The sequence below is a fragment of the Eupeodes corollae genome, chromosome 1 (assembly GCF_945859685.1).
Source record: "Eupeodes corollae chromosome 1, idEupCoro1.1, whole genome shotgun sequence".
NCBI lineage: Eukaryota > Metazoa > Arthropoda > Insecta > Diptera > Syrphidae > Eupeodes > Eupeodes corollae.
Window position 1 is genome coordinate 274,734,498 of NC_079147.1, and position 72,089 is coordinate 274,806,586.

General features: G+C 35.5%; 1 protein-coding gene and 1 long non-coding RNA gene across 2 annotated transcripts; both read right to left on the reverse strand.

The window, feature by feature from the left end:
• Positions 1-8,821: 8,821 nt before the first annotated feature.
• LOC129943022 (structural maintenance of chromosomes protein 5) lies at positions 8,822-29,403 on the reverse strand. Its single transcript, XM_056052224.1, has 18 exons — positions 29,201-29,403; positions 28,875-29,142; positions 28,695-28,799; positions 22,690-22,868; positions 22,381-22,627; positions 22,214-22,312; positions 21,853-22,149; positions 18,534-18,635; positions 18,249-18,457; positions 18,017-18,180; positions 17,805-17,931; positions 17,547-17,752; positions 17,255-17,472; positions 16,967-17,188; positions 16,677-16,901; positions 16,445-16,602; positions 16,254-16,371; positions 8,822-9,269 (listed from the first exon to the last, which is right to left on the reverse strand). The coding sequence occupies exons 1-18, from the start codon at positions 29,275-29,277 to the stop codon at positions 9,174-9,176; spliced, it is 3,117 nt and encodes a 1,038-aa protein (XP_055908199.1). The 5' UTR covers positions 29,278-29,403; the 3' UTR covers positions 8,822-9,173.
• A 3,204-nt stretch (positions 29,404-32,607) lies between these two features.
• LOC129943092 (uncharacterized) lies at positions 32,608-33,050 on the reverse strand. The gene is made up of 3 exons (XR_008781163.1): positions 32,936-33,050; positions 32,778-32,875; positions 32,608-32,726 (listed from the first exon to the last, which is right to left on the reverse strand). It is a non-coding gene; the product is annotated as an uncharacterized LOC129943092 (long non-coding RNA).
• Positions 33,051-72,089: the final 39,039 nt, after the last annotated feature.

The following is a 72,089-nucleotide window of genomic DNA, read 5'->3' on the forward strand; positions in this document are numbered from 1 at the left end:
TGCTGACGAAATCAAAATAATTGAAGCAAAAGCTTCTTTTGACGACTCTTCGCTTCTTCGATGCCAATCTATGACCTTCTCCAGTTAATTTTCCCCTTTATTTCGGAATGTTCCGGTCCCTATTACTCTATTACTGATATTGGCTTAAAACGTGGTAAAGAGCTTAATTTTCTAATATAGACCATATAATTTCAAAAGCGAATTCTACTCTTGGCCTTATCATAAGTTGGTCTAATTAATTTAACTATATGCTAGCCAGATTTGGTCACCTTTACACATTACTCACTCATAAATGATTGGCTGAGTTCAATCTCAGACAGAAAGTGTATCCGGATATTTTTTTGTTATTGTTTTACGTGTTAAACAACAGCTGATCAAAAACAGTTTAGATGTCAAAAAAGGTATCCAAAGGTATCCATACATTCCTGGGATATGTAGGTTTTTGACAGAACAGCTGATTCATCACATGAGTGAGTTTTAAGAAACTTGAAAATCGATTTTAGCTTTTTGTGTTTGTTGGTAAACAAAAAGATTCGAAATGTAAGTTGAAATTGTATTTGAGGATGTTCTGTACATAATAGACAATGAAGAAGCTATTTGCTCCTAATTTTAGAAGGTAATTATGTTAAATTTGTTTAAACTTAAAAATTGACTTATTCTGTTCTCGTTTTGTAGATGACCAATTTGCTAGGTCTTACCTCCGGTCTAGTGTCCAGCATTCTGAAGTTGAAGAACCTTATCCTGTTCCAGAGGTAGAACAAAATACAGATAAATATATATTAATCTTATGGAAATAAATAAATCTAACTTTTTTGTTTTATGTATGTATAAAAGCAGACAGAGGCGGACAGCTTTTGGAGCTACAAGCAAATAATGTCGCTTATAAGGTTAGTTATTCTTTTACATGATTTAAAACCCCAAAGAAGAACCACTCTATTTCCTTTTTTTTAATTGGGAACATAAATTCATTCTGCTCTTCTTGAAGGAGTGCAGAAAGAAAAAGGATCCCCTCCGAGACCCAAAAACCCGGCGAAGAACAATTTTTTAAGAAATTGCAAAAGTTTTTGAAGAAAACGGGTCAATTTCATTATAGATATCAAGACTAGTTTGTTCAAATTTTATTGGCTATTCTAATTGATGGTGCCCTTTGAATGGTTTTTAAAGAAGAGTTGGATAACCAAACGGATATATCATGCAACAAAACTAAAATGGTATCTACTGTGAACAAACCAACTCAAAATCTTACTGCAAAGCAACTTCTGCTCATTCGGAAATAAGATCGAAATTCTTCCAAACTATATTTAGGTATTGTCACTATTTCTAATAGTCCTCGTTTATGTTAGGATACTTTTCCGTAAACGTAAACAGTTTAAAACCGGAGATTTCGCAGGGAAATTTAACTTACAACAATTTTGATTTCGAGCTTAAATTTTTCTCTGCTTTTTGTGAACAGCTGAAAGTTGTTTTTATTTTTTAACAGCTATCCAATTAGTTTAACAACTTACTTATGGTGGCGCTACAGTTCTGTGTGAACTAGGGCCTTACCCAACAAACTTCTCCATCTAGCTCGGACCCTAGCTAAATGCCTTCAGTTTGGCGTTTGGCAAGTTGTTTGGGATCACTTTGCACTTGTGCGTGCCTTCTGATCCGCGGTCTTGCTCTACTCCACTTCCCATCGATGCATACGGGATCGTAGATCACACGAAGAACTTTTCTCTCGAAACGACCCAAGGAGCTTTCATCCGCTTTTGTCATAGTATAGCAGGACGGGGATGATAAGGGTCTTATATAGAGACACTTGGTCCTTCGAGAGAGGTCATTGCAACTCCATTGCTTTCTTAGCCCAAAGAAACAGCGGTTAGCAAAAAGTTATTCTTCGTTTGATCTCAGCGCTGGTGTTGTTTTCTGCATTTACAGCGGAGCCTAGGTAGACGAAATCCTTGACTACCTCAAAGTTACGTCTGTCGATGGTGACGTTTTGACCAAACGTCGGGGTTGTATGTCCTTTCTTGATGACAGCATGTACTTTGTTTTGCCCTCATTAACCGTTAAACCCATTTTTGCAGCCTCTGCGCAATACTCACAAGAGCACCATTGACATCACGCTGAGTTCTTCTCTAGCATATGCTAGTTATTGGACATACTTTTGAAAGATAGTGCTTCTAGTGTTGACGTGTGAGCTCTGCACTATTCTTTCAAGCACGATGTTAAAAAAATCGCATGACAGCGCATCACCTTGTCTAAAACCCTTTGGACATCGAAAAGTTCTGTTAAGTTGTTTCCAACCTAAATGAAGTAGCGTGAATTCTCCATGGTCGCATGGGATGCAAAAACTAGACATGGCTCTTTACAGCTCGTCTCTGTAGATGCTTTCATATGCAGACTTGAAATCGATGAAAAGATGGTGGGTGTCGATTTGGTGTTCTTGGGTTTTTTTCCAGGATCTGCCATAATGTGAATATTTGATCGTTGAACTATAGATATCTAAAAATCCACCTATCCAAGATACCCTATCCAAAGGAGATTGAACGCAGCCATAGAAACAGTACAAAAGAAATTTCTTCGTTTTGCCTTGCGTAATTTTCCTTGGTCTGATCCCTTAATCCTATTCCCTTATGAAGACCACTCAAAACTTTTTAGCCTGCAAACGCTTTCTCAACGTCGTCGTCATATCGCCCTTATAGTATTTGTCCACTAGCTTAACTTAACATTTATTTTGAAATCTTTGATTTTTACATCAATTTACGCTTGAAATAAGCTAAATAAATATAAAATCAAACGAAATTCATAGAAACTTTTGATGAAATACCGAATCAGAACTCAGTTAAAAGGCAATCGATTCGCGCATGAAACTGAATCTATATAAAAATCAAGGTCTACAATCAAGTCAAAGGCTATTGTAGCTTATTTTGGCATAATTATAATCAATTTTGTAGTTACATACCTTCATTTCTGTCAATTCAAATAAATATGCTCCAAACCAATCAATACACAAATTTTAATTGGGGTCAAAAGTTGCAATAAAGTTTCCACACGAACTAATTTTCCAAAAACCCAAACAAGAGTCTTGGTATATCGCTTTTTGCAATCCTTTTCCTTTACAAATTTCAATTAGAAGTTCCGAACCTAGCTATACACAGATTATCATAAATGAATTCTAATTAATATCAAAACAAAAATTAAAAAAAAAGTAAAAAACTTCCAAACAATTATTCAATGTCTGACCTCAATGGTCATTGAAATCTATACATCAGCCAATTAACAACAAGCCAAACTGTCGATCGAATACAAATAACGAACGATCGAGGACCGACGGACTTCAACGTCGCGTCGTCTGTTTTATACTTTTATTGGGTTTGCTTTTTATAGGTAGCTTTTGAAAACCTTGCCTTCTGCCTATCTGCAATTATTCTCGTTCCTAACAAATTCTTCCTCATTATATTCAAAGATCGATTATGAAGAACCCCCCAGTTTTTACAATTTATAAAAAGAATAAAAATTCTCTCTAGTCACGATTTTAAGCACGCGCCGATTAATTCACTGATATTAAACTATATACAAGTGGAAGCAGCCAGAACCAGACTTTTAGACCCAAACCCAAACCTAGAGTGCAGCCAGCCAGCAGCGCAGCTTAACCATTTCCATTTCCATCCATCGTCATAGTCATAGTCATCGTCATCGCCATCGAATCGGGGACCGTTTGCATACAAAAGGCCAGTCGTGAGGTTCATTCATTCAATCGGCTGCATTACATCGGCCTCATTTCTCCTCACTTTTAACTTTGTTGTAATTGTTTCTGTTTTACAATGATCTCCTTACCACAGCCACATCAACCTCCGTCCCGCCCCCTGCTCCACACCCTTCTTCATCATTTCGAATCTTTAAAGAATCAACTTGGTTATTTTAAAATTTTACTCCCATTTCGATTTTGTTGTTGTTGTTTTGCATTTTGTTGCAGAGCATAATTTGGTATAAATTGCAACTTCTTTCGCCTCTAATAGATACTATAGCTTTTGCCTAAAAGGTCTTTGCGATAACATTCCTCAGGAAAATAAGGGTCAATGTTGATGTTCTTTTTTTTTTTAAGTTGCAGCTGTGTTGGGTAAGATCACAAAAGATGCGGAAAATATGAAATCAATTTCATGATAATGAACATAAAATAAGGTTCTTCAAATTATAACTGGTTTTTGGAAACTTTATGCCAATTACAAGTATCAGAAATTAAACTTTTTGAACATGTTGGATCCCATTTGAACTTCAAAAGAATTACCATACAAATATTGTAATTTCTAAATGGCTCTACGCACGAACTGATCCAAACGGAGCTTCGTGTTACGCGCCACACGCTGAAGTAAACTTGATTTGAAACGAATGTTTTCTTTTAGGTTCACAAGAGTTCTGGGATTGTTGCTTAAGTCGGGTTAAGTCGGGAGACCTCAATGGCCACGGAGTGTCCCCAAAATGACAGATACATTTTTGAGGGTAAGATTCCTAAAGCAAATTCATTATGAATCTCTAATCCGTGCGTGCGGTCGCAACATCCTGTTGGACCGACGTGTGCCTTAAAAACGATGGATGAGCTTACAGGTTCTGCAAAAATAAATCCGCTATGATGCGTTGGTAACTGTCACTGTTGTCATTTGTCGCCTGGCCCGAGCATTGTTGAAAAAAAAATGGTCCAATATTCCCGTGTGTAGATAAGGCGCACCAAACAGTTATGTTGGGTTGGGACAATGCAATAGATTCTAGTGTTTCTGTCAAGGGTTATGGGTTCTTTGAGCCCAGTAACGGAAGTTTTGTTAAACGTGCCTGTTTAAATGAAAATGGACCTCGTCGCTCCAAAATAAAGATTTCCAATACAAAAAATCTCCAACATAGTCTCACAAAAATAAAGTCTTTTTCAATTGACGCGAGTAGATTTTGGCGCCCGTGGCAGCTATTTTGTTTTGGTGACATCTGTCAAATCTTTGTTTGTTATTCAGTTGTTTATACCAAATCATCATGGCAAGTTACACGATTGAACAGCACGTTCAAATGATGAAACTTTATTATCAAAGTGAGCCTTCGTGTTCGTAAAGGCAAACGTTGCGCGCATTGCACCCATTTTACGGTAGACGCGGTGGCCCCTCACAGTCGACTCTTCAACGTGTGGTAGCCAAATTTGAGACTATCGGTTCAGTAAGCAATCATCCAATAGCTGTATGATCAAGAAACGCAAGATCGGCCGAGAACATACCGCGGTCCGTGAAAGTGTAAAGCAGCACCAGAACCCGAGGCAGTCTATTCCTCGCCGTGCACAAGAACTTAGCCTTCCACAGGCTTCAACTTGGCGAATTTTGGGTCGGAACTTGGGTCTACACCCTTACAAGATCCAACTGTCCCATGAGCTCAAAGTTCATGACAATAAACAACGCTGTTTGTTCGCTGACTAGGCTTCGAGTCGTTTGGAAGACGACCCCAATTTTGTCCGAAAAATCATCTTTTATGACGAGGCGCATTTTTGGATGAATGTATGAATGAATGCTGTGTAAACAATGTAAACAAGAGTATTAAATGTAACCAAGAGTGTTAAATTATTAATAAGTTTGTTTTTCATAAGTGTAAGCTGCGAAAATATTCTCTCAGCACCATGCACTGCTGTGCGGCAAAGTCAATATGTTTCATGGTACATACATTCATTTAAGTTGTTTTTTAATTTTCTTTTTTGAACGAAAAATGGATCTATATTTTAAATTTTAAAAATACTCTCAAAATCGGCATCATTAGCTTTTAAATCCGAAGTATACATTATACTCTTTTATTAATTTTTTGGGAATTTGGTTGTTTGCGACGAGTTGCGTTCCATTTTTCGAACAAATTATTTGTTTTGCTTAAGCAACTCAAAGTGTCCAAAGAGAGCGACTTATTTTTGAAAAGAGATGTCATGGTCAAAAACACTCTAGTAAAGATATAAATCCTTCGTACGTATCACCCTCCAAAACCCATTTGTTTACATTGTTGTATTTGTAATGTGAACGAATTCAACGAGAAAAAATTGACGTGTTTTCACGCATACATAGACACACTTACTGAGTTTTTTGGGGAAATTTAATAAATTGGAGGAGAAATTACACGCACCCTATGAAAAAGTTTATGAGGCTGATTTCCGGTTTAGCTTGTAGGCAAACCAAGATGTCTACCGGGGATTTATATCTTTATATAGAGTGTTTTTGGTCATGGTATCCTACCGTTGAAAAGCTGTTCAAAATCACCCCTATTACCGATGTCGTAAACGAAAGCAAAATATACGACAAGAAAACGTCTGCATTCCATAAGCCATTTTCAGCTTTTGTCACCCGTTTTGTTGTCGTGTGTAAACGTCAAGTGTGTTGAACGCTTTCATTCAGCATTCTGTAAGACGAAAGGAAACGACGACAATGAAAAAAAAAAACGACGGTATCTCCCGTTTGAAAATTTGCTCACGACGAAAATATGGAAGTTCGCAAAACTGTAAGTTTCTTTGTTAAATAATTTGTTAGTACTTCTTTTGGGATAAATAAAAACAAAATATTTGTTCACATTTGCAGTTGAAATTAACAAATCAGAATCAGTTCCAGGCCCTCGTCGAGCAGATGGAGAGCACCGAGCAGTTGGCTAGGGGATTTTTTGGAGGGAATCGACAATACTGATATAAAAACGGAATGGAATTTCATAGCTGAGCAGCTGAACAGCAAGAGTCCTCCAGTAGCAAATATATAAATGTTTGCTTTAATCAGGTTTGGGCCGACTTTAAGTTCAAAGTGAAGAAGAAAATAATAAACAATTCTAAAGAAACAAAAGCAACTGGAGGAGGTCCAAACGAATTGAAAATTTTATCTCCATTGGAAGATGTTGTAGCAAATTTGCTTGAATACAAACAATGGTTTAACCCAAACGGAAATCCAATTGGTTTATCCCAGCCCAATTTACTTCTAAATACTTTGACACCTACATCCGGATATCCATCAATACGTACTCAGGCTACAGATCATAGAGGAAATATATTTCCTCTACGCTACAGATACAGATGCAGACTCAGACGCCTCCCTATCCTATTTAGAAGCAGAAGTTTTAAACATGGAAGATGGCTCCGTGGAATTTGAGGGTGAAGTTTTGGAGAAGCAACATCACTATCGATACTCGTGTTGTAATTCATTTCTATACTTATCATTTTAATTACTTATTTATTTACCAAAACCGCATTTGTTAAACATGATTTTTTATTTAGAAATTTATTTCATTTTGACAGATGTTCGTTACTTTTGCATCGTTTCAAAATCTGCCACAAATTCGTCACGTCGAAGAACTTATGGAATACCACTTAAAAAACAACACGACCGACAGAGAAAAAGAGAGTCGTTGAAACACGAGACGATATTGGTAATAGGCATGATTCATGACACATTCATTCCCCAAAAGGTAACCCTGCATCAGATTGCCATCTGGAAAGACGACTGTGCTAACGCAGATTTCCGACGTTTATGAAAACACCCTAACATTTATCGAAATTCAATGATCTCTATGTGAAGCCTACAGCAATGGAAACATTTCACAATTTTCAATTCCAAATTTCATAATGCCAAATTGGGAAACATCATTCTTTGTTTCAAAATCAACTGCAATACAAAATTTTAAAACTTTCAACTCAAGGTTTTCCTTCGAAAAAGAACAAAAACACTATAGTAATATATTTTCATTTATTTTATTTTAAAAATACGTATTTTATTTTTTTTTGTGGAATGACTTGCAATTATTTTAAAATAATATAAACAATTAACACAAGCTCTTTAAAATGAATGTACAAAAATATCTGTTGGTTTATTTTAACAATACAATATTTCGTAAAATATGCTTTTTAAACGGTTTTTACATATATTTTACATTTAACATTTTAAATTATTTCTATATGGCGTTGTATATTAAGACTTGAAAAATTATTTGATCTGACAAAATATATGAATGTATTTATAATAATAATACAAATTTGTTCTCCTCTCAATGGTTATTTTGAAATATACTCTTTTTGAAAATTTGAAATTCGAATAAATATCGCACGTTTCCTTCGGTTGAATGTTTATATATTTAGACAAAATCTTAAACAAATGTATTTAATTTTAAGTTAATAGTAAAAATTTTAGTCTGCCATATTGCGTTTTTGGACCTAACTTAAAAACCGGTCCCTGATGTTCTAAGTTTCTACCTTTAATAGATTAACCTATAAACTTTTAACATTTAAAAACAAAGAAACGATGATTGATTTTTTGTGTGTTTCTGTGTTTTGCATTTCACATGCAGGGGCGTCTTGAACCGAAAGACTTATTTTTTTTAATTGTTTTTGGAATGTTTTACGTTTCTGTCTCCACTTTGGTACAGTCTAAATGGTAAATGGTCGATTATAAGTTGGCCAAGATGTGTCTACGTGCAAAAGTATAAACTGTTTGAAAATGACTTCAGAAGGTTTGATGTATTCATACCTTTGAGTCAAATTATCACCATCAGGTAAGAAGGTTTTTGTTTTGCACCCCAAGTCCTACCTTTTGGTGAGCCCTAGAAAGTTGTTTGACTTTTTTGTAGCTCTTTCAATTAGAAAAATATCAGAACAATGATGTAATAGTTAACATTTCCAATCTTCTAATTTGTTTTTATTATATTTTCACTTTCTGTTATTATTATTATTTATGAAGAACATTCTAAATAAGTTTTTTTTACAAAAAATATATTTTTTAGTTGAGCACATGTGAATCAATTAATATTTTAAAGGAAGTAATTTATAAGATAAAATAATTTTTAAAATACACTCTTATGTTTTTAGTTAACTTATATTTCCACCACATTACTTAAGATTATTACGAGTACTTCAACAAAAAAAAGGAATAAACTATTGTTATTTACTTAATTAAATATTTGTTGGTAAATAAAAATGAATAATAAATTGAATTTAACTTCAAACAGCAAGTAAATTAATATGGAATACTTTTAAAAAAAGAAACGTAACAATAATGTTTGAGTTTTTCAAAAATTATTATGATAACATAAACTTTTATTTATATTTTTAATATGTATGTAGGTACTTTTATAAATTAATAAATAACATTTAAATAATCTCTTAGTCTTAAGTAAAATTTGTATGTACGTACATATGAAAATACCTAAGATCAATTAAAATCAAATGCATTTTTTGGTTTTACAAATTTTCCATTGAATACTACGTGTACAGTCATTCGTTCGTTGCAGCTTAAATTTGGAAGGAGCTAAAAGTAAACAAAAAAACAGAAAAAAAAAACAAAAAATTAAGATAAAATATTTGAAAGCACTATACTGGTATACGAATAAGATTTAAAGTCAAATTTAAACTTTCAATTTAGAAGAACAAAATGTCACTGGTGAATTCAGGTTCAACGTAGTGAAATTTTGTTATGCGGAGATTTTCAATAGAATCTACTTTTCGATTCTTGACGCTTTAGATTTTAATTTTATAAACAAATTTATATGTACATAAATTTTGATCTTTAATGTTTCTTGGATTTGACAGATGCCATTTGTTTTATACACTCACTCACCAAAAGTAAATAATTGACTGTTTTTGTGGTAAGAACCAAACCATTATTTTGAAAATAAATTTGCACGATTTGTAAACGTTATTGAGGAGTAAGTTTGTTAATTATTAAATGATAAAATAAACTGAGCATAAATTAAGTGGCAACTATTTTCAAAGGTCAACTCCGAAAAAACTATCACAGTGTAGTGCAGTGCTCTATTTTAAAGTTAAATCGCTTAAGGCTTGTTTGAGTTTGTTTGGTAATAATGTTTTGGTGAAGATTAATAAAAATAAGTTAAGTTCTAAACTTGGGACTACTGGCCATTGAAAAACTAACTAGTTGCCTTAGTGTAAATTTGCGATCAAAGAATGCAGCTTTATTTTATAATTTTTAGACACTCAAATTTTTATATTTAAACACAATGCAAGATTAAGAAAAATAGGAAAGGATTTAAGAGGAGGCACCGGTGCATATTGGTTTTGAATTTGAACGTCAGAATGGTAGGAAAAAACTGAGTTGGCCAAAGCATTCCACATTCTCGATGTAACCGCACACAAGAAACAGTGCTGTTATCTGCAAGATTTGTGTATATACGTTCAAAGCTTGAGTATAAATCCCATTTCTGGGCTGGTGCTCCTGCAACTTACTTAAGCCTCTTGGATAGTATTGAACGTACAAATTGATAGATGATAATACCATCATAAGTTCTTTTACTTCGCTTGAACATCGTCGTAAGATATCTTGTCTGACCCTTTTTTATCCTTATTTTAACCGCTTATGCTCTAGTGAAATAGTCAGTTGCATTGCTCCCCTTAAACAGTTTAACCGTAATACTCGCGCTTCTAGGAATGCTCATCAGAGTACCGTCGAGCCCAACTTCGGCCGTACTGTCAAATACAGAGATTCGTTCTTTAGCCGAATGTGGAATGCCTTACCACACACTGTCTTTCCTAGTCATTGCAATATTCAGGAATCCAATGTGCATCGACATCTCCTTTTAAACGCTCTCTCCTCTTCCTAGTGCTCACGCTGTGTTTTATGAATTTCAGACTTGAAACCATCCAACAAATATTGTATTTAAAGGTTAGAAAGGTAGATTCTAATCCTACGAAGAGAATCATGAATACCAAAAGCACGCATTTTCGATATGAGAAGTTAAACGAAACTCTATCTAATGCTTTTGAAGCATTAAGGCCAATAATCTCACTTTCGTCAAAACGATGTAAGTATTTGTTCCACTGTTCGATTAGTTAAATCATCGAATCAACGGTGGACCTATTGCTACGAAAGCCATACTGCCGGCAATTAAGAAGCTTTCGTTCTTCTAAATATTTTCTAAGCTGATAATTTAATTAGCGTTTTCATGACCTTGCAATGAATGGACGTGAGTACAATTGGACAATAGGTGGAGGGGATGGAGGATACAGCTTTTTTAAGGACATTTTGGATAAATTCTGTTTTCCATCTACTTAGAAAGAGAACTGTACAGTAGTTAAGATGGAAAGACTTATTAAGTGGTTTTGCCAGCGTTGAAGCACACTTCTTTAGAGCAATAGGAGGATCCTATCTGTGCCAGCCCATTTGTGTATTTTAAGCTCTTTCAGTACTCTTACATTTGCACGAGTGAGAAAGAAGGTTCGTACCTTAAAATCGTTTACGGTCCCAAGAAAAGGAGGACTTACTCTCTTGTAGCCTCGAATTAACAACGAACTGAGCTCCAAACAAATTGACTTTCGAGCTTACAAAAGAAATGCCATTGTGAACGAATGTTGCGCACGTTTTTTTTTACAAATGACCAGAAATGTTCACTATTTTTGGGACATTGTATTATCTTTTCCGTAATTCCTGGTCATTCAATAATGGTCGAATATGTCCGTTACAGGTCTATTTTCTTTGTTTGCATTTTGCATTAGGATCAGAAGTGAATAACAAGTCTAAGAGTGTTGGCGAACTGACCTACAACGCCAGGAATCTGACTTGGCTCAACAAAAAAACTCAGTCAGGTGGTTTAACTTAGCAAAAATCTCGACATACCTTGGTTCAAATGTTTTCCGACCAGCATAACTCAATCACGAAGAATTGTGTACATTGATATCGCCCGTAATAACCATCTCACTTTGAGAAAAAGAGATTTACATTTTATTTAATCATCATTTAAAATTTAGTTTATAATTCAATCGATGAAATTGTAACGGTAACCTGAGGCATGTTTCACATAGAGACAAAGAATGTTTAAACCTGGGCAACCATTTCAAATATCCTTTGTATCTTCAAGTGTAAGAAAACTTTTTGAGAAGTCCGTTTCCATCATGGATATTCACTTAAACCTTACCTAACCTTTGAGAAGTAAAGCCCGTGGATTTCTTGTAAGATTGGGCACACAGCTAAAAAATGATACACGTTTTCGGTTTCATTGCGGTTGCACAAACAACATATCATGTGGAGGTCAGTTCTATGAGGTCATAATTTAAACATCTATTTTAGCTATCCAGCTGTAGAATTGGTATGGGCTGTATTATTGAGGACGAAGTCTACGTTGTGTTTTAAAGCTATATCATTCCATTCTTCGAAAGGCGATATTTGACGTCTAAGTGCATATTTTAATATCTATTTTTGGAGATTTTAGTCAGACCATTTCATAATTTTTATTATATGTATAATCGGCATTTGATTTTAGATTCTTTAAAAATACTTGTGGTATACCGGAGTCAGTATGGATTGCATATGTAGGTGTTGAGTTATCCAGTTTAAAGATACGCTTGAAAAATAAGCGTTGAATTACTTCAAACTCTTCTAAGTTTTGATAGCCAAACACTTGATTCGCATAGCACAAACATGTTTTAATGGTTGCAACAAACACTCTAAATTTACCAGTGGCATCCACATACTTGTTGCAGAAGAAATTACTCCACATAAGATTTATTGCCGTTTTGGATGAAGTGCGTTTTTCTTTTACATGTGTGCGAAAATCTGCAGTGCATTTTTCTTTTACATATGTGCGAAAATCTAGGTTACGAGTTACCAAGAAACCTAAGTATTTGAACTGATTTACTATTTCTATTGGTTCACGTTCCAGAAACCATTTCTTTTGGGAAGTTGTCCTTCGATGAGTATTTTCAAAAACCATGATTTTCGACTTTGCAACATTTATACTTAAATCCCATGAATCACAAAAACGATTAAGCTTGTTTATTTGTAACTACAAAGCTGTGGGATTATCGGCCAATAGTACAATGTCATCCGCGTATAGGATAATTTTTATTAATGTTTCACCAACCTTTATACCACCAGCGAAATCTTTGGATACGTCATCAATATATAGTGCAAACATTAATGGACTTAATCCACAACCTTGTAGCACACCAGCACTTGTATTGAAGAAATTATACATTCTACTTCCATTCCATACAGCAGCAGAGGTAACGTTTATAAGAAGCTTATATAAGTTGAGAATTTTTGTTGATAAGCCTAGGGTAGAAGTTTTATAAATTAAAGAACTCCTGTTAACCGTATCAAAGACCGCTTTTAAATAAAAAAATTAAAAAAACGCAAAGTCAACCTATGGTTTAGAAGATGGGTGAATATTTTCCGAAGGCACGGAAAAGTCGATATGCCCCTGGGCGCTGGGTATCACCTTTTTTAAATATTGCGCCTGTTAAAGAATAAATTAATATAAACCAACAAAAATTTGTGATGAGTTTTTGTAAAATTCAACAGGAATAGTGTCAATTCCCGCAGACTTATCATTTTTCATTGATTTCAAAGTATCTTGCATCTCTTTCATTGAAATTGGCCTATCAAGTTCCGGGATTCCACTAAAGGTAGAGCATAGTCAAACGTTTGGTGAACCGATAAGGGGTTCATAGGAACTTTTATAGTGATCAGCTAGTTTTTCAACTGCCAACACCGAAGATACCACATTTTTACAGCCACCTTTAAAACAGTATAAACGTATTCAGCATTTACAATTTTTCCTTAGCCACAAAACTTACCAGCTATCAGAAGACAGAAACATAACAAGATAGTTATCTATGCATAAGAAGCCGAGACGACGTGAATTGTCCACCAAGGCCATTTAATTTGACCCTATTAGACTTTTTCCTGCGGGGCTTTCTTAAGTTTCAGGTCTATGCAAATAAGCCGCAGCCACCGCGCCCCTTAAAGAGAATATAATCGATGCCAACGGTTAAATTTAACCTGATTTATGCGCGCCTCCAAGCGAAGTCGTGGTGCCCATTTAAACGATATTATATTTATTTCACACATAATGTAATTGCTAGGGCTTATACAACTTGTCTTATTCAATTTTAAAATAAACCTGCCCAAAATGGAAACCCCTTTATTTATCTAACGCACTCTGTACCTTATTCTCCAAGTGTAATTGGTTCAAAGTAGCCGTTCAGACTCGACATTAAATTGTACTCCCCCATTCTTGGCAATATTAGAACCCAGAAATCGAGTGTCCAATAAGATTTTAAAAGATTCGTTAGTGCCATTGATGTTCAAATGGTAGACATGTGCATTCAAGAGGACACAAGTGTCCACAGGTTTTTCTCAAAACCCACCTCTGTCTATCAACTCCTACTCTCACCTCCCCGTGGTGAACATCGGGTGCCTAGTACCTCAACTGGAGATTGGGTTCCAACCCCAGTGGCGTCTATAGTTCCAGTAAATTTGAACTACTTACTGAATACCTTATAGGGCTTCTACGACTTACTCGGGTCCAGACCATAAGGAGCAGTTTACCCCGCTCCCCGTCCTTGGATCTGGCTCTCCAGGTTGGGGGTTGTGCCCTCGGGCCGGGAAAAAAGAGGATGAAAGACTGCGATATTTACTATGGTGACTGCTACCGCGAAAACCAACAATCGATTCAGGCTTATAGATTTTGCTGCGGGGCGAAACGTCATGGTGGCCAGTACGCGTTTGCCACACCTCAACATCCACAAAGGAACTTGGACTTCTCCAGATCAATCTACCGTCAACGAGATTGACCATATTGCGATCGGCGCCAGACTTACACGAAGTAAAGTTTGCCATATCTAAGCTGAAGTCTAATAAAGCCTCTGGAGCGGATGGCTTGAATGCAGGGTTTTTTAAACCAACCAGAGATAAGTTGATTAGGAGCATGCATCAACTTATCTGTAAGATATGGTCGGAAGAAAGCATGTCCGATGAATGGAACCCCCGTATTGTTTGCCTGATCCTGAGAAAAGGAGACCCTTTAAACTGCACCAACTATAAAGGATCAGTCTACTTAACATCGCTTACAAAATCTTGTCAGCCGTAATACGTGAACGTCTAAAGACTTATCAGTGTGGTTTTGGACCATGAAATTCCACAGACGATTAAATATACACATTACGGCAGATCCTAGAAAAAACCCAAGAACACCAAATCGACCACCACCATCTCTTCATCGATTTCAAGGCTGCATATGACAGCATCTACAGGGACGAGCTGTATAGAGCCATGTCTAGTTTCGTCCGTTTGTGCAGGATGGCCATGGAGAATTCACGCTGCTCCATAAAGGTTAACGGAAAATTTCGATGTCAAAAAAGGTTTTAGACAAGGTGATGCGCTGTCATGTGCTTGGAAGAATATTGCAGAGCTCACACGTCAACACTAGAGGCATTGTCTTTCAAAAGTATGTCTAATAACTAGCATAGCTAGAGAAGAACGGAGCGTGATTTCAATGAGGCTGTTGTGAGTATTGAGGCAGAGGCGGCAAAAATGGGTTTAACGGTTAATGAGGGCAAAACAAAGTACATGCTGAAGTCAAGAAAGGACATACAACACCGACGTCTTGGTCAAAACGTCACCATCCACAGACGTCACTTTGAGGTAGTTAAGGACTTCGTCTACCTAGGATCCGCTGTAAACGCAGAAAAAAACACCAGCGCTGAGATCAAACGCAGAATAACTCTTGCTAACCGCTGTTTCTTTGGACTAAGAAAGCAATTGAGTGGTAAAGTCCTCTCTCGAGGGACCAAAGTTTTGCTATATAGGACCCTTATCATCCCCGTCCTGCTATACGGTGCAGAAGCATGGGCCATGACAAAAGCGGATGAAAGCAGGGTTGGTTCGAAAGAAAAGTTCTTCGTGTGATATACTGTCCCGAATGCATCGAAGGGGAGTGGAGGAGAAGATGGAACGACGAGCTGTACGTGCTGTACAGCGACGTAGACTTAGCCAGAAGGGTAAAAGCATGGAAACCAATGCTCCGGCCCGGAAAGTCTTCGAATTCACACCCACAGGACAGCGCAGTAGAGGAAGACCGCGGATCAGGTGGCGCGCAAAAGTAGAAAGTGACCTCACCCAAATTGGAGCCCCAAACTGGAGACATCTATCTAGGGACCGAGCTAGATGGAGAAGTTTGTTGGGTGAGGCCCTAGTTCATACAGGACTGTAACGCCACCTTAAGTAAGTAAGTGCCTAGCCAAATTCTTAGCTTGTTAATACCTTCCTACCGCCAAACCATGTGGACTAACGACCCTATTCCAATTTCAGTACATGTTTAAGAAAACGACCTAGCCAAGGGCATCTGTCTCATTCAATTCAATGTGAGTATAGTTTCCAATATCTTATACTTTTAAGAACAGGCTGTTTTGTCTTGAAAGTATTTTCTTTGTTAACAATAATTTTATCCATTGTGCTACCACCTAAAAATTTTATTTTTATTTTCAAACATATTCTTACCTTTGGTGTGACAAAGAAATATTGCGAACTTCCTGCTTTGGTTGTCTCATCTACCAACATATCAAATATCCTCCTCTCATTTCTAGGATCCATTCCTTGATTGATTTCATCAACGCATCTTTAATAAACAACATAAAAAAGGTCTTATATGAAAAAAACTGTATTATTTTATAAATTTATGAAAAACATACCGAAAAGGAACATGAGTTAATTGTTGAAGTGACAAAGTATAATTAGCAATAGCCACAGCTCTCTCTCCACCCGATTGAACGTATCTATCAAGTACCTGCAATTTAACACCACTACGATATTGTACTAATATCTGAATACCATACGATTCGAAATCCCACTAAAAAATCCAACAAAACAAAAGGTTAAAATTAAGAATTAAAAAACAAAAATAATAGGATGTCTTTTTCTAACCTGATCTTTCATTGCTAACAGCACCTCCCCAACATAATCCATATTTTTCATGAAATTGCTGAAGTTCTTATTTAAAACCTCAACAATTCGATTGATTTCTGTTATCCATTCACTATAAATTGCTTCCATTTGTTCCTGAAGATTCGCATCACCACTTTTGGCCTCTTCAATGGCAAGTGATAGAGCCTCGATTTGTTCAATTCGACGTTCATATTCTTCAGTTACCTTTTTTTTAAAAAATAAATCATAAAAATCTATGAAAATAAAATAAGGATAAGAAGGTTTCTTACATTTTTATCATTTTCCCCCAAACATTCTAAACGTGCTGATGTATCATTTATGACGTCTTTCAGACTTTCCAAATCGTCAGGAAGCTCTGAAAATTGCATTGTGTATGGGAAATTTGGATCTGTAGGCTTTAGACCGTTCGTTAGGTTCTTAGCTTCGACTAATCTTAAACGATACTTTTTACCAGCTGTTTCCATTGACGCTTTAATATTTTCAACAAGTTTCTAAGAAATAAAAATAACAACAAAAAATGTACAACTGATGTCTGTAAATCTGTTAAAAGGTTTTACCTTTGCTTTAACTAATTGCTCTGTAGAATCAGTTATTGATCGATTAAGCTGTTCATTTTCAAGTCGAAAAATATTCGAACGAGCTGCAGCAAATTCTTTTTCTTGTAAGGCTTTTTGATATTCCATCAAGCATTTTACTTTCTTTTCCTGATACTCAATGATTTCCTTAACGTACAATTTTGTTTTCTCTTTTTGAAATTCTAGAAAACGAGGAAGGTCTAAAACAAAAAGAGAGAAAGCCATATCATTAGGTACCTTATTTATTATGTTAAATTATTGTCATTCTTCGTACCGAAACCAGCGTCTGTGAGAGCTTTTAGCTTTCTTATATTTCTTGAGAGTCTTTCTTTTAAGTCTCTCAGTCTGCTATTGACCATTTCGAGTTGTCGCTGTTCTTTCATAACTTCCATTCGTCGATGTTCCAATTCGTCGGTTTTGGCTTCGATTTGAGAACGTTCGTTGCGTAAAGCGTCTGTTGCTCGAACTCTTTCCTGATATCTAGATGTGAGGGATTAGTGTTTGAAAACAAAACAAAGTTTTTTGTGGTCACCTCTTTTTTAAGGCACTTAATTCAGTCTTATTAACACTAGATAACAAGTTACGGCTCTGAATTCTAGTTTGTGATCTTAATGAGTTGCCTGAATACTTTGATATTGAAACATGATATTGTACGTTTCCTGAAAGAGGTAACAGAAAATTCAATCAAAACGTCTCATCTCAGTGTCTTCAAATCGGTGGAATTTTAGACTTCCCTGTACTTACCTCCATAGAAATGTCGAAGGCTTGTGGGTAATGATTCAACGGAATCATTAACGTTTTCCGTACCAACAAGAATCTTTTCGATATTATAATTCTTACAGAGGTAATTCAAAATTGACGGCGGACCTTCGAGCAGATCAATTAGATATGCATAAAATCCATAACCGCTGGAAATTAATAAAAAACCCAAGCTTTAGAAAAAGTTCTTTAACTTGAAATTAGTTCTGTAAATTACCTATAAGCACTTATGGGTTGACTTGGACGATATTCACATTGTGCGGCTGGCGGAGAATATAAAATACTTATAGGTAAACTTTGTTGAATTGTTAGAATATCAACTAATTTGGACATGTCAGTTTTGCTCTCGCAAGTAAAAGCCAGAAGATCTCTTAAGGCAATTGTATTTTCAAAATATTTCGCGTTATTTGGATCTTGGACGTTTAACTTAATCGAAATAAAATAAATTTAAGATAATTTTTCAGAATGTTGATGATTGGAGAAGAAGGAAAACAAAACTTACTTCTAATATCATTGGTTCATATACGCGACCTTCAAACTTGTCTAGATTCGCTCTAAGCCACATGACGGCTTTGTATTGATCTTTAAATCTTGTCTCTAACAGCTGCAAGTAGACAAAGTTTTTTTTATAATTTCGCTTAGATTTTTACTTGAACTAAATAAAAGAGGGCCGAAGTTGCTGACTTGAGGAACACCACATTTGTCTAGAAAACTGGATGAAGATACCAAAGCTTGAGTAAACGAAATAAGAGGGGACCTAAGTGATACCTGGAGGAACACTAAATGTAACTAGAAAACTGACTTTAACCAACTTAACAAGAGAAGACGTAAGTGGCTGGCTTTCGTAACGCTTGTGGTATCTAGAAAAATGAATTTGGTAAACTAATAAACAGCTGTGGACAACTAATTAGAAACACAAATGAACTGTTCGGTAAAGAAAGTTTTCAATGCAATTAAGCATTTTCAAAAATTCGGGACTGCTGAAAATATACCTCGTAAAAAACGGGCCGGTAAAATAAGCTACCAAATGGTTTGAGGCTTATGCAGTATGCACCTGAACTTGATTTTTGCTTCTGTACCTCTCAGCATTTTTGACCGCACACTTTCATGCTCTCTCTTCTTTTCTGAGAAGTCGAAGTTCTCCTCTTCTTTTCTGCTCATAGAGCTTGTGGGCAGCGCCGCTTTGCATGTCTGTTGTTTTACTGCATTTGCTTACTGACATTCCTTATTAAACCAGTTTTTTTTGTTGATTGCTGCTTGAAACGCAGCACTTTAGTTGCGGCTTCTCTGATTGCCACTGATTGTAGTCGTTTGATTAGTTGTATATTCTCGCAGCATCTCCATCTTCTGCCTTAGGTCTGGAAACCCGAAGTTAAACATTGACCACAACGAGTTATTGATCCGAATCGATGTTAGCCTCTCGGAAAGTTCGGACATCCATGATGATTTAAGCGTGTCTAGCGTCAATCGCAATATGGGCAAGATTGATTCTGCTACTGCCTTAAAAACAGTTACTGCTGTGTGCGATATTTCTGTTTGAGAAACAACTGCTCCAAAATACGCTGATGGCGTCTTTTGCACTTGTAAGCTTTTCTCTTAGATGCGTTTCCATATTTAAATTGTTTGTCAAAATCACTCAAAGGTAATTGAACTCTTTGACAATCTCTTTGTTTTCACCATTGTAGTTCCATTTTTGACTAAGGCAGTTTCTACCTCCTCCATTCTTCAAAATCATGATCTTGGACTTTTCCATGTTTACTATTAGGTTCCATATTTTACAGTACTCAAAAATTCGGTTTATCATAAGCTGTAGTGATTCTGGAGATGATGCGAGAACCACAATATCATCCGCAAACAAGAGTGCTTTAATTAATTCTCCCGCATGCTCGATACCAGCAGGTAAGAAATCGACTAAGTCTTCGATAAATAGAGCGAATAGGCTTGGACTCATTGTACAACTTTGTCTAATGCTCGATTCAGTTCTAAACCAACCTTTCTGTACCATTTTAAACTGCTGCATTAGTATCCATATACAGGCTTTGAAGGACTCTTCCAGATTCTTTCAACAGCTTATTTCCTTCAATCCATTTATTGAGCCGTGTTTGCAGAACAGCTGTAAATATTTTATAACACGAATTAAAAAGGATATTCCTCGATAATTCGACATCTCAGACTAGCTTCCTTTTTTTGGATCGGAAAAATGACTGATTCTCTAAAACCTGTTTCCAACACCTCGTTGTAAACTGCAGTAACCTTACTTATTAACTCAACGATTCCATACTTAAAAAATTCCTCTGGTATCCCATTGGAGCCTGCCGCTTTTCCATCCTTCATTTTTTTCATTGCTGCATCTACGTCTTCGTTGGTTGTATGTGTCCAAAAAGGGGCTCAGCTTGTGATGGATTTTAAAGGTTTTACCATTCAAATTGTTCACCAACTTCCAAAATTCCTTCGAGTTCATACAATTTGACTACCTTGTGTCTCAAAGAATATTGTTTTCTTTTGTAAACACAAGGTCTTGTAATAGGGGTTTGCTTGAAGATATTGTCTTTAAAGTGCTCATGGCTTGAGCGACGATAAGCTCTTAACCATCCAAATGATAATTTTCTGGCCTTTTTACACTCTAGATCAAACCCGGGCGCTATAAAGCTTTCTTGTGCTTTCCTAATACTGACTCAGGTTATATTGCTGATAATTTTGGAGGGAAGTGTTAAGATTAATTTGGTATTGAACTTTATTTTTTTTGGTTCCACCTAAGTTTTGGTATGAGTTTCATGGGGTTTGAGTACTCAGTTGCCATCGGAAGTCCACAAGTCACAACTGATGAATGGAAAGTGATCCGAAAAGGGCACATTTTCAACTTTGAACTCAATTATTGGGTCTTCCAATTAACACTTATAAGGCGGCAATCAATTATCGAACTACCCTGATTACCGACAAAAATAAATTCGCGTTCCTTATCCGCCCAGCTGGAATTACAAATATCCAATAATTTTGCTATTTTTGTATCTTTAGACTTTCGCTCTATCCCTCTAATTCGGTTTTCGTTTCCCGCTTCATTACCAATTTTTGCATTAAATTCTTCCACTACCATCAGATTCGAAGGGCTCTGTTGTGCCACAGTGTGGATATTGATGTGTGGAAAACACGTACTGGATAACATGACATTTAGCAGCAATATCGATGACCTCATGCAGGCTGTGCTTCCCGATTATTCCCTCCTAGATTGGCATTGCTCAAGAGCTCGTAGAACATACATACCTTTGATGTTGTGATCCCTCTCTTCTATGGGCGCGTGTACGTATATTAGGCTTATGTTGTCGAATTTAACCTTGATGCGAATAGTAATGAGCCGCTCGTTGACTCATCTATAGGTCAAGATATAATGCCTAAGTCTGACTCCAAAGACAAAAACGCACACAAATAAGCATTGTTGTTTTTTTATATATCACAGTTTTTCGAATTGACTTCGGCAAACTAAATACGAAATGACCTAAGTGGCTGCCTGGCGAATGCCAAATGTATCTGAGACTGGCTGTAAATCTTAGACTTGAGTATACATAACATGAAAGAACTTTAATAAAATACCTTTATTTTCTGCCTTCAGAAATTGAAATTGAATTGAGTAAATTAAACAAAAGAGGACCTAATTGGTTGCCCTGAGGAACCCCTAAGATAAGGCTGGAAATACATAGACTGAGTTACCTAAATAAGGAAATAAAAGGCTGTTTTAAGGATTGCTACGGAAGTCAATTTTAAGAGGAACGAGTTTGATTACAGATTGCGTTAAGGCGTTATTTTTTAATTAGAAATCATGTTACCTTTAAACGTTGTTCCTTAAAGCTCTCCATTGATTGAATACGTTGTTTTAACATGTGCACTTCAGCAACATATTCTTCATCAATAACTTTATTAATTTCAGAACGTTTTGCCATTTGAGCTTGTATTTGGACTTTTAGACTACTCAAAGACTCCGTTATTGCTTCTTGTTTAGCAGCACGTTCCTGATTAGTTCCACTGACTGATGCTGCTTGCACTAATTCTTCTTTATTCTTTTTCACATTTTCCGACTCCACATCGATTTCTTTATCACGTTCAATTTTTTCTTTTTTTTTGATCTATAATTTTAAATTTAATAAATAAATAAATACAATTTTAAGCTGATAAACAATTTGAACAAACCTCAATTTCATGCTGTGCTGTTCTTATTTTAGATGACAGATCATCAATGTTTGTGATGGTAATATCAATTTTTGCAAGAACTTCCGCACATTTGGCACCCTTTAGAAATAAAACATAGTAAAATGACTTCTTTCAAAAATTAATTGATTATCTAACTTTTAACTTACACATTTTTGTTGTTCATTTGCAAGATCAGCTGTTTTCTTAACTATTTTATTTTGTTCCTCCATAAGTTTATCATAAGCTGCTTGTTTTTCGCTGACAACTTTGTCAGCATCTTCTAAATGTGTACGAATTTCAGAAGCTTTCTCTTTCAGTTCTTTGGCTTCGATCCATAATTTCTTTGCATTACAAATTTTAATGGTTTCTCCGAATTTCTTTCTTGTTGCCATTCTTTCAATAATTTGTTTTAAACTAGTTTTTAAAGAAAAATAAAGTGAAAACCAAGTACGAGAAATAGTTTCAGATAAGCTTACCCTTCATTACGATGTTTTAAATCATTCAATCGATTAACATCATCAATTAAAATACTTTTGGTATTTTGTTTCTTTTTTTGTAAATCTTTGAGTTCATCGAATTGGTCAATAACACTTTGTTCACAAACGGAGGCTATTGTGTTATTTAAGAGCTCTTTGGCATTCATCTTAGCAAAATCCTAAAAGAAAACGAATTAATTTAAAAAATATTGAGCCTTTTTTCGATCTACAAGTAATAAGGAGCTAAGGACTTAGCTGACAAGAACACGCCCATAGCAGTAATAATTTTTGTTTTAGTTCGCACTCGCAGACAATGAGGAATTGGAAAGGAGTTGTCAGTGTTCATTGGTTTTGAATTCTTGAACATTGCAATAACAGGGAAAGATAGGGTGTGGTAAGGCATTGCGCATTCGTGTAGTTCGGCTAAAGAACGAATCTCTATACTTTACAATGCGGGTAAATTGATGGGCTTTTCTAGAAGCGCGAGTATTATGGTTGAACTGTTTATGAGGAGGCTAGAATTCACTAGTATACAGTCCGTAAAAATATTGGTTAAAAAAAGTATGAGAATGAGTAAAGAAACTTTACGACGATGTCCGAGTGACGTAATTAATTATTGATGCTATTGTCGCCAATGATTTTAAAATCATTGAATTGAAGACATCTTTAATGATGGAACAATCGGGAAAAACAACCAGAACCACATCATTTATGATAAGGGATTCAGGCTCACTGATTTTTCATAGTAGTCAGTACGCGTTTTCCACACCTCAATATCCATAAACTAACTTGGAATTTTCCAGATCAATCTTTCTACAACTAGATTGACTATATATTGCGATCGACGCTAAACACGATTCCAGCATAATGGATGTCCGAACTTACCGAAGAGTTTACATCGACTTGGACCACTACCTCGTTGTAGCCAATGTAGGACTTCGAGTTTCCTTAGCCAAGGCAAAACAGGTACAACGTCAAACGGCTACAATCGCAAGAGATTGCCAAATTCTTTTCCGACCAAGTTACAAGTAACCTCTCTCCAAGTTCTCTGCCGCCAACACAATGTATCGAAAACCAGTGGCAACATTGCTAAGATGCAATCAGAGAAGCCGCCTCTGATGTGCTGGGTTTCAAGAAACCACCAACAAGTAACTCCTAGTTTGATGAGGAATGCCGGCAGGCAAATGCAGCCAAACTGTAGTAGTTGGAAAACTGCATTTGTTCCGCCAATACCAAAAAAGACAAATCTTCTTCTCATTAATTATCAGCTTAAGAAATATCTTGAGGAACGGAAGCTTCTTAATCACCGGCAATACGGCTTTCGTAGCAATAGGTCCACTGGTGATCTCATAGTTCATCTCACCGAACAGTGGAACAAATCTTTACATCGTTTTGGAGAAAGTAAAATTATTGCACTTGATATTTCAAATGCATTTGATGAAGTCTGGCATCTTGACCTCTTATCGAAAATGCATGCTTTCGGTATCGACGAATCTCTTCTTCGTTAGATTAGAAATTTTCTTTCGAACCGTTCAATACAAGTTGTTTTGGACGGATTCAAGTTTGAAACCCATAAAATAAATGATAGTGTGTCCCAGGGTTCCGTTTTGTCCCGACCCTTTTCCTAATATTTATAAATGATCTCCTGTCTGCTACTTCTAATTCAATACACTATTTCTCTGACGATAGCACTCTTAACTTTTCATATTCGTTTCCAGACTCACAACCCTCCTCTTCGGACGTGTAACTGCAACAGCAAAATATGATTAGCTCATTAAATTCCGACCTACACAGCATTGTACAATGGGGAATAAACGATCGTGTGGAATTTAATGCTTCGAACACGCAATGCTGTCTTGCATCGGTAAATCTCTCTTTGCTACCATCTATGAGTGGCATCAACGAAACGGAAAATCTTGACATCCTTGGAGTGTGCATCAGCAATCACCTTTTGAGACGTTGCAAGAAATTTTTGTATCCATCTGATCTGACTACAATCTAAAAAACCTTTATACGTCTGAAATTTGAATGTATCTCTCATCTTTGGGCGGGTGCTGTAGTAACTTATTTCAGGCTCTTGGACAGTATTCAAAAAAGAGCTTTTAAAATGATTGGTTACATTAACATCATCAACTCAGAACATCGACGCAAGGTTTCTTGCCTCACCCATTTTTACCGTTATTTTAACAGACTATGTTCTAGTGAAATAGCCAGCTGCATTCCTCCCCTAAACAATTTAACCGTAATACCCGCACTTCTAGGAATGCCCATCAGTTTACCGTTGAGCCCAACTTCGGCCATACTATGAAGTACAGAGATTAAGTTTTTAGCCGTACTACGCGAATGTGGAACGCCTTGCCACGCTCTATCTTGCATAAAAGGACGAGAGCTACTCATGAGCCCTATGAGCAGAAGAGGCGAGAGGAACACCGACTTCTCAGAAGGAAAAAGAGAGAGCATGAGAAGCGTGCGGTCAGAGATGTTGAGAGGTTTAAAAGCAGGAATGGGATTCGAAAGTTTTATGAACAGGTGAAACGAAATTTACAAGTACATAAACCTAGAACCGAAGGCTGCAAAGACGAAAATGGAAACATCATAGTGGAACCGCAGTCAATGCTGAGGATATGGAAGAACCACTTCTGCAGACTGTGTAAAGGCGACGACGAACCGAATTCCGCTGTCAGGCAGGATGATCCATTCATCATAGACGACGAAAGCCAACAATCCAGTAGTTACGTCTGAGACTTCACCCTATACGCCTAACCCACTATTCCCCACACGACCTCTTGCCTAACGGCACATTCATAATTTTTTCATGGTTTCCCACGCCATATTTGCTAACACAGCAAAACCAATCCAGAACGGATACATCCCCTTTTCCCCTCTACCTTTGAGCAACGAAACGTAATATAAATACTTTATAAGAAATTGATATTTTGCTAACGCGGCACATTTTGCCTTTTATCCGAAGTATAGTTCAAGTTGAAGATCATTTCATAAGTTAGTTCTAATTCTCTACTCTAATTGGAAGGTGCAGCCTTTTGCTTTGGACATCGGCCTTCCTTTTTAGAAATAACATGAAATTAAAAATTATAATTATTAAATAAATAAATAAAAAAATATAAAAAGAAACGATTAAGTTTTTTTTTAAGATCAAACGCGAGGCTACACACGTAAATCTGTCCTCCCGACTTAGACGAAGTAAAGATTTCCATATCTAAGCTGAAGTCTAACAAAGCCGCTGAAGCGGATGGCTTGAATGCTAAGCTCTTTAAAGCAGCTGGAGATAAGTTGGTTAGGAGCATGCACCAACTTATCTGTAAGATATGGTCGGAAGAAAGCATGCCCGATGAATAGAACCTCAGTATTGTTTGCCCGATCCTGAAAAAGGAGACCCTCTAAACTGCACAAACTATAGAGAAATCAATCTACTTAACATCGCTTACAAAATCTTCTTTGTCGTAATATGTGAACGTCTAAAGCCCATCGTCAATAACCTGTTAGGTCCTAATCAGTGTGGTTTTAGACCAGGAAATTCCACAGTCGATCAAATATTCGCATTACGGCAGATCCTGGAAAAAACCCAAGGAGACCAAATCAACACCCACCATCTTTTCATCGATTTCAAGGTCGCATATGACATAATCTACAGAGGCGAGCTGTAAAGAGCCATGTCTAGTTTTATCGTCCCTGCCAAACTCGTCCGTTTGTGCAGGATGACCATGGAGAATTCACACTGTTTCATAAAGGTTGGACACAATTTAACCAAACTTTTCGATTTAAAAAAAAAAGTTTTAGACAAGATGATGCGCTGTCATGCAATTTTTCTAACATCGTACTTGAAAGAATAGTGCAGAGCTCACACGTCAACATTAGAGCGTCTTGGTCAAAACGTCACCGTCGACAGGCGTAACTTTGAGGTAGTCAAGGACTTCGTCTACCTAGGCTCCGCTGTAAACGCAGAAAACAACACCAGCGCTGAGATCAAACGCAGAATAACTCTTGCTAACCGCTGTTTCTTTGGGCTAAGAAACCTATTGAGTGCTAATGCCGTCTCTCGAAAGACCAAAGTGTATCTATATAAGACCTTATCATCCCCGTCCTGCTATACGGTGCAGAAGCATGAACTATGACAAAAGCGGATGAAAGCACCTTTGGTCGTTTTGAGATCTGCATTCCCGTATGCATCGAAGGGGAGTGGAGGAGAAGATGGAACGACGAGCTGTACATGGACGTAGACTTAGCCAGAAGGGTAGGTTCAACGACTAAGATGGCTGGGTCACGTAGAACGTAAGGAAACCAATGCTCCGGCCTGAACATTTTTCGAATCCACACCCACAAGACAGTGCAGTAGAGGAAAACCGCAGATCTTTTTTATATTCATAAATGATCTTTTGTCTGCAACTTCTAATCCATTAAACTGTTTCGTCGACGACAGTACTTTCAGTTTTTCATATTCGTTTCTAGATTCGCACCTTGTCTTTAGGATATGGAACTTCAATAGCAGCGTATGATAAGCTCATTAGATTCTGATCTTGACAGCATTGTCCAATGGGGAATCACAAAACCGTGTAGAATTTAATGCTTCAAAAACTCAATGCTGTCTCCTGTCGTTAAAGCGTAACATACCCCCGATGCCGCTATCTATGAGTGGCATCCAGGAAACTAGTCAACTGTCAGTACTCGGTATGTGTATCACAGATCGCCTTTTATGGAATGATAACATATTTGATATTGCCAAAAATGCTTAGCATTTCTCCGACGGTGCAAGAAATTTTTCACCTCTTCTGATCTGGCTATAATTTACAAAGCCTTCACCCGCACAAAACTTGAATATAATTCGCATACCTGGGCAGGTGCCCTAAAACAAGTATAAATCTCTTGGATACAATACAAAAAAGGGCTTTAAAAATTATAGGCGATAGAACTATAACCAAAACATTTACACCTCTCGAACACCGGCGCAATGTTTCATGCCTCTAGTTGTTTTACATATACTTTTACAAACAATGTTCTGTCGAATTAGCGAGTTGCATTCCCCTCCTCAAATAATTCAGCCGTAATACTCGCACTTAAAGTAATGCTCATCAGTTTAACCTCGAGCTCAATTTCTGTTTTCCACTCCCATTTCAATATTCAAAACTTTAAGACCAATGTGCACCGGTATCTTCTCTTTCATCCTTCCCTATTTTCCTAATACTCGCACGGTGTGTAACCATGAACGTGTTAAGGGTGAATTACGACTCCTAACCATTTATGTGTGCGAGTAATGTTGTCAGGGATAGAGGGGACCTACATTTTTAAGCCGAATCCGAACGGCTAATTTAAGAAAGCACTTTTCATGACAAGAATTACTCTTGGAAAAATTGTCAATTTTTCGCAAGAGGCAGTACCCGTGAAAAATACTTTAGATGGCACAGGCAGGGATCGAACCCAAGACGTCTGGCATAACAGTACAACGCACTAACCATCATGCAAACGGTGGACTCATTAGAATTCGTTAATTCCAGTAAAAAGCTAGGTGTAATCTTTAATAGAACATTGACCTGGAATGATCACATCAACACAAAACTTATGGAACGCTTAGAACGCTGTGGGCCGCCCAAACCATCACTTCATTTAAGACCAGACTAATTATAGCAAGGACCCTAGTAATATCTGTTCTCCCACAGGTATGCGAAATTTTTACAACTGTGATTCCATCAGCAAAAATAAACTAAACATAGCCTTTAATAGTATCATTCGACACATCTTTGGGTTAAGTAGGTACGACCATGTTTCACATTTACAAGAGATTCCCCTTAACATGCCTTCAAATGACTTCATGAAGATTTCAACATTGACCTCGGAAAGGCGAGATTTGAATGGTCGACATTCTCTTGTCGAGGAAAGATTCAATGCATCTGCAACCCCATTTCATAATCCAGAATTTAGGGAAAGGTAACAGGAATAAATACAGCTACAGCTTACCAATAAACATAAACATTTACAACAAAGCTGTTTACCTGAACACGATCCTGTGGCAGGAACTGGCACAAATTATCGACTTGAATATTAAATTCTGCAATGCTTCGCATATAGCCTTTGTGGTTGACGGTAACATCGTTTATCTATTTAAGTAAATCATAAATTTAATCATAATCAGTGCCAAAAAAACAAGGGAAAGATAATATGCAACAACTCACCTTAAATTGTGATTTGCCATCCGAATCGAATTCCCTCACGAATTCTTTAGTTTCTCGTTGGTTATTTATGTAGATCTTAATGCTAATAGCAGCTTCCGATTTGCCATTCTTGATGTATTCCTGGATTGCCGAAGAACGAGCCAAAAGCTTCGCACTTCCACCCATCCCGAGAACGATGGCAGCAACAAGTGTTGACTTTCCAGTGCCATTTGGACCAATTATTATGTTAAGATACTCCGTGGGATGCATAACACACTCATCATAAGTCCTGTGAAATCATAGTTTATGAATCAAATAATAATATTTAAGGAAGTTGTTTTAATTACACAAAGTTCTTAACATAAATGGACTTAATTTTTCCAGCTAAATTTATAGAGCCATCATCGACCTCATCAACTTCCATTTTGATATTTTTAATTTGTTGATGTTATGTGTTTTTAATACAAATTGTTGTTCTTTTTAAAATAACTTAATAATTTGTTTTATTCGCAAAATAAAAACCAAACAAATAACAACGACATTGCTTGCAAATTTTCGGTAAATGGTAAATTTGAATTGTGAATAAAGTGAAGTTGGTTGTAGTTGATAATCTTGACGTTTCTCAAGTTTTGTTTATGGATGCACTCAACGATTTTCATTGCGTTCAGGTAGACAATGTAAGATTGGAAGTTATTTTGAAATTTGAAAATATTACATATTTTAATTTATTTTGAATAATTAGTTTTATTTAAATGTTGTGCATTGTTATATCTTGTTTCTATTGTAAAACATATTTTATATTTCAAGTGTCGGAAATTAGTGGGTGAATTTATTTCAATTTCTTAATAGCGCCATGATTTTATTGGTATCTCAAACATGAACTATTTTGTCTACGGTGCATGTATGAAATATTTATTTTTCCTCCTAAATTGATCAAAGATGTCGCTGTGAGACACTTTAGGAAGTATACATATATTTTATAGGGTACTAGAGTGCTGTTTGTTTTTTAGGCAAAAATGTCAATTTCTAACGATTTTAAATTAATTTAAAAACAATCCTTGGATATTTAGATCAGTTCAGCAAGGATAAATGGTTTGTGTTTTATGGGTTCTGAACTTATTGAAAAGTACACCAACTTTATTGTTTATATGGAAAAGAATATATTATTTTGACATATTATGAACAAATAATGTAAATTGAAATGCTTAATAATAAAAGAATTATGTACTTGAAATGGCTGTCAATTGGATGTGTTCTTAAAATATCTGGTCTTCATTATTTTAAATTAATTTTGAAAATAAACGTTAAATAAAATATACAAATTAAATAAATATAACGCCATTATTTGAATATGAATCAAAGATTGAAAAATTGACTAGTTTATATTTCTAAGACTTCTAAAAGTTTTCTTTGTTATTTTTTTTTATTTTTGAAATGTATAATAGAAGAATAAAGAAGAAAACAATTTTGGTGGGCTGCTGAACTAGAAATACTCAGGAAAGGTTGAAGAAGACCTTTCAATCGTGCAAAAAAAACTAGACACCCCCAAGAATTGAGAATAGCCAAAAGATCCTCGATATGCGATATTTACTATGATGACTGCTACCACGAAAACCAACAGCGCTTATTTGGATGCGGATTCGTCATCGGAGCCAGACTTAGGCAAGAAGTCTTGAGCTATAGGTGCATCAATGAGCGCCTCATGACCATACGCATCAAGGCTAAATTCGGCAACATTAGCCTGATATGCGCGCACGCGGTACATGACTGTTTACCTCCGCCGGTTTACCTCTGCCAGTTTACCACCGCCAGTTTACCTCTGCCAGTTTACCTCCGCCGGTTTACCTCTGCCAGTTTACCTCTGGACAGTTTACCACCGCCGGTTTACCTCTGGACGGTTTACCTCCAGAGCAGGTAAGGTAGTTTAAAATGTGGCTTATTTTGCTCACAGGGTGCTTCTTAATTAATGCAAAGGCCGATATTTCTGCCTTTTCGTGTTTTATTTTATAGTGTCATTCGGCCGTGAGTTTATTTATTTTTAAATACTCTTACTCATGAATGTTTTTATGGTTAGTTTGTCGATTTGTCTATTGAAGAAATTTGAGCTTTGTTTGATTAAGTTGTTGAAGTTTTGAATGGTTGTTTTGATTGGTAACCCAGAGAAGAAGTACTATTGAGACTAGATGAACAAAATATATTACTGTGTAACTATAAATTTGTCCTATTCTTTGTCTTATGAAAGAAAAGAGTAGATATACTGTTCAAGGCAAACTTATGATATATTATTCTGCGCGTCTGGAAGTATCCTACTAACCCCGTCACACTTTAAAGAATCATTCGACTGAAATGCACTAATACGTGCATACCAAAGAAACTATTTACTTGAATGTGGGTGCAGTTACGTGTATCATAGTAGAGACGTTTTTTATGGGTTTAAACAACTTATACACTTTCGAAATCAATGTATGAAAGAGAAAACTAGTGAAATTGTGATGTAAGGTGGTTCTCTTCTCTCAGAATTTTTGGTGAAAGCAAAACCTTGACTACATTTATCTCTCTCTTGCACTTACAGAAAATTATTCAACGATTTAGTTGAATGTTCGCGCATCAGTTACCTATAATTGGTTGAGGCGATCGTCTAGTTTCTGCAAAACACAAACTAAAAAGTTGCTAGAATGGGCGACAGAATGGTTTCTGCATGTGCGTGGACTCTCATATAAGTCTATAGTGCTCAGTTTAGAAGTTTCCTTTTGATTTGTTGCTGAAAAGAACACATCAATTAGTGTTTCATAAGTATGTGGTTTATGTAAAACTTACTTTGAAGTAGTCCTGCGCCTGCCATCATGAGTCTTCTGGTCAATTATTGATTCTATTATAATTATAGAATTACTGGAATAGAGCTCGTAAGTCGGTCATGAATACAAAATCTTGGCTTCTAAGGTCATTTACTTTGATATTCTTTTTGGAGCCAAATTCCAAAATCTCAATTGCGTAGGTAAAGGTTTCCGGATTGCGCAGCCACAGAAGTTGACATTATGAATTCATGGAATTCAGCTTCTATTTTGCCAGTCTTTAAGTTTACTAAAATTGCCTGGAATTCTAAAGTAGGACATTATTTAAATTAATTATAATTTATTTTTAAAGAAGACATGCCAATGATATCCAACTCCCGTCATATATGTGCTATATTCTCTGAACAGGTTGCTTCGAAATCGAACTTCTGCCTAGTTACGTACCTCATGTCCATGCGTCGTTTGTATAAGCCTCAGCGGCAGCAGTAGTCCCTGTCTCAGCCAACTAAGTGTGCAAGTTGTAGTCATTTAGCATCAGCGTGACATTTGGAGCTACAAGCCTGGACCTTGAAGAAGATGTGGATTAAGTGAGTTGATAACGATATATGTAAATATTTCAATTCTTTTCTTTTACTTTCACAACTAATCGCCGCGCGCTGTTGCACTCTGTGGAATCAGAAGATGTTGCTTTTGTTGCTGCTGCAAGAGTAGTTTCTAGGGGCAGATGTCGCCGATCATGGTTCAACAGCAATTGGGGACAATCCATACAAATTGTTTAGAATTTATTGTCAATGTCCACACAATGTAGAGCGTCTGTCGTTAAAAACATTGATATAAGGTATTTTGATAGAAAAATATGATATAAAAAACTTACTTGTAAACAGCGGCCGGAGTGTTGAGCAAAGCTTAGCACTCCGGATTCCTTGAAGGAAGTTGGTTCCTGCATTATGCTATGAAACATCATCTAAATGAAACCGCTGACTATACAAACAATCAATAATTGTTACACCTGCAATATTACTTAATTTATTGTTTATTCCTTAAAATGGACTTGAATTACTTCATTATAAAGGTTTTTGTTCTAAAAAATATCAAATTATATTAAATATCGAAACAATTTAAAAAAACTTACTCTTAAAATCCCAAACGAATTGTTTTATTTTGCAAAATTAAAAGCTTGGAACTTACTTTTTTAGAGGATACGCTGCATTTCCTATGAACATTTTTGTCCTGAAAATGATTGAATTCTGTTAAATATTCAAACAAAACAAAAAAAATACAAAAACTTACTTAAATATCATATTTTGCTTTGAAAAATTGCACTGTGGAAGTGTCATAATTCATTTCATAAAGAATGAAAGAAAATTAAAAACAACACGAAACTAAATGTCAAAAGTTTTCTATTAGAAGGTATAATAAATAATAATAATAATAAATAATAAACTACCTTACCTGCTCTATAGGTAAACTTCGGCGCGCACGCCCTCACAGAAGAGAAAGACGACAACACCAAAGATATGTTCTTCGAGCTCCTAGGCAAAACATATGAGCAGTGCCCTAGCTACGATATTAAAATAGTCCTGGGCGATTTTAATGCCAAGCTAGGAAGGGACCACATCTTTGGTGGAATAATCGGGAAGAACAGCCAGCTCGACAACACTTCCGACAATGGATTCAGGCTCATAGATTTTGCTGCGGGGCGAAACGTCATGGTAGCCAGTACGCGTTTTCCACACCTCAATATCCACAAAGGAACTTGGACTTCTCCAGATCAATCTACCGTCAACCAGATTGACCATATTGCGATCGACGCCAGACACGCTTCCAGCATTATGGATGTACGAACTTTCCGAGGAGCTAACATCGACTCGGACCACTACCTCGTTGTAGCCAAGGTAGCACTTCGGATTTCCAGACCCAAGGCAAAACAGGGAGGTGCTGGGAGAAGATACAACGTCGAACGGAGAGGGCATGAGAAGCGTGCGGTCGAAGATGTTGAGAGGTATAAAAGCAGGAATGAGGTTCGAAAGTTTTATTAACAGGTGAAACGAAATTCACAGGTACATAAACCTAGAACCGAAGGCTGCAAAGACGAAAGTGGAAACATCACAGTGGAACCGCAGTCAACGCTGAGGATATGGAAGGACCACTTCTGCAGACTGTATAACAGCGACGAAGAACTGAATTCCGCTATCAGGCAGGATGATCCATTCAATATAGACGACGAAAGCCAGCAATCCCGTCCTCCCGACTTAGACGAAGTAAAGATTGCCATATCTAAGTTGAAGTCTAATAAAGCCGCTGGAGCAGATGGCTTGAATGCCGAGCTCTTTCAAGCAGCTGGAGATAAGTTGGTTAGGAGCATGCACCAACTTATCTGTAAGATATGGTCGGAAGAAAGCATGCCCGATGAATGGAACCTCAGTATTGTTTGCCCGATCCTTGAAAAAGGAGACCCTCTAAACTGCACCAACTATAGAGGAATAAGTCTACTTAACATCGCCTATAAAATCTTCTCTGCCGTAATATGTGAACGTCTAAAGCCCATCGTCAACAACCTGATAGGTCCTTATCAGTGTGGTTTTAGACCAGGAAAGTCCACAGTTGATCAAATATTCACATTACGGCAGATCCTTTAAAAAACTCAAGAGCACCAAATCGACACCCACCATCTTTTCATCGATTTCAAGGCCGCATATGACAGCATCTACAGGGACGAGCTGTATAGAGCCATGTCTAGTTTTGGCATCCCTGCCAAACTCGTCCGTTTGTGCAGGATGACCATGGATAATTCACGCTGCTCCATAAAGGTTGGAAACAACTTAACAGAACCTTTTGATGTCAAAAAATGTTTTAGACAAGGTGATGCGCTGTCATGCGATTTTTTAACATCGTACTTGAAAGAATAGTGCAGAGCTAACAAGTCAACAAGAGAGGCACTATTTTTCAAAAGTCTGTCCAATAACTGGCATATGCTGATGACATTGACATAATCGGAAGAACTCAGCGTGATGTCAATGGGGCTTTTGTGAGTATTGAGGCAGAGGCCACAAAAATGGGTTTAACGGTTAATGAGGGCAAAACAAAGTACATGCTGTCGTCTAGAAAGGACATACAACACCGACGTTTTGGTTAAAACGTCACAATCGACAGACGTAACTTTGAGGTAGTCAAGGACTTCGTCTACCTAGGCTCCGTTGTAAACGCAAAAAACAACACCAGGGCTGAGATCAAAAGCAGAATAACTCTTGCTAACCGCTGTTTCTTTGGACTAAGAAAGCAATTGAGTGGTAAAGTCCTCTCTCGAGGGACCAAAGTGTTGCTATATAAGACCCTTATCATCCCCATCCTGCTATATGGTGCAGAAGCATGGACCATGACAAAAGCGGATGAAAGCACCTTATGTCGCTTCGAGAGAAAAGTTCTTCGTGTGATCTACGGTCCCGTATGCATCGAAGGGGAGTGGAGGAGAAGATGGAACGACGAACTGTACGGGCTGTACAGCGACGTAGACTTGGCCAGAAGAGTAAAAGTCCAACGACAATGCTCCGGCCCGAAAAGTCTTCGAATCCGCACCCACAGGACAGCGCAGTAGAGGAAGACCGCGGATCAGGTGGCGCGCACAAGTGGAAGGTGATCTCAACCAACTTGGAGTGCGAAACTGGAGACATCTAGCTAGGGACCGAGCTAGATGGAGAAGTTTGTTGGGTGATGCCCTAGTTCACACAGGACTGTAGCGCCACCTTAAGTAAGTAAGTAAGCAAAAGATCCTCATGGAGATTCTTCTGTAGTTCAATAGAAGAACCCTCGGAGGCATCAATGATAAGAAAGATTCTCTCGACAAATCCAACAATGCCTTGTTGTCTTAAAAACTCAGATGGTACATGGACGCTTAACCTGCTACTAGACACCCACTTCCCAGATGGCTCTCTATCCGTTAATACAACGAACAGTCCTCGGTCGGGTATTAACTTAACTTTTCCTCAAGGTCTGGTTACAAAAGAAAAATTAACGTGGACTCTGAATAGTTTCGAATCTTATAAATCTCCAGGCCCAGATCAAATCGTACCAGCAGCTGAGCTACAACGCACCATCGATATAACTTTGCCCATCATTGAGATGATCTTCAAAAGTTGTCTAGATCTGTTCTATGTACCTCAGTGATATAGAGAAGTGAATGTAGTTTTCATTCCCAAGTCGGGCAAATGCTCGCATGTCAATCCTAAAGACCTAAGACCTATTAGCCTATTATCTTTCATTCTCAAAACTCTGGAACGATTGATCGATATCCATATACGTAACAACATTGAGAAGAGACTATCAAAGTCTCAGTATGCTTACTGCAAAGGGAAATCGGTAGAAACAGCCTTGCACAGTCTGGTAAGAACTATCGAATACTCCCTAGAGAAAAAGGAATATACTATGGTGGCCTTCTTGGATATTGGGGGCGCTTTCAACAACGTGACGACCCTGAACGTCGAATACTCACTCTGTGAGTTGATTAATCTATTGCTAAAAAGCAGGATCATCAACTCTAAGATGGGGGATTTTTGTACGAAAAGGTCTGTCGGTAGAGGCACTCCGCAAGGTGATGTTCTGTCCCCTCTCCTGTGGAACATAGTAGTTAACGAACTACTAATATCCCTTGAGAGGGAAGACTACAGAGTGGTCGCGTATGCCGATGATGTTGCTATCGCCGTCACAGGGGAACATCCTAATACACTGAGAGACCTCCTCCAAAATGCACTCAATATGCTCACTAGATGGGCTGATCACTGCGGACTTAGTATTAATCCTCAAAAAACAGACCTCGTCCTTTTCACACGGAAATAAAAGATCCCAGTAATTATACCTCCTTCAATAAAAGGTGTACCACTAATTTTTACCAATGAAGCCAAATATCTTGGTCTGATATTGGACAAAAAATTATGTTGGAAATCTAATATTCAGAGTTAAAACAAAATTAACATTTAATTATTACAGAACAAAAAATAAAATGAGAACGTTTACGATAGTGATGGAGCACTGGTTCTAAACAATGATTTTAATCCCACCTTATTCAAATTTAAATCTACCGATGAACAGTTTAAATTATATAAAGTGCTCATTCGACTTAAAGCTTCATTTTTCCCATAGTTAGTTCTATGAAAGTCAATATGTATAAAACCAAAAGAACGTAGGTGATGAGTTCCGCCTTGGTAATTTAAATGTACACAAGATAGCAAATAAGGTGCATCAATTTCACCATTAATAAGTTGATGAAAAAATACTATGTCTTTATTAACCCGCCCTTGATGGAGATATTGCATTTGAAGAAGTAGAATACGATGTTCATAGGGAGGCAGATCAAAGGGATCTTTCCAAGGAAGACCTTTTAGGGCAAAGCGAATGAAATTATGTTGAATTGATTCAATACGTTTTCTATGAATTTCGTAATAGGGAGTCCATACCTGCGAAGCATATTCAAGATGAGGACGAACATGGCAATTGTACAAAGAAAATGTAACATAGGGATCATTGAACTCCTTTGCCCAGCGTCAGTCAGTGTTTACATACACAGTCAACTTCATAACCTTGTTCTTAAGCGTTTGAACATATGTTTGAGAATGTGAGGAGATTAGTAACGGTTGATCTTTTTTTCACAAAACCATATTGCTGTTCGCAAATGAGATTTTTACTAAAAAATGCTACACTTTCACAAACTTTCTATCTCCTCTAGGCACATCTGACCATTGTGTTATATCAGCAAATTTCTCGTGTCAAAACTGTTCAGTTAAAGAAAGAGCTCCTAAGAGAACCGTTTGGCAATACGAGAAAGCCAACTGGGACGGCCTCAACAATTACTTCAGGATCTTTAACTGGTCACTATGCTTCCTCGATAGTGACGCTAACGCCAGCGCTGATATGATCACAAGTTTAATTCTCCTGGGAATGAGAACTTTTATACCAAACAGGGTTAAAAGTATCAGACCCAAGGAAAACGCTTGGTTTGATGCGAGCTGTGAAGAGGTTATTAGCGCCAAAGAGGTAAGTTTCCGTTGCTATAAAGCCAACCGTACTGAGGAAAGCCGGAAAAAGTTCAAACAAGCCAGGAAGGCCTGCAACGCCCATATTCGACGGACCAAATTTTTACATGAACAAAATTTACGGCAAAAAATACTGCAATGTCCCAAAGGCAGTAAAAATTTTTGGTCATTTGTAAAAAACATGAGGAATTCTTCCTCTTCTTCGGTTCCTACCCTCGTTGTTAATGACACTCCTTTTGTTAGCTCTTTAGAGAAAGCTAATCTCTTTGCTAGGCAGCTCGCCGCCAATTCAACGCTGCCAGAGAGTGTTATGACTCCGTCTGTACTTGAGCGACTTAGTGATTCTATGGGACCAATCTTTTTTCGCACTCGTACTGTGGCAAGAGTCCTAAGAGATCTAAACACACATAAATCCGCTGGTCCGGATGGTATCCCCGCTATTGTTCTGAAGAGGTGTTCTTCAACGCTGGCAAAACCACTGCGTAAGTTTTTTCATCTGTCCTACTCCTCAGGTCTCGTTCCGAGCGGATGGAAAACGGCATTTGTCCAGCCTATTCCCAAAAAAGGCGAATCTTCCAAACCCTCTAACTACCGACCGATTGCACTTACGTCCCTTCTTTCCAAGGTCATGGAAACGCTGATTAATTATCAGCTCAAGAAATATCTTGAAGATCGAAAGCTTCTTAATGACCGGCAATACAGCTTTCGTAGCAATAGGTCCACTGGTGATCTCATGGTTCATCTCACCGAACAGTGGAGCAAATCTTAACATCGTTTTGGAGAAAGTAAGATTATTGCACTTGATATTTCGAAAGCATTTGATAGGGTTTGGCATCAGGCTCTCTTATCGAAAATGCGTGCATTCGGTTTTCATGAATCCCTGCTTCATTGTTCAATACAAGTAGTATTGGATGGATTCAAGTCTGAAAACCATAAAATAAATGCTGGTGTGCCCCAGGGCTCTGTTTTATCTCCAACACTCTTTTTCATTTTTATTAATGATCTTCTGTCTGCAACATCTAATCCAATACATTGTTTCGCTGATAGTACTCTTAGCTGTTTATATTCGTTTTCAGACTCACATCCCTCTTCTTCGGATGTGGAACTGCAACGACAAAATATGATAAGCTCATTAAATTCCGATCTAAACAGCATTGTTCAATGGGGATTAAAAAACCGCGTGGAATTTAATGCTTCGAAAACCCAATGCTGTCTTGTATCGTTAAAGCGAGATATACCCCCATTGCCATTATCCAGGGATGGCACTTGCATCAATGAGACTAAACACCTCGATATTCTCGGTATGTGTGTCACCAACCACCTCTTATGGAATGATCACATACGCGATGTCGCCAAAAATGCCGCAAGGTGTTTGGGTTTTCTTAGGCGATGCAAGAAATATTTCACCCCTTCTGATCTGGCTGTTATCTACAAGACTTACATACGTCCAAAGCTTGAGTATAACTCCCATCTCTGGGCTGGTGCTCCTGCAACTTACTTAAGCCTCTTGGATAGTATTGAACGTAGAGCATTTAAATTGATAGGTGATAATATCATCATAAGTTCATTTACTTCGCTTGAACATCGTCGTAAGGTCTCTTGTCTGACCCTTTTTTACCGTTATTTTAACGGCTTATGCTCTAGTGAAATAGCCAGTTGCATTCCTCCCCTTAAACAGTTCAACCGTAATACTCGCGCTTCGGTCGTACTGTCAAATACAGAGATTCGTTCTTTAGTCGTACTACGCGAATGTGGAATGCCTTACCACACTCTGTCTTTCCTAGTCATGGCAATATTCAGGAATTCAAAACCAATGTGCACCGACATCTCCTTTTAAACCCTCTCTCCTCTTCCTAGTGCTCACACTGTGCATCTGCATAATAAGGGTTGTAATATCCCCTTGAGTGTGTGTTTATTATAAAAAAAAAAAAAAAAACAACTTGTTCAAACAATTTAGAAATGCAAGAAAGCTTTGCAATGGGCCTGTAGTTTGTTATATCCGCCTTATTACCTTTCTTGAAAATTGGTGTTAGAAATTACTTCTTCCATATACTGGGAAATTTGCCTGTTATTAGAGAAAGTTTGAATAAGAACGTATGGTGTTCATCGGGGGAGTACAATCGGGACCGGCTGAGCAGTCATCATTCAACGGACCTATAAGATCAAGGACCGTATGTACTGTGCTACAGGGATGTGACTACAGCTAGTTTGCGAAAAGGAGTGAAGGTTATGAAAATATACTTCATCAACTTCTTGAGGGCTATTAACAAATGACTCACCGAAATTTGTTGCGAAAGCGTTACAGATATCAGCAGTTGTATCTAACGAAAGGTTCTTGTAAGTGAAGTTAGCTGGAAAGCCATCTGATTTTTTCTTTAAGTTTCAAAGTTCCCAAATTTTTTTAGGATTCTCTTTCAAAGAGGTGCCCATATCAGTAACATAACAAGCGTATACAAAATTAGAAAGATACTTAAATTCATTAAATAATTCAACATAAACAGAGAAGTTGATTAGAGACAGAGTTTTGAGATAAGTTTCCCATGCCTTATTTCTTTTCGAAGTAAACTCAATTCTTTTGTGTACCAAGGTGGTTCAAGTTAATATTTCTTGATTTCTTAAAAGGTAGATTTTTTTCTAAACAATTATTAAGGATCTTATAAAAAATTGAATCTGCTTCGTCAATGTTAGAAAATGCTAAAGTATCAGCAATTCTAGAAATGGTTAAATCTTTAGACAACAACTGGAAATTAGCTCTTTTGAAGTCAAAATTATAAAGGCAATCAAAGGAATTACTGTGTTCAGTAAGGTGATTACTTAAGTCAAGAAAAATGTCCAGGTGGGTGATATTTATCAATATTAGTAATTCCTAATCTAGATTCTAGAACAAGAGTACCTACTAATAGCGTCAGAAGAAAATACTAAATCGAAAATTCGATTTTTTGAGTTTTTAATACAGCTTGTTTGCTGTAAGTCAGTAAGAAGGATTTTATCGAGAAAAGATAGTTCCAATTGTGAAGAACAGAGAGACGCTTCAAGGCAAGATCCGTTTTCAAATGGAATCCAGTCAATTTGGGGTAAATTAAAGTCATTTTTATTATTACCATTGTCTTTACACATACCAGTTTAATTGATAATTCAAATGGAAAATATACAGAAGAAAAGAAATATGTATTCTTTACACATCCACCTAAATCCTTTGCATTACCAACATGACGATCGTTTCTGTAAACTTCGAACTCTTGGCTAAAAAGTTCTGTGTCGGAAAAACTTGAATTAAGAAAAGTTTCTGTCAAAGCGAATACGTCATGTGGAAATTATTGGGAGTTGAGAAAAATGTCAGCAGTCTTACTACGAAGTCCCCTTACGTTTTGGTTAAAGAGGGCAAGTTTGTTGAGTTTTTTGGCTTGGTTTTCAAAGAAACACCTCGTTTTTGACTTTGTGTAAATTCTTTGACTAAAGTCTCTTCACATTTAGTTTGAAATAGATCGGAGTTTAAAAACTTTAGCTATCTTTAAAAAAAAAATTAGATAAGTAGATTTTAGCTGCATCTCCTTAGAACTTTTAGGTGCTTATATGGTCTCAATTTTCATTTCAATCATTTGATACTTCTGTAACTAAAGAGTGGTTAAATTTTATGGGCTGATGTTGAATGTGTTCCACACTTAACTGTCAAGTGCATTTTATTTGATATTTCTTAATTTCAGACGAATTATATTTCAACCATGAAAAGATACACAATCCAGCAATCCAGCGTTTAACTTATTCAAGCTTATTATGAAAATAGGCGTACAATGTTTATCGTCCAATTCATGATTTTTTCAGTCAATTTAATCGTTCAAACGTGCTTAAGATCGGAAAAACCGTTCAAAAATTTGAGAAAACCGTGGCTGTAGAAGATCTGAAAACACCAGTGCTAATAGCTTGTACGTAGTGTGGCTGAATAGCCGTCCACCTGAACTCGTCGTCGTGCCCAACAAGTGCAATTATAATAGCAATTGGAAAAGTAATCACGCTCGTCGTTGAAGAACACAATGCATGAGGACCTGCATTTACGCTTTAAAAAAGGTGCAATTGACTCAAGACTTAGGCTGCTTGACCATTTTAAGCGTTGTCAATGGATAGAATGATGGCAAGAAATGGAAACAGTAGTTAATTAATTTTTCGAAGAAAATCATCTTAAGTGATGAGGCACATTTGTATCTCAGTGGATTCGTTAATAGTCGAGATCACGGCTGACATTTAGTCGATATTATCTTCCATATATAATTGACAATAATTTCCTAGATAATTTGTGTTTTATTCAAAATCAACATCGGCTCTTAAATTATTTACTTGTAACCCATTTAGTCAGAAACAAACATCATCGCCGAAGATGATTTTCAAATTCTATAACAAAGCATGAATTGTTTAAATACATTTTGACGATTGGTAAACGTTTTTTTGGTATTAATCTCCGCATCATGGTTTGGCAAAGTATAACACAAGTATAACAAAAGTCAAAAACACTTTATTTAAATGACAGGTAGATTGACAGCAAGTAGTACCCGTGGCATGATGGTTAGTGCGTTGGACTGTCATGCAAGGGGTCTTGGGTTCAATCCCTGCCTGTGCCACCTTAATTTAAAAAAAAAATAATTTTCGCGGGTACTGCCTCTTGCGAGGAATTGACAAATCCTTCAAGAGTAATTCTTGTCATGAAAAAGTGCTTTCTCAAACTAGCCGTTCAGATTCGGCCTAAAATTGTAGGTCCCTTCCATTCCTGACAACAGTACTCGCACACAGGAATGGTTGAGAGTTGTAAGCCACTAGGCCCTGGTTCACAACGGACTGTTGCGCCACCCCATTTGATTTTTTTAGATTGACAGCAAGTCCACGATGCTTGGAATTTCTGCAGATAGCTTTCTGAACGCGTCTGCATTAATCATACGTTTACATGATCAATCTTACTTCAATGATTGTCGATTAAAGTAAAATTGATTGTTGGTAGGGCCATAAATGTAACTCACAGTTAAAATTGACATATTTATGGTAATCAACAAAAAATTGAGTTTTTTCAATTTTACATGACAGAGTTTTGATACAGTTGTGGGTACATCAATACTCAATGTCTAAGTTTACATTTTGTAAGACGGTATATATTTAGGCAAGATGTCTGATTTTTGACAACGCTCACGAGATTTTTTAAGTTTGTTTATGAATTTTTACGAAGAAAATGATTGCTAGAAGCAAGCATTGTCAATGTTCTCATTTCCATTCATGGTATTACAGAAAAAGGCGTCAATTATACTTGGTAATAATGTGTAGGACCCCTTAGAGCCGGGAGCTTAAATATGAGTTAAGTTGAAATGACACTTTAGACTTTAACGCCACATGTAAACATAGTAATATGTTATGTTTATCTGTAGTTTAGAAACTTGCTTTGACTCTTTGTAAACCTGCATTGAGTAGAAAATTCGTACTCGGGCAGCGGAGTTATCTGAAACGAATAGTTGGTTCGACAGAGACCTCCATGATATGATGTGTATTTTTAATGCATAATAATCTTACAGTTTGTTTTTGATTCTTAAATTTAAAAAGCAAATTCAAAATTAAAATGGGAAAGTTAGATATACACGAGCTGTCAAAACCAAATGTCAGTTCAATTCAACTTTAATTCCAGGCATAGACTCACCATATAAAGACCGGAATCTTTCGTACGTTTTACCCTCCAACACCTATGTGTTTACATTGTTGTATTTGTAATTTTGACATTAGGTCCATTTTAACATATGAAATCCAACAACAAAGACATGGCTCTTTTCGGTTCAGTGTGGGAAATTTTAGGACAAGATAACGTCAACGAAGTGACCAAAGCTGGAGAAGGTATCTGGGTTGACGCTCTGTTCGCTCATACACCACCATATATATGGTGTGTCTATGATTCCAGGTCTCAACTCAAATGACATAAAACCAGGGTCGGAAATCTTTTTCTATTTAATTGGAATGCTCAATTCGTCTTCTTTAAGTATAAGTAAGAAGCTAGTTATAGCCATCATTAGTTTTCATCGTTGAAAATGTTGTTTTGAGAATTGAAAACTAGTTAGAGAGTCAAACTACTAAATAAAGTTTATTGGTTGCAAACTTTTTCCAAAAAAAACATATTATTTAACCTATAACTTTTCTTTTAGTTCATTTTTAATTTTTTAATGATGAAATCGTATTCAATAGACAGCTGATTGTGGATTTTTCATTTTGGAACATAATCGTTCCACTAAAAGCGTTCCATTTTCTTTGCATATTCACCTGTCAGTTTTTTTTTCAATGATCAAGTCTTACCTTAATGGCTCAGTTCTAGCTATTATTGGTTTTCATTATTGGAATTTTTTGGTAGGTCGTTTATAGTCATAATTAAAAAAATGAATATAGTTTCCTGATTGAAATCCACCGACTAATGTTTACTGACAGAAATCTGTCATTGGAATAGTGTAAAATTAGAACACAAATCAGTGTAACGATTCATTTTACTTTTGAATTAAAAAGTATCAGCTGTTGAGGAAAACGAATTTCCGTCCGAAAAATAAATTTGTAGCGAAAAATAACTAAGCAATTGAAACTTTTTTTTTCCCAAAAAAAATATTTGTATTATTTCCGATTAATCTGTTTATAAGTTTCACTATTCAAAAAAATCAAATGGGGTGGCGCAACAGTCCGTTGTGAACCAGGGCCTAGTGACTTACAACTCTCAACCATTCCTGTGTGCGAGTACTGTTGTCAGGAATGGAAGGGACCTACAATTTTAGGCCGAATCCGAACGGCTAGTTTGAGAAAGCACTTTTTCATGACAAGAATTACTCTTGAAGGATTTGTCAATTCCTCGCAAGAGGCAGTACCCGCGAAAATTTATTTTTTAAATTAAGCTGGCACAGGCAGGGATTGAACCCAAGACCCCTTGCATGACAGTCCAACGCACTAACCATCATGCCACGGGTACTGACAAAAAATTATTAATCAAAATAATAATCAGATATCCATTCAATTCATTTTCGGGATTGATTTCCATGATAGCTACCACTGGCATCTAAACCCTTGATTTCAATCAGAAAATGCTGGATTCGATTTAGGAAATTTGCATCCAATGATACATATACATTTTCAATAAGAGCTATACAAATAAATCTGTCAAAACAATTTGAAAGGTTGGACCCCTAATGGAGAAAAGACACAAATAAGACTCCGTGTTTTCCGAGTTACCATTTCGATGATTCTGAGGGAAAAAAGTTGAGATTTTTAAGAAACAAAAATATTACAAATTCTATTCAACAAATTAACACTACGCAAAACAGAAGAATTTGCCAGTTATAGCTATCATTGAATACAATCCGGAACATTGAATGGATATTTGACTATCTTACTCTTTGATTGGAAATATGAAAATACTGATCGATCAGAATTTCCATGCAAACAATTTTTTAACGTATTTTCTTGTTTTCCGGACGGAAATTCATTTTCCTGAATAGCTGATACTTTTATGTTCAAAAGTGAAACGAATCGATCCACTGATTTGTGTTTCACTTTCACGAAATCACAATGACGGATTACTGTCTGTAAACATTTTTCAGTGGATTTCTCATTTTTTCAATGACAGACATTTATATTAGACGTTGTAGCGACCTGTCAAAAAAATTGGAATGACTGGTTTCAATGATGAAAACCAATGATAGCTATAATTCGCCCCTAAGAAACCACATATTTCTTCTTCTAACAACTTAAAACACGAAATACAACTTAATTTTAATACCTTTTACGCCTAGGTTAAAAACACCTTTTCATGCACTCGGGACTTTCTTCCGTTTCTTAAGGACTCATTTTGAAGAAATAAAAATTGTACTCGAATAAATATTTTCACATAAACAAAATACTAATGCTCTCATCCATCTCTCTAGAATTATGTTTCCTTCAAAACCAGGCCAAAGAAGATCCTGCGGACACGCAGACTAAAAATAAACATTTGAATCCAAAAAGATATATGAATGCCAATAAACTATAAAGGACTCTACTCAATGTACCTATGTATCTATTCATCATCACAAAATAGTTCACTCATCGTATGATGATGATATGTCCTTTTCTGTATGATGTTCGTTTTAAGACTTTAGAATGAGCGTAAACTACCTATATCAATCAACACAAAAATTGTCGTCCTTACGATTCTTTAGTACAAAATGAAAAAGCAAAATAAAAACACAAAATATCAACGTCCTTATAATGGAGTCTCTCGGTGTCCTTATTCTTTGTGAATACCAAATTCACTTGATTTTATATGTTTATTTTTTCTCTCTGTCATGCCATCGCCATTCTTTGAATCCTTGTGAGTATAAAGTTATGTTTCTGAATCGAAATTTCTGTATTTTTTCTTGTACCGCCCAAAAGAGAATTTTAATTAAAATTTACACACTATATATGCAATGCATCTATGAACGTATGGCAACTACTTATATAAGGTTTAAGAGTTGTCCTGTCCAGGATATTCGCTGCGTTCATTGAGTTTCATCTTTTTATTTCTCACAGTAGTCCTTGGGAAGGAGCTATTATTTTTAAGAATGTCCATCATCATATGGATAGTAGGTTCGCCTATTCTGGTGCACCTTATCTATTTCTATAAGAAAAAGGACTTTTTATATTTTGTTTTTATTATTAATTCATAATTTTTCTTATATGAAAAATTGTTTGCATCTTAAATATGCAACCAGAGAATATATAAGTAAAATACAGCTTCATACATTCATTCACCATCTCTCTCTGTATGTAATTCAGGAAAAAGGATATCAAAATCTTTGATGATTTATGCAAGAAATAATAAAGACTGTCTGGCTGGTTATTCTATAAGAAGTGCAATAAAAATATATGATATGCAATGCATTGGATAAATCTGACATTAAAACCTTTTATATACATTTAAATGCATAAGAGAAAAATCCATTACAAAAAAGCCTTTGAATTTCAGTTTTATAATATTTGAAAAAATGATGAATGGTATTTTCTTTTCCCTATTCTCATTTTGTTTTTAATCAAAGTTTTATAAAATGTTATCTTAGCCATGAAATTAATCTTATTTGTATTTGATTTGTTTCTATTTCAGTGAAAGGCTCTATAAAAGCCTTAATAATGTTCTTACATGATTTCTATGTATTACATGATGAAGCTTAAAAATACACTGAATTATGTTCTCTACGAACTGTCAAAAAATGTGAATGTGTTTATCTTAACTTCAGAAAGAACGCATTCCAGAAACCGAACTGTATCTCCAAAATATTTGCCATTTTTATATTAAATTTTAACAATTTAACAGTCTTCGTGGTTCTACTTTTAGTATCCGTGAATTTCTTACTTGTCAAAAGATGACAGCATCAAAAAATGTGAATGCGTTTATCTTAACTTAAGAAAGAACGCATTCCAAAAGCGAGCTGTCACTACCAAATATTTACGATTTTTGTATTGAATTTTAACAATTTAACAGTCTTTGTCATTTTACTTTTAGTATCTGTGAATTTCTTACTTGTCAAAGATGACAGCTTGGACCAATGTCCACACACTGGAATATATAGTTTTAAATCGATCCAAAATAATTGGTTTAAATGTGAGGAGCAGTTCCTATTCTTTATTGTTGTTACGTCATAATATTTATTTAGATACTACTATTGTTAGAAGATGTTGACCTGTCAAACTACAAGTATCAAAAATTACGTAATTGCTTTGAAAAATTTTAAATTGCAAGATCAACAACAAAGCAAAACTGTCACTTTGCTATTATATTGTGCACAAACTTAAGGCACCTTGCACATGAGCTACGAACTACGAACTGTGGATGCTCGCATATTTTGACTTTTCTTTCAAATGCGCTTTATTTCTATTCGCAGACAGCGACGAATTGAAATACCCTTTTCTCCATATTTTCTTCAGTCATGATCTTTCAAAAAAAAACAAAAGAAGAGTGGTATAATTTTGAGGTTATGTTGCGCGCGAACAATTTATTCGTTGCGGTGTGGATGGTATGTGGAACGCGAATAGAGTTTGACAGTTCGTAGTAACCAAACTGTAATTCGTTACTACCAAACTGTTTTTACAAAATTTTCCTGTTTTAAAGAACAAAATGTAAATTTTATTATCCTTACATTAGTGTCAATTAGTTTCTTTCAATTTAAATGTGTTTTTGTTTGAAATTGACTTTTTGAAATGTGTAAAATCACGTTTTTTCGTCCATTAGATCATTCGTTGTTCGCTCTCATGTGAAAGGCTCTTAAAGGGATATGAATACTTTTATATAATGATTAAACACAGTGCGAGCTATAAGAATGTCTGTGAATTGTAATAAGTGGGAAAAGTTGATCCTGGTAAAGCATTCCACATTCGTGTAGTGTGGCTAAAGAAAGAATTTTCTGAATTGCGCCAACTGCAGAAGCATCAGTCTCTTGAACATCGCATAGAAGATCCTTTCTGACGTATTATGTGAACATCTGAAGTCGTACGTCAACAACCTGATAAGTCATTATCAGTGTGGCTTCAGACCAGGAAAGTCGACTATCGACCAAATATTCACACTAAGGCAGATCTTGGAAAAAACCCAGGAACTTCAAATCGATACCCACCATCTCTTTATCGATCTTAAAGCCGCGTATGACAGCATCTATAGGGAAGAGCTCTACAGAGCAATGTCTAGTTTTGGAATCCTTGCCAAACTTATCCGTTTGTGCAGAATGACGATGGAAATTTGATGTCAAAAAAGGTTGTAGATTTGGAAAGAACTATGTAAAACTCAACCGTAAACACTAGAGGCACAATATTCCAAACGTCCATCCAATTACTCCGATACGCAGATTGATATTGACATAATTGGAAGATCAAAGCGTGATGTCAGTGGATCGTTTCTGAGGATTGCGACGGAAGCGAAGAAAATCGGTTTAGTGGTCAATGAGGGCAAGACCAATTATATAAACACCAAATAAATTGGGTGGTGCAACAGTCCGTTGTGAACCAGGGCCTAGTGACTTACAACTCGCAACCATTCCTGTGTGCGATTACTGTTGTCAGGAATTCAAGGGACCTACAATTTTAGGCCGAATCCGACCGGCTAATTTGAGAAAGCACTTTTTCATGGCAAGAATTACTTTTGAAGGAATTGTCAATTCCTCGCAAGAGGCAGTACCCGCGCAAATTAATTTTTTAAATTAAGGTGGCACAGGCAGGGATTGAACCTAAGACCCCTTGCATGACAGTCCAACGCACTAACCATCATGCCACGGGTACTACCAAGACCAAGACCAAGTATATGCTGTCATCAAAAAAGGATATTGAACAACGCCGCCGTCTTGGACAAAACATCACTATGGTAGTTGAGGACTTTGAGAAGTAAAGTCCTCTCTCGATCACCCCGGTTCTCATTTATGGCGCTGGGGCCTGGACCCTGTCAAAGAAAGCTGAGAGCGTCTTAGGATGCTTCGAGATAAAAATTCTTCATGTGATTTTTGATTCCGTATGCATAGATGGAGAATGGAGGAGAAGATATAACGACGAACTGTATGGGCAGCGACACTGACCTAGTCAACAGAATTAAAGTCCAACGGCTTAGATGGCTGGGTCATGTACAGCGAATAGACATCAACGCTCCAGCCCGGAGGGTTTTAGAATCCAATTCCGAGGGAAGAGGAAGACCGCGACTCAGGTGGCACACCTAGGTGGGTGAAGACCTCAACCAACTTGGCGTGCCAAACTGGAGACAGCTAGCTATAAACCGAGCTGGCTGGGGACTCATGTTGTTTGAGGTACTGTACATAGAAAACCTAAACACATTTGTGGTAATGTTAAATATATGATCACTCCAAAACAAGTGTTTTGTGATGCACATACGTAGAAATGAAAGCTTTTAAATCTCCTCAATGCAAGTGGATAGTGGCATTGTAGGAGGGTTGCTCTTTTGTGGCAGCAGACAGCATTAAGTTTTAGAAGCATTAAATTCTACACGGTTTCTGAATCCCAATTGAACAATGCTGTCAAAATCAGAATTTAATGAGCTTATCATACGCTGCCATTGGTAGTCCAAATCCCAAAAACGAGGATGAACATCTAAATACAGACATAAAAAGCTGAGGGAACCGTTAGAAGAATCACACAAAAGATCATTTATAAAAATAAAGAAGAGTCTCGAAGTCAAAACGGAACCCTGGGGCATACCAACATTTAGTTGATATCAGATTTGAAACCTTCTAACACTACTTGAATTAAATGGCCTTAAAAAAAACCCGTACCAACGAAGATTACCCTATACCAAATGCCAAAATCTATCAAATGCCTTTGAAATATCAAGTTTAATAATCTTATTGTCTCCGAAACGATGTTCAGATTTGTTCCACTGTTTGGCTAGTTAAACCATAAAATCCGCGTTGAACCTATTGCTATGGAAGACATATTTCCGGTCATTAAGAAGCTTTCGTCCTTCAAGATATTTCTTAAACTGAAAATTTATCAGCGTTTCCATGATCTTGGAAAGAAGGGACGTTAGTGCAATTGGACTATAGTTGGAGGGAGAGAAGGCTTGGCCTTTTTTAGTGACGGACTGAACAAATTCTGTTTTCCATCCACTCGGAAAGGACTTGTGGAATAGGACAGATTTAAAAAAGCGTAGGCAGTGATTTTGCCAGCGTTGGAAAACATCTTTTCAGAACAATAGCGGGAATATTATACGCTCTCAAGTCTCAAGAACAGGAGGACTCATGTAACTCTGTGGTAGAGTCGAATTAGAAGCAAAATTTTCTGCAAACAAATTGTCTTTATCAATTTAGCTTACATAGGAAGTGTCATGGTGGACCAGCGTTGAAACCGATGTTAACGTGATGTTTTGTACGTTATTTACAAATAACCAGAAATGTTTCCTACATTTGGGACATTTTAATATTTCTAAGTCGAATATGTCCGTTACAGGTCTTTCTAGCTTGTTTGAACTTATTCTGATTTTCCTTAGTGGGGTGAGCTTTATAAATACGGAAACTTACATCTTTGATCTTAGTTAACTTCTTTAGATTTCTTTGGGTGGATAAATTTTACCCTATTCGAAATAAAATGTCCGTGAGATGCATATCGGTCCCAACTTTAAGCTTGATAGAAAAATATAATAATATTGACGCAAATTGTTTAACAACAATTTACTAATTAGAAATTCTATAAATATTTATTAATTTACAAGCGATTCCAACATTTTAATCGTTTTATGTTGCTAATAGGTACATTTTTAATTTCCTTTTATTAAAAAACAGGCATCTGAACATGTCTGATCAGTGACAGTTCGTGAAAATAAACAAAGCAAATACACTTAAACAGACCTATTAATTGGAATTTCCAGTTGTTTACTTTAAAAGCATCCAGTGCTTTTAAAAGATTAATTGTGAAAGTGTTATATGGATTTAGAAAACTGCTAAAAGTTGAAAAAGCCACTACGTGATTTTAACTTAAGCAAAATGATAAGACAAAGCAAGATGTTAAAATTGTTTAAAATTAGGTAAATCATCTTCGAAGCCTAGTAAATTGCTAAAATTGACATTTTACTAAACCGTTTAAAATTTGCGATATTTATATTGGAATATTACTATTAGCATAAATTAATCACAACCTTTTGACTCTCCTCTTTCACTTATATGTGGTAACTTAAGCTTTTGTAGATATTCTTTTACTTTAGTTTTGAAATATACAATTGACACAGAAAAAAAATCATTGCTTATTTGTTAACATAACCTTCTTATTGGTAATTTTAATGTGTGAATTTATTTTATGTTCTGAATTTTGGATTTAAATAAATCGACAAAATTTGACACTTCAACAAGCTTGATGACGCCATATTGTTTCAATTCATAACAATGGCCAGTTCAGCTACCAGAAAAGTACCTTCCAATTAAAGCAACTTTGTTGGAAAGTTGACTGGAAAGTTAGTCAAGACAATATCTCCTGGACTATCAAGTCAATTCCACTTATGTCAAAATGGCAGCTAATCATAATTTTTTATTAAACTAAAAGTTGAATTAAGTACAATTTTGTTTTTAAATACAAAATACGGATTAAGATGGAATTGTAGTTTGCCTAAGAAGTTTTTTGTAGGCAACTGAGTTTTTGGTTGCTTAAGCACGATCAACTGAAGGTAGAGGTTAGTGAAGTAAAGCTCCGAGTTTGAAGTTTATGACACTCGAAAAACTAACTTAGTTGCCTTGGTTAAAATGTACGTTCAAAGAATGCAGTTGACTGGCAATGAACTCCATTATATTATCTGAACCTGTCCAATGTTGGACTTTAAGACTAACAAAAAGTTAAGAATTATTACAAATGTTTGTCTTTTGTGAGAAAAAGAAAGCACCATTTTATGAAATAATGAAAAATCAAACACTGTGTTTGCTGCGAAATGTCACTTCCTCTTTTGTTTATCAAAATGTTAGGCGTCACATTTTTGACAGGTTTCATAAAATACTCTTATTTATAGAAGTTAATTTTGCACTTTCACTTAATACAAAAAAATGAAAGGCTTTTATGTAAATTAATTTCTCGGAAGATCAAAGATTTTCAAAACAAATTTAACAGATTGTTCCTGAGCCCTTTTTTTAAAGCTAATTTCAATACCACAATGACGCAAAACCACCCTCTTCAAAACATCAATATCAGTACAAAGTGTAATTTAAATAATCCTCCAAAAAAAATGTCATATGTCTGTGACTGTCATTTGGCATGGCTTAAAATTTCGATTAATACTCGAAAGAAAATGTTTACTTTAGTCCACTCACTTAAAGGGTATAAACTTTAAACCTAACCTAACCTCTATATCTACACATACTTCAACTAATTCACTCCTAATTGGGGGTGTAATAGCTCTATTAAATGGTCGGTTAAGTTCCGGTTTAAAGTCTGTCAATTTTCAACACCCTTCTCGATGCAGTATCCTTTGGTGCCGTTTAACTGATAACTGCTGTAGTTGTGTACAAAATAGAAAGGGATTGTTTAGTTGAAAATAGATTGAAATGATGGATAACAGGGAAAGACTTATCCTCACCGAAGAAAAAGGGTGCAATAAAAACCTGCAACAATCTAGATACATATAGGATATGATTGTTATTTAGATAAAACCGAAAAAAAGGAATCGAAATACCTAACCTATAATTTAACCCCTTTGTAGATTTTAGAATAAAAGAAAAATTGAAATACTATATTTAATTCCACGGCATTGGAAAATTTGACAGATGGCAACATTTCAAAATTTAAACATCAACAATGTTTTGATCTTCTAAAGTCTTAAGTAGGTAAATAACATATCTATGATAAATATATTCAATTCAATTGGAAATTATTGTGATGTAAGAATTTCTTATGTTGTTGGGTTTAAAGCCTTTAATGAGCTTTACTGGAGAAATTTCTTTTTAAGTTGTTTTTACTTTTTCCAACATCAAGGGGTTATCACAATATTTTGACAAGCCAATCGAAAGGTTGAGAATAAAAGACTTATGTTATTCTGTTGAAGTTCCTATTTAGGAACAATGCGATCGTATTCTACGAAGTGAGTACCCAAACTTAAGTAACTTTCTAACTTTCGAACTCTGTCACTTGTAAATTTAAAGTTAATTTAGTGTTAAATATTTTTTAGGTTTCTGACATTTTTCTATTACACAAAAGGTTTGAAATTCAAGTCTTGTGACTCTTGAGAGCATATACATGCGTAATTCATTTGAAAAATATCACTTATTAATTTAAAGTACACTAAAGCTTAAATGTTGACAAAAGCTGTCCTTTAGTCAATTTTTTGTTGCCTAACTCTTACTTCAAAATTATCTTTTTATAAGTATGAATTATTGAAGTTTTCTTATTCATATATCTTTAAAGCTGTTAAATGTCCTATTCAAGTCCTTGATTTATACGAATAATTGTATTAAAATTTGCTCTTGTAGCCTCTTACGAAAAACCCTTGATTTACTTCCCTCATATTTGATTCCCCACGTTTTTGTGATTTTTGAGTGGAAAATTTAAGATGAGTTTTCGATTTAACATAAATTAATTTGCATACACATTAGATGAATCATTTCGATTTACCTACAATATTCGAATAAGGATATAAGTACGGTCTAAGGGAGTTTTTTAAAACGTTGCATGCTTTATCTTGGATATTTTAGAGAGAATCAACGAGATACAAATCAGCAAATGAAATGTTGATTTTTGAGTTATAGCAGATGCATTAATGTTAGAAAAATTGGTTTCCATCAACTTTAAAACTATGAACCTTGAGTTGGTACGTTGAAACTTATCGGTATAGGGTTTTGGGTTTTGAATTGAAAACTGTTTTTTTAAAACGTTATACTTTATTTCAAATAGAAACTCCAATAGACTTATAGTCCTGATTAAGTAAACGTCTGATTACAGTACTTCTCCAGTAAGAAGTTTTATTTTGAATTGACCACTTTTTGGGCCGCTCTTATTTAAGAAGATATCATCAATTAATATTTTATAAGAAAAAAATACGTTTTTACGAAAAAATTAATAACACACACCTCAAAAATAATTCAAAATTTTGCAGTTAAAGTTCGCAGTTTTGCAACAAAAGTTTCCTGAACGTCATTAGGTCTTTAGCCCAAAACCATATTGTCCAAATTCAAATGTCATATAGCGCCGAAAAAATGTTTTTTTTAACTTTTTGTTGTTGTCCAATTTGGGCAATATTACCAAACATTTGGGCGTTAAGGCTAATAAAATAAAACCAAGATATTAAAAATATGAACTTGTTCAAATATTGCTGTATCGTTCAATTTGCAAAGTGAAATAAACCGAAATAGTTTTGTTCTAAATTGTTCGCTAAATCGTATAGTACTTACATAACTCCCTGTTTATACGCATCTCAAAGCTCAACCATCAAAAATGTTTGGTATATACAAAATTTTGGACGTTTGACATTTCTAAATTTGGGTGTTACGACATTGAAAATTGGCTTTGGAATATTTTCTTAACAATACTCTTGTCGTACTTTTTCTTTTTGGGCTTTAAGTCATTTACAATTATTTTAACTGTTTGGGCCTTGAGACCATTTTTAAACTTTATGACATTTAAGGATCTGGGCCTTATAGTTGTTGGCGTAAAAGCCAAAGTGATCATAATTTTATACCAAGATAAACGGTGATTTTTTAAGAGCTTGAGAACTTTAAAAAAAAAACGCATACAATTTGCAAAATCTCATCGATTCTTTATTTGAAACGTTAGATTGGTCCATGACATTTACTTTTTGAAGATAATTTCATTTAAATGTTGACCGCGGCTGCGTCTTAGGTGGTCCATTCGGAAAGTCCAATTTTGGGTATCTTTTTCGAGCATTTCGGCCGGAATAGCCCCAATTTCTTCGGAAATGTTGTCTTCCAAAGCTGGAATAGTTGCTGGCTTATTTGTGTAGACTTTAGACTTGACGTAGCCCCACAAAAAATAGTCTAAAGGCGTCAAATCGCATGATCTTGGTGGCCAACTTACCGGTCCATTCCTTGAGATGAATTGTTTTCCGAAGTTTTCCCTCAAAATGGCCATAGAATCGCGAGCCGTGTGGCATGTAGCGCCATCTTGTTGAAACCACATGTCAACCAAGTTCAGTTCTTCCATTTTTGGCAACAAAAAGTTTGTTAGCATTGAACGATAGCGATCGCCATTCACCGTAAGGTTGCGTCCAACAGCATCTTTGAAAAAATACGGTCCAATGATTCCACCAGCGTACAAACCACACCAAACAGTGCATTTTTCGGGATGCATGGGCAGTTCTTGAACGGCTTCTGGTTGCTCTTCACTCCAAATGCGGCAATTTTGCTTATTTACGTAGCCATTCAACCAGAAATGAGCCTCATCGCTGAACAAAATTTGTCGATAAAAAAGCGGATTTTCTGCCAACTTTTCTAGGGCCCATTCACTGAAAATTCGACGTTGTGGCAGATCGTTCGGCTTCAGTTCTTGCACGAGCTGTATTTTATACGGTTTTACACCAAGATCTTTGCGTAAAATCTTCCATGTGGTCGAATAACACAAACCCAATTGCTGCGAACGGCGACGAATCGACATTTCACGGTCTTCAGCAACACTCTCAGAAACAGACGCAATATTCTCTTCTGTACGCACTGTACGCATTCGTGTGGTTGGTTTAATGTCCAATAAAGTAAACTGAGTGCGAAACTTGGTCACAATCTCATTAATTGTTTGCTCACTTGGTCGATTATGTAGACCATAAATCGGACGTAAAGCGCGAAACACATTTCGAACCGAACACTGATTTTGGTAATAAAATTCAATGATTTGCAAGCGTTGCTCGTTAGTAAGTCTATTCATGATGAAATGTCAAAGCATACTGAGCATCTTTCTCTTTGACACCATGTCTGAAATCCCGCGTGATCTGTCAAATACTAATGCATGAAAATCCTAACCTCAAAAAAATCACCCTTTATTATTATCTTTAAGTGACAGCTGTCAAAAAGACCAACTCCGAAAAATGTTTTGCCACATTAAAAACCACACTTCTACCAAGTTACAATGTATAGGTATACACATTTATGGTTCGTTCTTAATCTTATCTTACTTAAGTAAGACTCTACTGTCCGTGATAGACCAAACCTTTAACCAACATTCGTCTCGAGCCAGCTAGGTCCCTTATTATCTGTCTCCAGTTTAGCAACACCTGAGTCGCGGTCTTCCTCTATTGCGTCGTCCCTTGCAATTGGGAGAAGAAGAAGGCCTTCTGGGCTTTGCCATTGATGCCCATTCACTCTACGTGACCCAGCTATCTAAGTCCTTGGACTTTTAACGGTATAGCTGTATAGCCCGTATATTTCGTCGTTGTATCTTTTCCTATAATCTCCATCTATGCAGACGGGAACAATAATCTCCAGAAGTATCCTAAGACGTTCTCATCTTCCGTTGATAAGGTCCAAAAACTTCAACATGATATATGAAAAGCGAAGTAATGAGTATTCGTTGCTCGAGGGAGGATTTTACTCGTCTATTATGCCGTCGCTCAATGTAATTTATTTATGACAGCATATACTTGGCCCTGTCAACTATTAACATCTTCTATGGTTCCATCGTAACGCTCAAAAACGCGATTTAATCTTATAATTATATGTCAACATCATCGGCGTATACGAGTATTTGGAAAAACCGTTGGAAGATTGTGCCTCTAGTATTAATGATTGAGTTTCGCGGAATTCTTTTCGATGTCGAATAAGTTTTCCCGGCCCATGTTTTATAAAGAGCATCGTATTATTAAATCACAGCTGTTTCCAAAACGTCAATAAACAATAATTAAACCAAATTGTCCTTGGATCTTCTAGAAAACGTTAATTGATAAAAGAGGAAGTTCTTAACTTGAGGCCAAATTTTGGTCAATGAACAGTAATTTAATTTAATACGCATGAAATCTTAAAATATTTATTAACTGTTGACTGTCAATTCAAAATTCTCCATATCTAAAAATATCAAACGACTTTTGAACAAAAGATTCTATCTAGACCGAGATCTAATAGCTAATTTTTGGCGTGAATGGAAAGTTTGGCTAAACTAATACGCCTGAAAGTTGCAATGTAATTTTCGGATGCCAAACCCCTTTTATTGATATAGATTTCAAGGCATTTTCTCTAAATGTTTATCACCAATTAAACTTCTACTGCTACTCATAATGTTATTGAAGATATTTATTAACATTTTTCTGTTAAGATATACACCTCACAAAAATGGTTCACCTCAAAATTTCGTTACGATACTTAAAATTATATTTAGATCATGATCGTTTTGAACAAAATATAATGTCCTTCATTCGGTTATCAATTCCTTACAATTATCAATTATCAATTCCAAGCTTATATAAGTTGAGAAAAATTAAAAAGTCAATGCTTCCAATAAAAAGATAGGTTACTGAAAATTCGGCGACAGTTGATCTTAAGGAGGTTCTTGGGGTTTTGATGGGAGTTCTGCACATAGCCATAGAATAAGCAAATGTAAAGCGATTCAGAGAACACCAGACGTATTTCTCTTTTTAGTAGCTCTATATCGCCTTTAAAACAGGTCGATTAAAGTATGTGCATGGATTTGTGGAAAAGCCCTCGAACTTCTTCAACCATGTTTTGTTGACCGATCAAATTTATATTTATAAAAGAAGGCCCAGAGCTTGTGAGAAATAAGGAGACTAAAATTAAAACTCTAATAAGTAAGCAAACCCAAACCTGGATTTTATTTCAACAAATGATGGTAACACCGCAAAACGTTTTTTTCAAAATTCAAAAATAAAAGCCGAGATAACAGGACTTCTTGAACAGATAATATATAAATTTTAAGAGTCTTGGCATCTGACTTTTCAGTTGTAAATTCATTTTTTGAATTGCTTTCCAAAGTAAAAGAAAATATTTGGAGCTCTACAGGTGGTACTATATGGTCCAGACATAATTTCGTCTTTTAAAATACCTTTTGAACAGCTTTCTGAAGAAGCTATAGAAGCAAGTCATCCCGGGTCAATACAAATGAAGATCTTTTGACCGCATTACTTTTAAGATCTGATCCTTTCATATCAAATGTTTTAAAGCAAGGCTTTTAAAAGCGGACCACATTGATATCGGTCCTTATATCAAAGCTAATGAAAACACTTTAAATGTATCATCTTCATCAACTTCTCTTGAAAACTTCTATAGTGGTCTTTCGTCGGAACAGTTCTTAACTTTCTTCAATTGTAGATATCTAATATACAAGGTTCTCCTGTCAGAGTGTTAGTTGCCATACTCCTCCGAAACGACTTAACCAATTTCAATGAAATTTTGCATATGCATTCGGTAGGTCTGAGAATAGGTTCTTATCTGTTTTGTATATTCCTAAGTGCTATAGTGTAATTGCATCAACATCGTACACGGTGCAACGATCTTACGATAGTGATTGCTAATGAGTATCTTTGCGTTATCATAGCCACTGAGTCATTTCGGTATGAATTTACCAAATCGAAATGCATCTGATTTAATAGACGCTGAATTGAATCGTGAACTAAATACAATACAATATTGTAGAAATGGCAGCGATTGTTGCTCGCAATGTCCCACTTATGAATGAAGAACAACTAACCATTTATGACCACCTCTTGCTCTATGATTCTGTAGGACAAGGCGGATTCTGGATTCTGGTATATGCACCAGGAGGAACTAGCAAAACATCCTTATTTCGCTAATTCTTGCTAAAATACGATCAAATAATTGTATCCCATTGGCTGTTGCATCTTCTGGCATTGCGACAACTTTATTGGATGGAGGCAGAACAAGTCATTCAGTATTTAAACTGCTACTAAATATTCTAAATAACCCAGACGCGGTGTGCACTATAAAAAAAAAAAACAATCATCCATGACCACAGTGCTGAAGCAGTGTAAAATGATCATCTGGATTGAATGCGCTATTGCACACAAACATTCACTTGAGGCGTTGAACAGGACTTTAAAAGATATAAAAAACAACGACAAACTATTTGGCGACGCTCTGTTACTCTTTTCAGGTGATTCCAAACGAAGACTTTTCGTTATTCTGCTTTCAACGAACGCTGATGAGATCAACGCGTACTTAAAATCATAGCCACTGTGGCGTAATGTTGAAAAAGTTCAAGATCTATCCTCTGAAACTTTCGCAAAACAATTGTGACGAAAAAGTTACTACAGATGCAACTGGATGCATAAAATTACTGGTCGATTTCTTCACAATTTTTGATGCACAAGATGCTCAAATTGACCAGATATTTCCCATGTACCCAAACGAAATACAAATCATAAGTGACTGGCAGAAAGAGCAATTTACAAGTGAAGGTTGGATCTCCGGTAATTTTGCTTCGTAATTTAAACCCACCACGGTGTCTTAAATTAGCAGCTTTACTAAGACTACCTACAACTTTAATATCAACTGGTTTCCTTTCCCAGTTCAATTCAGCTCTTAGACTAATAGTTAAGCATGAATTTGACTCAAATTTGTCAAAAATTTTTAAGAAAAGTTGAAACCTTTAAATTACTGGCTATCTTTGAAAAATGGGCTTCTCGATGTCAACCTTCAATTTAAAAAAAATAAATAGAATTCCAAAAGGCTGACTTATTCCATAAAATAGGTAAGTATACTATTATTACACTAAATTTCACACAACCATGTGTGCGCTTTGTACTCTTATACAATGTCCTTAAAAAATACACCATAAAATTATACATTGAACACCCAATTACAGTTCTTTTGTAACACCTTTTTTCTATGGTATATGTCATAGAGCCTTAAGGCAATATCGTCATATGTAAAACACATACCTACCTATCACTATCATCAAAAATAAAAACCAAAGTCATAACTAAAAAACGTTGCAATTAACTATAACCGCATTCATCATTTCCATATCCTTAACCATAACCATTGCAGTCCATCGGAAATCCCTTTTTTATCAAAATGAGCTGTTGCCACATGCTCGGGTATAATATTCACGGCCGCTGACGGCTATCGGGCATGACTACGACAACGAGGGTGGCGCCACGCAGTGCAAGGACTTCAAAAAAAAAAAAAACAACAACAAAACGTTAAAACATTCATCATTCATTTCAATATTGTCAGATTGTCACGCATGACACTATACTTCACTTCACTTTTGTTTGTTTCCCCTCGCCGTGCCGTGCTCTTTGAGCGAGTGTCAATGATGTCTAAATAGCTGTTCGTGCCCGTTTTGTCAAACACCCTTACCGCACAATCGAGAAAAATTAATTACGGATGGATGAAGGGAAAAAAAACAAATTGGGAAAAAATATAGTCCTAGGTACGAGTATAAGTTTATGCATAAGGGGTGCCCAAGCGGGCGTGTAATTTTCCAATTTAGTTCTGGTTACCCGCAACATTTTCTGTGTGTTTTTTTATTTAGTGGCAGTAGCACCGATTTTTAAAACAAGAAACATGAGCAAAATCCAAGAAGTTGTACCAAGTTATAGTTGGTATGGTTTTTTGATGGAAAAAGAACTCTCTTTCGACAGGTGGTACATTAGTTCCGTGAAGCCTTGCGGGATGTAATAAATCGAATTCATTTTACCAGTTGAAGAATCGAACCGATGAACGGACGAATGGACGGACGGATGGTAGACCGTTAAAGCTCCAACTGCCGGATGCTAAAATCGGGCAAAAGGTTATCTGTAAATAAGTTTATTTCCCCGAATCGGTTTTGCAGCATTTTATAGTATTTTTTTGTTTTCCTTTTCAATAATGCGATGCAAGAAACCAAACGCTGCTGAACCTGAAAGCTGATGGTATTACTACAAACGGGGATTGGAAGCAAGCACATGGTCTGGTCGCCCCGGTCGGTCGGGCCATCCCTAATCCGTGTACCGAAATGAACAGAAAGGTATACCATTCCTACATACAAACGTCTGTACATCCTGCGTGTGCTCTGCGTATGATTGTATCAACGAGATATTACTGCCCCCGGCGAAAGTGCAGAGATCTTATTGTGGTAAGTCAAACGCATATACCATTTATTATGTTATGGATTCTGGTTTTGAGTAGAGTTTGGCAGGATACGCAAATGGATTGCAATATTTTAGCTTCCCTATATACATATGTCGGTTCGGTAAACTACCTACCATTCAATTTTAATGAAATTACTAAAACTTATATCCGATATTCATTTTATATAATCATGCATCTCATTGTACATTACATAGATAGATAGATATTAATTTATTCACATGGAATATATCACAGAAGAACCTATTGTGGGATTTGCAATCAGATATTAAGCTACGACATATATTTCAAAATGGAAGATAAACGACTGAGATTTTGAGATATAATATACATTTATACAAAGATAGAAATTTGTATAGGTCAATATTTAGGTATAGATACGTTTTAATAGAAAATTGAATAATATGTATGTCCTTTGTTTTTGAGAAACTTTACATTAGAATATAACAAAATTTACCGAAATAGTTTTAAAATCATTTTTTTTGAACAAACATATATTAGGCTCATTTAAAATTTACAACTAAATCAAAAAGTGGATGAAAAGATGAAATGTAAAAATGTTTGTATTAGGTTCATAAGTGCTGAAGAAGTAAAGGTTTATCTGCATAACCACGGTGTTAGTGGCCAGTTGATATCGGCTCGACAATAAATAACGCGGCCAGGAAATGTCTCTTGTTGTGTGGTATGTGGCACCGTCTTGTTGAAACCACAATACAATGGGTCCGATTTGTCAAATTAAAAAAGGGCTAGATTACGACCCACACTAATAAATTCCCATATCTTCCGTGGATTTGTCTTGCTTAAAATTTTAACAAAATGTTCATAGGGATACTTTGCGTAAGATAAAGTCAATATGTTCCTTTGTTCGTCGAAAACAATTTACTATTAGGCATTTGTTGTTTTTGTAGGTTTTCGTATTTTGTTGCTAAAAAAGTTGTCACTTGAAATTTTCTGAGTAATTAACTAAAAATTACCAACAATATTTTGCATAGGATGATTTGTTTTTTTTTTTCATTGCATAAAATTACTTTGGAGATAAAATCATTTTCGTTTTTAAAATAATCGAGGTGACAATAATTTGTTTCAGTTTGTTTGATTTATAATAATATAATATTTTTTAATTTAAACCGTTAGCGTTATTGGCTCATGAGATATTGTGAGTTAAATAAAATGTATGCTGATCAAAATGATATGGTGACAAAATCACCAATCAATTTTATTTTTGAGACATCTTTCTGCATTATTATCGGTATAACAAAATATTTGAACACGATAAATCCACTGGTTCTTGAGATATGGACGGCGAAAAAAGCTTCCCGAACGGACGTACGAACGTCTTATTTGTCAAATTTAAAAATATTGACATTTCTCGACGTTTCATAGTTTCAATACAAATCAAAAGTTCTTAGGCCCATTCATTCAGATCATTCTAGTTTCAGAGCAAAACTTTATTTAACTATTATAATCTTCTAGTTAACTCTGAGTTAACCCTTCAAATTTAGTGAATTACATCTGGTGCAAACTGGACACGTTTTTAGGTCTATTTTAAAAAGTAAACTTCGTAATATTCCTACTGGTCTAGAAAGTGTAAGCAGCAAGAATGAAGTTGATAACATTGTGCATAACTTTACTCAAGACATTATTGCCTCTGTTAATCGATGTGTTCCAAAAGTTATTAAAAAACCATTTCACCAAAGTCTCTCGCCGCATATATTGGAACTTATAAAAAATAGGAACATTCAAAGAAGAAACTGGCAAAGATATCGCCAACCTATATTTCGTGATAACGTAACATATTTGAATCGCCAAATCTCTTATGAATTACTAAACAAAAGGAATCTTGTTTGGAATAATAAACTACGTTCCTTAGAGAAAAATGCAAAACCCTTCTGGAATATTGTAAAAATTGTAAGAAACAAACATCGACAGGTTCCTTTTCTGAAAAACGACTCAAGAATCCATTATACGGATTTGGAAAAAGCTAATGCTCTTGCTCTTAGTTTCTCCCAAAACCATTCTGTAGCACAACACCTAGGCGATGTTTCGAGAGATCTTATGGTAGATACAACTATTCAAAACTTAAACCAAATGATTTTTGACACACCACAAAACATGTTCGGAACTCAAGAAGAAGTAGCTGCAGTTGTTCACACACTTAAAGCAAGGAAATCTAGTGGGCTCGATCAAGTTAAAAATCTATATTTAAAAATGTTGCCTAAAATCGGAATATTCTTCCTTTCATTCGGCATAAATGCTTGCTTGAAAATGCAATACTTTCCTACTACTTGGAAAATAGGTAAGGTAATACCAATTCTCAAAGCCGGCAAAAACTCTGTTAGGACTGAAAGTTATAGACCAATCAGTTTACTCAGCAATATCAGCAAAATATATGAGAAAATAATTAAAAACAAAATTTCTAAAACAATAACTGATAACAACTTATATCCAAATGAACAATTTGGTTTCAGGAGATACCACAGTACATCTAATCAAGTGCTTCGTATAAGTAACTTAATTAAAAGCAATCGCTCCCAAGGTATGTCTACTGGAATGATATTGTTAGACATCGAAAAAGCGTTCGACTCAGTTTGGCACAATGGTATTATTTATAAAATGATTTCCCTCAATTTTCCACCTTATATGTGTAAAATTGTTCAAAGTTTCCTTTCAAATAGATGTTTTATGGTACATGTAAACAGTAGTGTCTCGGAAATAATACTTTTTGATTTTGGTGTCCCTCAAGAATCTGTCCTTGGACCGACCTTGTATAACCTGTATACCTCTGACTTTCCCAAATTACCATCCTGTGAAGCAGCAATTTTTGCTGACGACACTGCAATACTTTCCTCGCATACGTTTGGTCTCAACATTGAGACGAACTTAAATAATGCGATGAGAATATTATCCCAATATTACAATCGATGGAAAATCAAACTTAATGCTGACAAGTTACAAGCCATCTTTTTCACAAGGAAAAGAAAAGCTTGTTATCTCCCAAGCAATAATTTGCAAATTTTAGGTAGAGCGGTTTCTTGGGACAATCAAATGAAATATCTCGGTATCTTCCTTGATTCTAAATTAACATTCAATCACCATATTTCACAATCACTAAAAAAAGTCAAGATAGCAACCAAACTGCTGTTCCCTTTTATTAATAGAAAGTCTTTACTTTCAGTCGAGAATAAAACGATAATTTGTAAGGTTATATTTCAGGCAATTCTTTTGTACGGCTGTCCAGTATGGAAAAGCGCAGCTAAAACTCATATAAAAAAACTACAAATTGCACAAAATAAAGTTTTAAAAATGATGCTCAATCAACCCTGGCATCATTCCACCTTAGATCTCCACGTAAAGGCGAATGTCGAATTGATCGAAGATAGAATCATTAAACTAACAACAAAATTCTTTGATCGACTTGATCTTGCTGAGAACAATTTGGTTAGTGAACTTAATAATCCAAATTAAAAATTCAATTTTTTTTGATTTTTTTTTTTACCTGTGATATATTTATTTATTTATTTATTTATTTATTTATCTATTTATTTATTTAATTATTTACTTATTATTTTTGTTTAAATTATTTATTTATTTATTTTATTTTATTCTATTTATTCAATTTATTTACATTTTTTTATGTAATTTATAAAATATTTATTCATTTATTGCTTCATCTGTTAACCTGATAGATTTCATACCCTTACTAGTCATTAGCTTTATGATTTTATTATAATTTTACATTAAATGGAGGTTTTTATTGTTTTTTCCTCCGGTCAAAATTAAAATTATAATTATGTAAACCTTATTGAAAATTTAGAAAACTTATATACATACTATTTTAGCTGAAAGATACATTGTATCAAATCACTATATTGTAAAATGTGCGGTAACAAACCATTGTAAAATTTAAACAAAATCAATAAACTATCTATCTATCTAAATATTCAGCGATGTTTTTGACAGATACTAAAATATTTCTTTTTGTGGAAATAATAATTTGTTGTAGTATTCAGACTGCGACTTGAACGATGTTTAAGTTTAACTGTTTTGAGAAGAAAGAATTATTTCGATAAAAAGTTTGGATTAAGTTTGTTCATGTTGCATAATTAAAAAAGAAACAACTAATCAGATTAAAACCAATGGAAATGGCTGTTAACCAAAGTGTTAAAATCTTTCGATTTCGATAGTTTTATTGACAAGTGAATCAATAACTTTTCAGTGATACCAAAATAAAATATACTCATGCGGTTAAAATTAAATCGCTACTGAAAAATTTCTTAGTGAGTTAACTCAAGCTCTGGGCTTAGCTCGGAGTTATTTTAGAACTGAAAAAAAAAAACATTTTCTTGAAAAAATAAAAACCTTAAAAAAAATAATAAAAAAAGTTGTTAAAAATTAATTTTCGACTCAAATATCTCGAAAACAAAAGAAGATATTGGCGCAAAATTTTAAACAGTTAAGTAAAATATTTAAGCCATTTTTATCAATTTAATAAGTTTAAAAGTTGTTAGACTTATCATTTTTTACGATTTTATCTTCTTACTGTCTATTAACATTTTGCTCAAGTTATTATCACGAGATGGCTACTTTCACTTTAACCAATTTGCTAGATTTATGTGATATCTTTACAATTAATCTTATTAAAGCAGTGAATGGAATGGTTCAGTTCACAATTCTAAATTCCAATCAATTGGTCCGTTTAAGTTTTTTTGGTTTATTTATTTTCATGAACTGTTAATGCTTAGACATATTCCGATGCTTACTTACTTACTTAAGGTGGCGCTACAGTCCTGTGTGAACAAGGGCCTCACTCAACAAACTTTTCAATATAGCTCGGTCCCTAGCTAGATGTCTCCAGTTTCGCGCTCCAAGTTGGGTGAGGTCACCTTCCACTTGTGCGCGCCACCTGATCCGCGGTCTTCCTCTACTGCGCTGTCCTGTGGGTGCAGATTCGAAGACTTTCCGGGCCGGAGCATTAGTCGTTGGACGTTTACCCTTCTGGGTAAGTCTACGTCGCTGTACAGCCCGTACAGCTCATCGTTCCATCTTCTCCTCCAATCCCCTTCGATGCATACAGGCCCGTACTTCACACGAAGAACTTTCCTCTCGAATCGACCCAAGGTGCTTCCATCCGCTTTTGTCATAGTCCATGCTTCTGCACCGTTTAGCAAAACGGAGACGATATAGGTCTTATAAAACGACACTTTGGTCCCTCGAGAGAGGAATTTTCCACTCAATTGCTTTCTTAGCCCAAAGAAACAGTGGCTTGCAAGAGTTATTCTTCGTTTGATCTCAGGGCTGGTGTTGTTTTCTACGTTTATAGCGGAGCCTTGTAGGTAGACGAAGTCCTTCACTACTTCAAAGTTACGTCTGTCGATGGTGACGCTTTGCCAAGACGTCGTGTCGGTGTTGTAGGTCCTTTCTTGACGACAACATGTACTTTGTGTTGCCCTCATTAACCGTTAAACCAATTTTTCCGATGCTAGTTTCTTAATTAAATTAAATTAGCAATTTAAGAAAACGTAAAGAATGGTTTGATATTTCGGAGACGCTTAGTAAATTGTTTCTTGGTTAAATGCTTAACCCTTATAAAATGGTTTTTTGACATTTTGCGCCATGATTTTTATATTCAGTAAAAATTGTAGAACAATGCAACTGTCATCTGGGTCGCATCCCAACCTCTTTTTAACTTCCCATAGGAAGTTATTATAATGGGTCTGATTTGTCAAATTGAGAATTTTTACACACCCACGCTTCTAAAATCTTCTAAAAATCTTTTATTTCGACTCTAGGGACCTTAAAACGTCGAGAAATGTCTAAATTTTCAAGTTGACAAATCTACAATAGCTTTATGGGAATTTTTTTTTCGTCGTCCATAGCTCAAGAACCAGAAGAGATATCGATTCAAATCAATTTTTTTATACAGATAATAAGGCAGAAAGATGCAGAAAGGGCTCTCAAGAAAATTGCGTGTGTCGTTTTTTTAACATAGCAGTTTGAAAAAAGGGAACATTTTGGTTAACCCTAAATATCTTACGAACCAAAAACACTAGAGACTTGAATTGAATTTTATATAATATATTGTAACGTGATATCAAAGAAGTTTTTTTTGTTTAAAAAGAACCCATTTAACGGTTTTTTTATAAATAAAAAAAACTGAAAAAAAATTTGTCACCTCCAACATTTTACGACTAAAATATGATTTCATCTCCAAAACAATTTTGTGCAACGAAGAATAATGTTCGATAAAATTTTGAAAAAAATCGAATTGACAGTTTTTTTTTACAAAAAATAAAACTCTAAAAAAAAACAATACTAAAGCTTGGTAAAAATTTACTTTCGACTCAAATAGCTTTTAAAAATTAAAAATATTGTCTTCAAATTTTTTTTATTTCACAGAAAATATTGTTTTCGATATTCAGTAATTTTTATATAAAAATCCAACAGTTTTTCATAAAAAATGAAATCTACAAAAAATAATACCCAAATTTGGTAAAAATTGATACGAGTACATAGCCTCTTTTTTAAATTAATTTAGTTCATTACAAATAATAATAAATACGTTCCACAAATTGTTAAATAAGATAAAAATGTCATTTGAATGTCAAGATTATAAACGGTGATTTTTTAAGAGCTTGAAAACTTAAAAAAAAAACGCATAAAATTTGCAAAATCTCATCGATTCTTTATTTGAAACGTTAGATTGGTCCATGACATTTACTTTTTGAAGATAATTTCATTTAAATGTTGACCGCGGCTGCGTCTTAGGTGGTCCATTCGGAAAGTCCAATTTTGGGTAACTTTTTCGAGCATTTCGGCCGGAATAGCCCGAATTTCTTCGGAAATGTTGTCTTCCAAAGCTGGAATAGTTGCTGGCTTATTTGTGTAGACTTTAGACTTGACGTAGCCCCACAAAAAATAGTCTAAAGGCGTCAAATCGCATGATCTTGGTGGCCAACTTACCGGTCCATTCCTTGAGATGCATTGTTCTCCGAAGTTTTCCCTCAAAATGGCCATAGAATCGCGAGCTGTGTGGCATGTAGCGCCATCTTGTTAAAACCACATGTCAACCAAGTTCAGTTCTTCCATTTTTGGCAACAAAAAGTTTGTTAGCATTGAACGATAGCGATCGCCATTCACCGTAACGTTGCGTCCAACAGCATCTTTGAAAAAATACGGTCCAATGATTCCATCAGCGTACAAACCACACCAAACAGTGCATTTTTGGGGATGCATGGGCAGTTCTTGAACGGCTTCTGGTTGCTCTTCACTCGAAATGCGGCATTTTTGCTTATTTACGTAGCCATTCAACCAGAAATGAGCCTCATCGCTGAACAAAATTTGTCGATAAACACATTTCGAACCGAACACTGATTTTGGTAATAAAATTCAATTATTTCCAAGCGTTGCTCGTTAGTAAGTCTATTCATGATGAAATGTCAAAGCATACTGAGCATCTTTCTCTTTGACACCATGTCTGAAATCCCGCGTGATCTGTCAAATACTAATGCATGAAAATCCTAACCTCAAAAAAATCACCCTTTATAACGAAATTAATTGATTGTATATATTTGTGATTGTACACTAGGTCATATGAATAAAATTAAAGATTATTCTAATTACAAGTTCGAACAAGACAAAGTCTTTTCTTTTGGAATATTTTTAAACCAGCATATTTTTCTAAAACTTTGCTATAGTTTCTAGTCGAGATCAGGTAACATCAAACATACCTTAATCTGGGTAACAGATATCTTAGTTTTAAATGACAGAAACGTAAGAGTCACATGAGTTTTTTTGTTTATGTATAACATAAAAAAGGAATTTTGTAGACCAATGTTATTAATCATGAGAATAAAATGATGCAAAGTCTGCAGGAGATTGAATAAAGCCTTAAAATTATCTTTTTAAGGTCAAATTATTGGTGATTGCAACAATTGCAGTCCTGTAGTCTCTATCTAGATGAATGCAAAGAACTGCTTACAAAATGAATGATCTTAGCTTTTATTTACCATTAACCAATAAAATTCGCAGCATAACAAAAACTTCTACAATCAAAGCTAAATTAATACTGTAACGATATTGAAGTATTTTAAAACCACTTGGAAAAATTCAAACAGTTAAAAAAAAAACAGGAAGAAACTTTGATTTCCTTCTTTTGTTGGAATAGTTTACAATGGTTTTTGGCCTCGAACCCTAGACTCGCTTTAGCGCTGCGCCACTACGCGCGCCGGCCAGATTTTGCCAGCCCATAATACGCACCAAACTTTAAATTCTTATGGATGCATTGGTAGGTCTTCGAATTCTTCTGGCTGGTTTTCAATTCAAATACGGGATTTTTATTTGTTAACGTATTTATTGAAAAAGAAATGAGCTTCGTCGCTGAAGACAATTTTTCGATACGACATTGGATCTTCGACTTTTCAAGAGCTCATTCGCAAAAATTCGATTCAATTTTTAAAGTCGGTGTTATTTAAAAGATTTCACATCTAAATTCTGTGGGAAAATGTTCCCCTTATTGAAGTTTCAGAGGATCACTTGCTGAGAAAGGCGCCAAATCGATGATTCAAGGTACCAGCACTGACAAATACAACAGTGATAGTTTCCTCAATTCAAACTCTAGGTAAGCGTGTTATTACGGTTTAATGACCAACCTAAGCAGGTCAATTATGTAAACTGACCATAAAATGGAAGTAGAACTTTCTTAACACAGAGCACGGATTTTTAGAATAGAATTCAATATTTTCAAAGCTTCTGCCGTTCGTTTGTAAGACGATGAAACGGAAGATGTTTGACAGTTATGCTTATTTTGAGATTCTAACGAAACGTTGATTCGAGTTACTTTTCGAATGAATTTTGTTTATTTTGAGATTCGAATGAAAAAAATTCATGGCAGAAAGTGAACCGAAATGGACCTTATTTGGAGATCATCTGCTCTAAATAATTTGACATTTTGATTTAATTTAGTGTGACCAGACATAATTTTTATTTTTTATTTTAAATTCAGAGTTTGTCACAGATTAACAGTTTCTGAATTGAAAAATTAGGTAAAGTTAATAAAGTGATAAAGAAAAACATTCAAGACATGAAATTTTTTCAACTAAAATAACCTTTTTGGTTTAAATTTTCATGTTGTGTTTATACCGTTTAAAATGTTATGTATATTTGTCAAACATGGACAAACCTTAATTTTTAAATAAAAACAGTTGAGCCGGAGTGTCCTTCTTTGTTCGTCCAACTTTGTTTTGGTTTTATTTTAGAAATCAGCCCAGACCTTGAACACGAACATTTTTTACTTTTTACTTCACTTATTTTATTCACAAACCTTTTTCCATGTAGCGCCGTTTTTAGATGGAGGCCCATGGCTATCTCTTACGGCAGCATCTCTCCAAAGCCGGTCAATATCTACACTCTTTACAGAAAAACCCTTTGCTGCCTCCGGATTCTCTTCCATCAACCTTTCCAGGATTTCTCTTTGCTCCCTATTGCTTCAATTAGAATGTGACTGTGCTCTTTATAAAATAACAACAAAAACACTCGTCAATATAACCAATTTCGTTTAATTATCGTATAAAAATTGTTAAAACTTACATTTTCCTTAGCTATTCACCAGAAAATATCTGAACGACATAAAACTGACATTTGATTCGAAACATTCCAAAGTCAAAGTTTACTTATCTTTTTTCTTTAAATGAAATTTGGATTGAATCAGCAAACTTTCGAATCGATCGAATTTCAAAAAACAAATATTCTCGAATTCGAATAACTTTCGATCAAAAACGAATCCCTAAAAATGAGAGTGAGTTTCTGAAAACAAAAACTGTTCGGGAGCTGTCAAAAAGAAAATAATACAATATCGTTCACATTTACCATTCCTGCAATTTTGCCATTTTCCAAAAATTCAAAATTTAGAGTTTTTCGTTCTTTGACTTTTTCTTTTTCGATTTGTTTAATTTATGTCTACTTTAGTTAGATAGTTGGTAAAATACCCTCCAGAAAATCAGAAAGGACTTATGAATATTAAATGGGTTTTGGTTTGTCGACTGTCTTTTAATTGAACGTTTAACTTTTTGAAAATTATTTTTATAAGAGCCTGTTTTCTATGGTTTTTGTTTGCTTACTTAACTAAGTACATAAATTCATATAAGACTACTAAAGCACTCTTTAAAGAAACTACAAAATCGGGATGTTTAGAACTAACGACTTTTTAAGGCAATATATCTAACTATTAACTTTTTGATGGTTAAATTTTATTATGCTAAGTTGACACTTTATTGAATTTAAACAAAAAAAAAATCTAATCATCATATCACTGATTAAAATAAAATACTTGTTCATTGTTCAATTCAGAAAACATAGTAACATAAGAATTTGAATTTTAAACGGGGAAATCCCTTCTTAAGTATTATATGTTTTTGTATCCTACTTTTCTATTATTCCAAATTAAAACGTTGTAGAAGCAACATTAAAAGTATTAAAAAAGTGTTTGTGTTTTAACTTAAAATCTAATAGGTTATGGGCTCAGTTCACGAAAGAATTGAAAATAAAGTGACTGTGGAATAAATTGAATTTAAGAACAATATTAAAAAGTAAATAAAAAAAAAAAACATTAAATCATAATAAAATGGCTCATGAAACTAAAACCAAATCCAAACGAAATATTGAACCGTTCAACGGTGAGAAATATAGCATTTGGAAGTTTCGCGTGCGTGCATTAATAGCTGAAGAAGACGCACTAGAAGTATTGGACGAATTAACACCATTGGAACCAAATGATGAATGGAATAAGAAAGAAAGAATTGCCAAAGGTATAATCATTGCACATTTAGGTGACTCCATGCTTAGTTTTGCACAAGGGCGAACAAGCGCAATTGGAATCATGATCAAACTTGATGAAAC

Bases quoted from the DNA above. Each gene is read 5' to 3' on its own strand.
- LOC129943022 (XM_056052224.1), bottom strand. From the start codon at position 29,277: ATGGAAGTTGATGAGGTCGATGATGGCTCTATAAATTTAGCTGGAAAA. The intron at 22,313-22,380 runs GTAAGTTAAAAG...TTATTTCTAAAG, and splicing joins CAAATGAACAACAAAAATGT to GGTGCCAAATGTGCGGAAGT. The intron at 16,902-16,966 runs GTAAGAAACCTT...TTTAAAAAAAAG, and splicing joins TGGGGGAAAATGATAAAAAT to GTAACTGAAGAATATGAACG.